Below are 72,089 nucleotides of genomic sequence, written 5' to 3'. Positions count from 1 at the left end.
TTTACCAAAAAATATATTAGTATAATATATTTCAGATATAATTTTTTTTAAATAGATTCTTATTAATTTCCATATTTATTACAAACTATTATCAAAAAAATTGTTAAGACTAAGGCCTTGAGGCCTCTCTTAATAATCCATATATACTATATGTGAATATTGGTGAGGCTTGAACCCTTGATCTATAAACAAGTTATCCTTGAGATACATTATTTTCACTTAACTTTTCAATTATTCACTTCTTATCTTTAAATTTTTATATCTTATTCATAGTAATTTGGATTTATATTTTTCTTATATCATTAAAAAGGTAATAAAATTATCTATGTAAAAAAATATTTTTAATGTTTATTTTATTTTAGATTACGTAAAAAACTTAGTAAATAAATTATAGACTATTCTTATTGTATGCAATTATTTGATTGCAATTATTTCACTTATTTTATATATATATATATATATATATATTTTTTTTTTTTATTGCATCTTCCACTTTATACCACCAATTACATACAACTATTAATTGAGGCCATCTTATAATTTGGATTGAGGGAGAAATTTACTTTCACAGTTTTTGCTAATATTATCTTATAGTATATAGTCTCAATTCTATGTGTTTGTATTAAAGTGTGTCACTTCTTTATGTATGTATGTATATTAATCTATGTTTGTGCTTTATATATCTATATATAAATGTATGTGTATGTCTATATATATATATATATATATATAGATATATATGTTACTATATATATATAATATCTAATCATTGCTTCTCTTCTCTTTTTATAATTTTTTAATATTAGATTATGTCACTGACATCTCTTTTCCTTGCACAATGCACAAACATCTCAATTTTTGGATCTTTAGTCAATGTAATCCACAATTTTTAAAAGTATACAAAAATAATAGTTTTGTTACATCAATTATTTATTTTTGTCTTTTTGCTTCAATACAAAAGATAGTGATTTGGTTTTGTGAAGTAATAAAAGTTCTATTTCATAGCTTATGATAAAAATATAGTAAAATTGACTAATAATATTATTTTTAATAATTAAGACAACAATGCAGTAAGAAGCTTCTTAAGTACAAAGCTTTAAAAAATGAAAGATATGTTTTAGTTATATTTGATGTTATTGTTTAAAAAAAGTTAAGACTAGCCAAAAAATAAAGCTGGTGATATAGATTAATAACTTATTTGTGGTTATCAATCATTGGTTGGCTTTTCTTATTCTAGTTATGTTTTAGAATATGACAAATTCATCAATTGAATATATCCTAAATTGACTACATTGTGGAAAATTAAAGGTTTAATTTTTCAAAATATTTTTTTAAACATAATAAAGAAATTAAATATTCTTTTAATAGATTAATTAATAATATAATTAGATATACATATAACATCCGTCTACAAGGATAAGAGAATATTTGAACCAAACAAGGTCTCATAGGTAGCTTCAATTTTTTTTTTTTTTTTAATATAACTTTTCTATTTTGATGAAAAGATATAATTATAATAAATTGAATTCTAATCCATTTAGTAATACAATGTAAAAGAAAATCAAAAGATATATATTCTTTGTCACAATTTAAAAAATGGTAAGAAACAAAAATATTGACCAAACTTGCAAGATATTGATCAAAGTTGGAAGAGAGGTATTCTCTTCTTTGATCAAAGGGAAGGGTGTCTAACTTATGCCAAGTTTGAATTTTAGCCTAAATATGAAAAAAATTGAACATGATAAAGCGTTCACTTTTTCTTTAAAGAAGGAAAAGAATAATATATATTGGCAAAAATTATCTATTTAGATGATAAAATATTCAAATTTATAGATGATAAAATATTCTTCGATTAGGATCAAAATGAACAAATTCAAGTTCATGAGAGGTGCAGAAGGAGACTACTTTTGAAAACTTGGTTGTACTATATTTTCTATAAAGATAGATAGAGCAAGTTTACTATAGAACATGCTCCATGGAAAGGCCAATAACTAAAAAGGCCAATAACTTTTTCAAGTTGGATGAGATGTTGAAGACGGTTGGAACTTATGTGGTATTAAAAATCAAAATTAGTACACTTTGGCACTATATTCACTTGCATTAATAAAGAATATATGTGATTTAAGTAATATGTGAGTTAGATGATAAGTAATTTAATATATTTGATAGTTGTATATGGATAAAAAATTACTTATTGGATAAAATTCTAACATAAAAGATGGACAATAGCACCTCTTGCTAAGACCTAATCATAAGTAGATGAATGTTGAATGAGTAATATCAATACCTCTTCTTAAACTTGGTCTAGAGTGAATACATATATGGTGTGTATCCAACCATCAAGTAATCATTCTACTTCTCATTCTTGTTTGTTCTTTTAGCCACTTGAGTACTCAAGTCATTATTTGTCCTAGTAATTAGTATAGAAAGTTGTTGTGCAGATACAGATTTGGTGGTTAAGGTTCTTTCTTCTTTATTGGATTTGGTGATGATAAGCTAGTTACTCCTTCTCCGTTCTTTGGTTTTGGTGATGATGATTTTTTATGTTCATATTGTTGTTGTATCAAAAAAAATACTAAGTTTGTTTTATTTTTTCTATAGATCTATTTGAGTTAGATTTGTGAGATATGTGGATTTCTTTCTTAGTATTTTTGTTAGAAGTAATTATGATATTGCATATCATTCATGGAATATTGGTAGTAGTAGATTGTCTGAAAAGAAAAGTTAAATAGTGAATCAAACTGATGGTGGTAAATAATATAATGAGAGGCAGCTCTAAAATTTATTATTTATGCTTATGCTAGATTGCCACATCTTGCATTTATGCATGTGCTTCTTCGAGATGGAAAAAAATGTGAAGAAAATTTCAAAAGAGGTTCTACAATAAAATTGTTAGATTTTTGGTCTTAATAGTTTAGCATGAAGGTGGTTTAATAAAGAAGGTCCAACAACAAAGGTCCAAAAAATGGATAAGGATTATATCCTTTTTTTTGAAAATGATGTCCAAAAAAATAACCTCTAAAATTTTGATTATAACTTTGTCTTCTTGCTACAATATCACATGAAATTTCTTTTGCATATAATACTTCATTCTTATTATCTCTGCTTTTCTCAAGATGAAAATAATTTTTTTCTTGTAAAAATAATCCTCTTAATTTAAGAAAGGTATGTAATGTAAGTTTGTCTTTCTGAATCAACTTGAAAGTTGAGCAACTCTTTGATAGATTATTTAATATTAGAGCAATAATGTCTTTATTACAAAGAGTGATTCCTATTTTATCTAATTGGTTAAACAATTAATTAATTTCTTACAAATATTTATCCAAATCCTTCATTTTTTATAAGAAAATTTCATATAATTTTTTTCTTAAGGTAAACTCTCTATTTGCATTTTGTATATCATATAATGTTTGTAGTCTCTTTTAAATAGTTTGTGATTCTAGTATATCAATAATATGAGGAATGATAGACTCTTGTATTGTAGAGGTGATAGTATGGCATATTCTAATACAATCTTGTATAGTAATAACTATCATACTTATATTGATCTGATCTTTATTTGTTATAGTAGAGTGTGTAGGTATATCTGTGATATTTGAAGTTGTTACAGACTCTTCAGAATTATCAATAAATAATAGAATTGTCTCTATCAACTTCTACAAGTTTTTTTGTATTAAAGTCATTTAAACTTTGAAGCTCCATAGCATGTAATTAGAAGCTCCTTCTAACTTCATAGAATCTATCATATCTTTTACTAGTAGATTCATATTTCTACATTCCAAATAAAAAAGAATAAATAATAAAGAAGAAAGAACAATCTTTCTTTTCTCTCCTTGAATGACTTTGCTTATTCAAATTGCAAAAGAAGAAATCTACAATATTCTCTCAATATCCTATGTTACTTATTGGATGAAATTCTAATAGCAAGGATGGACAACAATGCCATTTGTTAAGACCTCATCCTTAATAGATGAATGTTGGATGAATAGTGCCAACATATTGCTTAAGTGGCACTGCCATAATTGAGCTTGGATTAACATCTCAAGATTAGCTTGCACAAGATATATTGTCCCGAAAGTAGAAAAGGTATTGGATACCAAAAGTTTTCATTTTTTCATCCAATATGAAATTTCATCTTCAAATAATTTTTCATCTATAAATGATATTTCACTCACCTACCAAATTCATCCAAATCTAAAAATCACAATCTAACAACTAGTCCAAGATGGCTCAAGAATTTAGATCTGAATTCTACCCCAAACATGATGCAATATTTAAATGCACTACTAAGTCCACCTGCTGGATGCTTTGCTAAGCTCTAATGGAGAGATCTGAGCACTAAGTACTGCTAATGGGAATATTGATGCAATCTATGGTCATATCAATGCGTTGCAAGAAAAGATTAAGAACTAAAATTTGTAACCACAGATCCGCGGCAACAGGACGAGCACATTGTAGAAGCACCTGCTTACAAAATAATGAGCCACTCAAATTTTGACAATCTACATCATCTCGCTTGCACCTCAACTGAGCTCATAAACAATTGCAACTTGGTGAAAGCCGTTGATTGAGTGGCTTTGTAAAGTCGAATCAAAGGCCTTCAAGAGCTCCGGCTCAAGAGGCACAAGAGAATCAAAAGGGAGTCTGTCCACTCTCCAATGGCCGACAGTGGCGTAGTGACAATAATAGAGCACCTCCGCAACACAACCTCGACAACAAGCACTGTATAAAAATCAAACCAGGGAATTACCAAAGAAAAAAAAAAATCAAAGTTTGCACATTGTCGCTTGGCTCGACTAGAAGCACAAATGGAAACTCCAGAAAATCGCTTCCACACCACCAGCCGTGAACACATGGCGACGTAAATTCTAGCCACGGCCTTTGCAGTTGCAATTTGACAAAGAAAGGTTGACTGAGATTTAGAACACCATTTGAGCTAATCTCTAATTCAATACAAAGATCCAAATTTCTTGCTCACAGCAGCTGGTCATGTCAATCTAAGCCAATCGCTCAACACTACACCACAATACTCGTGAGACCGCAACTCTAAACAATCCAGTGATGGAGAAGCCTTCCGTTTACATGTGATCTACACCACAATACTCGTCAGACCGCAACTCTGGATAATCCAGTGTTGGAAAAGCCTTCCGTTTACACGTGATCTTCATTCTCAAGCTGCTGGAAAATGTAATTATCAAATGCAGGATTTGGCAGTAAATACGCGAATTCCAGGCTCAAGTGGTGGTAAAGCACCCATCCTAACGCATAGAAAGAGAGCCTTTGGTGTGAGTCATCAAATTGACTCACTGCTAGTTTTAGAACAAAAACTGCACTTATAATGCCAAAATCACAAGTATTAGGCAACGATTCGTTTAAGAAGTCTAGATAAAGAAAAAATGTTAGTGGTAAAAATAAATGCAATTCAATGAAGGAATTCCATGATAAAATCTCAACTTCAAAAGGCATCCTTATAACAACTTTGGCATCCATATGGAATATTCAAGAACTCGGAGTGGATTCTAGAAGTGTGGGCCAAATATTGGAGAATAGGCTTTGTTATTAAGACAGTCATTGTCGACAAGGATCCCCGGCTTAACGTGTTTTTTTTTTGTTTTTTTTCCTCTTCACTTTGGTCTGTAGAGCTCCGTATTATGTGGTTCTACGGCTGAATCTATATGTTGCTTTGGGTGTGTGTTCACTCCTGCATTGGAAGAATTCTTTGTTGCTCTTCTCTTGTTGTGTTTGAGCACGTTGCAAAGAATTGTGGTGGCTCTTCTGCTGTGGTGGTCGACTACGTACTGCATTGCAATTGTCCAGGCGTAGAGCTGCTTGGAACAAAATGCGGTGCGCTTTGGTTGGTTTCAATCCTGTGTTTTGCAGCGTTGATTGCTCTTGATGGTTGAAGTGAAGCAGTGAGTAGATTGGCAGTTCTTGAGTCAGAGGTATTGTAGTGTTGGTCCCGTGTGTGTTCGTGCTCGGATCTCTAGTCTTTTTTTCATCCTCGGTGGGCTGTTTCATGGATGAGCGCTGTGGAGCTGTGTTAGTTGCTGGAATTGGCGACGATTGTGTCCTTCTGTGCGCGGTTGCTTGGTGCCGACAAGGTGGCCGACTGAATCTAAGTTTCTTTCTTCTTCTGTATTCTAGCTTTGATGACAAGCAAGCGGTGTGGCTAGGTCTCGTTCGGCTACCATTTGTTGCTATTACAACGAGCGATCTAGTGGGCAGAGAGAGGTCCATTACTCGGCTGATTTTGACCAAAGTAGAATTTGAGTGGATCAAGGAGTGCGAAGAAGAATTATTTACGGATGAACTGTTATTTGCGGATGAAATTTCATTCTTAGATGATTTTTTAATGGATAAAACATGTTAAAATAAGAAATGATAAAATAAATAATATAAAATAATCATTTATGCATAAATCTTTTATATGACTTGATTACACAAGTACAATTTATAGTGATGGTTTTTATTGATTAAGGAAATAATTTAGAGAAGTTAGAAAGTGATCTAATCAAGTTTTAATCAATTAATAAAATCATTTAGATAATTTAATTGTGGTGAACTATAATAACTTCTAATTAGTGGAGGTTTATTTTAGCTTATAGTTGTGCCTCGCTTAATGTAGTTCTCCATTAATCAAAGCAGAAGAAATATTTTCTTCCTTTATTTCTCTATTCTAATGCCAATTCTAACATTGCTAGTGTATATCAAGCAAAGCCTTATTTGAGGCCTGATGATGAATAACCTAGATTAAGCAAAGGCATTTATTATCAATATATTTTTCAATGAAATATTTGTAAGATGCATCTTACTTCAAAATAAAGACAATGAAAGAAGTCACTCAATATACTACTCTAATCAAACACTCAATTTTTAAAGGTAGATTACACTAAGCCGAAGAAGTTCATGGTGGCCTTCTTGTTTGTATATACAAAGTACAAGCAATACCTATCATTGAGAAAGCATCTCATCAAGATGCAATACTCTCGAAAAGATCTCAAGTAATCTATGACCCGAACTTATCCTTCAAAAAGAATGGCCACCTTGCAATACTTCAATCTAATAATTAAAGATATGAAAAGCCAACAAGCATTGCAATTGAAGGTTCTCTTAGAATTAAATAGGCCACCAAACACCAATGAAGGAATATTCTTAGATAAATTTGAGTACAACTTCATTGGTAAAACTTCATTGAGCAAAGAAGTCAAGCAAAATTTTAGTAAAATCATTTGCTACCTAAAGAATTTGAAATTTCTAGAAGGCTCTATAAGCAAGGTATAAAGAGAGATCGAGAGGCAAGGCATCTCTTTTATTTTGATCAATGAAGAGCTATATCAAGCAAGGTGCAACTATGAGCTAATATAAACCTCCATTAATTGGAAGTTATTGTAATTCACCAAAATTAAATTATCTATATGATTTTATTTATTAGTTAAATCTTAAGTTCATCTTTTGTTGTTTTCCATCTATTTTTTATTAAATATTTTGTTACAAGTTTACTAACTAATAAAATCTAATAAAGCTTTATATCTTCTATGTACAAAAGATCATCATTCTTGTATTTAGTAACATGACTTTGTACCATTGGTGTAGCAATTATCTTTAAATCTTTCTTTTCAAATTCCTCTAACTTTCAACAAATTTACTTAATTTGACTCAAAATAATAGTATCATTTTTTATATTTTGCAAAAAATCAATGCAAAGCAAATAACTAGGTTTACCAAGGACTTTCATCTTATAACACTCTTGCAATTTATTCTTGCATTTTATAAGAATATCAAAGTTCTTGCTACTAATAAGTACATCATTGATATAGATAATTAGTGCAAGAATTAATTCCTCAATATATAAACAAAGATCTAATTTTGAGTGCTTCTAATCAAATATAATAGATAGACATATTTACTATGATATTTATCTATATGATTAAATAGAAGTAGATAAAAATAGATTTATTTTATACTATTTTTTAGAAAAGCTTCTTAAAAGCTTTATAAATGCTTTTTTTATTTTACTTGTATTTGTAGTTGATTGATAGAATAGAAACTTGGTCAATAAGTTAACCACATGTTGATAGCTTATGAATCAAGCTATCTATGTAATACATACATAGAAAATTTGTCTTACAAGTTAAGATACGTATCTTGCAAAGTCAATACATTTTAAAGATCCTAAAGGATATTGTCACATAGCTCCTAGTTAAGAGTATATATAGAGGCAAGAATGAAGCCTTCCTTACTCTTATCAATGCCTTTTTAGTTTTCTTGTCTTTGGCAATAGCTATTCTAGTTCAATACTATACCATCTTTGAGTGAATTTTTAGTTCTTTTGAATGACTTAAGAGTGTATTAAAGATTTCTTTCTTTGAGCTTTGTGTCTTTAGCAATTTGAAAAGAGTGCTAACTTTTTATTCTTATCTTGTTTTAGAAGTGAGTGGATTATTCCACTTCTATTGTTGTATTTTGAAGGTTGCAGATTATCTACCTTTAAACAAACTATTTATTTTTTTAACGTCAATTTTTTTTTTCTTAAAGAGAGTGGATTATCTCTCTTCATATAAATTTTTATTTAATATTAGAAGTTATAAACTATCCTCTTCTAATTTGAATTTTAGATTTGTTAAGTTATTTAAATAGAAGAAAAAATCATGGATGCAATACTTTGTAGAAGTAAGAATAGATTTGCAACTATTATAAATCTTTACAAACTAGTCAATACTCTAGAAGTGAAAATTTCACATATCACTAGTACCAACTAGGGAAACACTAATCCTACGTCAATAGAAGAAGTTCAAAACTTATAATAAGAAGTTGTGCAATTAAAAGAAGCAAGTAAATCAACCTCACAACCAAATCTATGAAGTTTTGCTTTTATAAGTATGATAAAAATACAAATTAGTATGCCAAATAATTTTGAAGGAACAAGTTCAAAATTTTGAAGATTTTTACAATAAGCCAAGCTTTATTTAAGATTACATCCTTTCTAATATTTTAAAGGACTTACTCAAGTTGGGTTCATAAAAACACTTCTATTTAGAAGTATTGTCTCTTGGTTTATACTTTTAATGAAAAAAGATTTGTGATTCTTTTATGATTTGAATTCATTCTTAAAAAAGTTTAGGACTACATTTAGAGAAAGTGATCAAGAAAGAGTAGAAAAAACCAAGCTCTTATTTTTATAGGAAAGATTACAATCAACCGTCATATATACTGCTGAATTCCAAAACCTTGCTTGTAATATGAACTAGAATGATAAAGCTCTTATCAATCAATTTTGATATGGGTTGAAGAATAACATCAAAGATTTGTTATTGACAATGTCAAAGGTAGAATCTTTAGAATAATTTATTATTCAAGCCATTGCATACAATAATTGATTATTTAAAAGGCATCAAGAACAAAGATTTGACTGGAGATGAACAAGTCAAGTCATGATGGTAGTTCTTAAGTTTTTAGAAACTTATTTATTAAGGCAATAATCAATACAAATTAATACAATATATTTTAAATTCTTCATAGAGTAGAAAAATATTTGACATTGTCAAGAGAATTTGTACTTATATTATAGAGAAGCTATATACACTATTGAATATTATCCAAAGAAGCAATGCAATTACAAAATGAGGAGCACAATTGTAAAGAAGATAATGTGTCAAAAAAAATTTTCTCCAGCTATAATAAAGATCTTATTCTTTCCTGAGATCCATCACCTTGTTTTATAATAGATATGTATTTAGGACCTAAAGATCACAAAGTCTTTGTATTATTAGGTTCAAGAACCTTGACCTTCTTTATAAACAAAGATTTTGTCAAAAAACTAGAAATATATTTAGTCAAGAAAACTAAATCTATTTATATAGAAGCCATAGATGGTTATTCATTGTCTTTTAGAGTGGTTATTCATGAGACTATTCTTTTAGATATAGCAATTAAAGTTCATGATAGTATAGTAATATTTAATGTGACAAGATCTCCTTCTAATCCAATTATTTTAGGATTATTATCATTTGAAAAATATAACTCTTAGATAGATTGGATTTCTCATAATCTTAATTTTTCTTATAATTTAATTCAAAATTTTCATAGTGAAGTAGAAATAATTAAGCCTAGTACATCCAATCTCTTACTGGTATGTATAAGAGCTTTCATGCATGCAACAAAAGAAGGGCCATCTTTTGTTATATATGCCACATCTATTTTTGATGTTTAAAAAATATCAAATAGTATTCTTGGCCAATATCAAGATTTCTAAGACATTTTTGAAAAGAAAAATAAAGATATTCATCTAAAGCATCAACCTTATGATTGTATAATTGATCTACAAGAAAGAATCTAACTACCATTTGGATCGATCTATAGCATATTACAAAATGAATTGATTGCTCTAAATGAATATATTAATAAGAACTTGGCTAAAAACTTCATATGCCACTTAAAATCTCCAATAAAAGCTCTTATCTAATTTGTGAAGTAAAAAGATGAATTTCTATGGATGTATATAGACTATCAAAGATTTAACAAGATCACAATAAAAAATAGGTATCTCCTACTATTCATTTTAGGACTTCTTGACCAACTCAATCAAACAAAGATCTATACAGAAATAGATCTATAAGAAGAATACATCCATTCCAAAAAAACCATGGTATTTTGTTTCTATTAGGGTCCATATACAAGACAAAGATTCAAGACCAAGAAATGGAGTTAGCTTGACATTAGAATAATAATTGGATACAAGGCAAGAAGGTCCTAGCTAGACGATAAGAAGTGAGTTGTTGAGACTGAGGATCCCCTTAGCCTCGACTCCTATATATATTAGATCCTAGGAAGCTTCTTGAGAAGTTTTTATGAGGCTTTGAAACAAAGCAAGCCTAAGATCCTTCTTTGGCAACTTCCTAAATCATCTAAATGCTTCTAAGATCTCCTATGATCTTCTAGAACTTTCTTAGGATATACTGGAACTTTTTAGAATCTTCTTAAAACCTATTAGAATCTTTTGGAACCTTCCAAGATCTACAAGAACCTTCTTAAAACCTTCTAAAATCTCCTAGAACCTTCTCGAACTATCTTCAAGTGTATGTCCATGATAGTTTCTATGAATTTTATCATGGATCTTCCAATCTCAAGTTCATATGATTATAAATTTGTGATAGTAGTTTATTTTACTAAGATGGTACATTTTATATCATATACAAAATTTATCATAGGTAAAGAAATGACTAAGTTTTTTTTTGACAATATCTATCGCTATCATAGATTATCCAAGGATATTATATCAAGTAAGAAGATTTAATTTATATCAAGATTTTGGAGAATCCTTTCCAAGATATTAAAAGTGGATATAAAGATCTCTTTGGCTTTTCATCGTTAAACTAATGGGCAAATAAAATGGATGAATCAAGTTTTAGAGCAATATTTAAGGTATACCATTAATTATCATTAAGATGATTAGACAACTTTTTTTCCATTAGCAAAGTTTACATACAATAAATTGATACATTCTTCTAATTGAAAAATATCTTTCTTTGCCAATTATAGTTATCATCCATCATTTGATATTTTTGACTTTTCAAAAGTTGATAATCTTGTGACAAAAGATTTAGTAAATTATTTGTCAAAACTACATGCAACAATAAAGGCATAATTAAAAGAAGCTCAAGAACAATAAAAGATCAATGCAAATGCCTATTGCAAGAAACAACTATAATTCAATGTGGATGAATTATGGCTACTTCATTGCAATATCAAGACTACTTGTCTTTATGATAAATTGGACTATCATAGGCTTAGACCTTTTTCTATTAGTGAATAAGTCAATTGTGTTGCTTATCGATAATATCTATTAGATTCTATGAAAATCTATCCTATATTCTATGTATCTCTTCTTGAGTCATATAAGACAATGAATTTCTTGGAAAAAAGACAAATATCACCTCCTCCTACAAAAGTGAGTAATAATCAAGAATTTGAGGTAGAAGAAATCTTAGATTCAAGGCAACACCAAAATAGGTTAGAATATCTTATTCATTGGCATGATATGATATTAGTAAATGTACATGGGAGCCAAAAAAAATCTTGCAAATACAACAAAGAAGGTTGAGATTTTTCATTGACAACATCTATCAAAACTAAGATGAAGAATAGTTATTTAAGAAACAAGATCTATGAAAGATAGCATTCTACCTTCTATTCTTGTTTGATACTTTTGTGCATTTGTAATGTTAAAGAGATAGAAAATTAAGAACCATTAGATTTAATTTAAGAACTATTACTTGCTGACTTATCGAACAAAACATTGTAATTGTCACAACTCTTAAGATGACGTAATCGAGATGAAGATCCTCAAGAATGACACATCTTTCTTCAAATAGATGGCAAGATATAACTTATTTGATATCATGACCTTGAAAGAAACTTCTGATGTTTGGTAATTTTATTAGAAGTTAGAATGACACTTCATATGCCATGAAAAGGATTTCATTTAGCTAAGGTTGAGAGTTGCAAAATAATGAATCAAAGATTTATTCAAAGAGAGCAAGAGCATAGTCAGTGATGCGTTGAGAGAATTCTCCCACCTCTACAATGCCAACTTCATATTGCCATCAAAGTTGCAATGGCCCTTGGTCTCAACAATTCTTAACTTTTTTATTATTTCCATCATTGCTATAAAATCCTTAGCATCATTAATCCATATTCGTGCAGTCCAGTAAGTGCAGATCAGGTGTTGTACCCTTTGAGGGTGGTTATTGGGTCGTTGAAGCAATCAAGTCCCAACTTGACTTGTAGCCTTTGTTTTGTTCTCTTTTTACAACCTTTGTGGTTGATTCTCTTTGTCGTCATTTTGGCTATAGACACTGATCTGGTCGTTCTACTGTTGTTTGTGTTCCCCCTCAATGAACATGATCATATTCCTCCCTCATTGTCGTCTCTTATTATTTCTCTATTGTTGATCAGTCTATGTGATTGCTTGTGTGTTTTTATGGTTGCCTTGCTGACTCCCATTTTGCAGTAGCTTGATTCTCCATTCCTTGTCATGTTAATCATTGTTACAGAAAGCTTTCTCATGCTTCCATTGTTCCTTTTTTTTATTTTATTTTATGTTTTTTTCCCCTCTTCTCCTCCAGCAAGCTAGGAGATTTTTCGAGGTTGTCTAGGTTCTGTTTTATTCTTCCATCTTGTTGCCACGGTCGCCTTGTGTTGCTAGTGTGGTTTGACAAAAGGTGCAGTTGTGTTCTTAGATGTGGTGCTAGTCGTCTACCGCATTGGTTCTATTTTGCCGAAGTTGGTGCTTTACAACATGGATTCTCCCCACAATAAAGCTGTCATGTGATTCACACTTGACTCCAATTTTGTTCGACATCGATAACGTAAACTTGTGCTGTTCTTCTTGTGGCTCTCTCGAGAAGCTGGAGCGACTCTTTGTGGAACCTAGACGCTCTTCCATCGCCGAATTTCCTATGCTGGAGAGAGTACTTGCTGAGTACTTCCAACATGCTCAAAAAGTGTCGAATTCATCTAGGTATTGCTGCTGATTTCATTGGAAGGTACACTGAAGTGGTGGGCGTGGAATTGTCTACTATGGGCTTGTGGGTGGATGAAGTTAGGTTGAATTTGGATAAAATTTTAGTATGGATGAATTCTCATACGTGAATGAAATGAAAACTCATTTATAGATGAAAATTCATTTGCGGATGAAAATTCCTACTTAGATGAATTTTGAGTGTTGGATGAAAATTAATTAAAAATTAAATATAATTCTTCAAGGCCCTGAGAGTTTGTGACTTAGGTTATGTTGTCTGTAGGGTGTATGGATGTTCTTGTGTTTAATAAGTTTAATTGGAGGAGCTAAGAGAGAGATAAATCAAGGCTTAAACAATAGATTCAATTGATAAAATACATAAAGAATTTAGGTGTTGTGAATTAGAATTAACTACCACTACTGGGGTTTATTTTAGATAACAGCATGTGAAGCAATCCCGATAATGGGAGTGAGGTTTGCAATGGGCAGTGAATTCAGCCGCTGCTTGAGCTCCACCTCTGCAGCTTCGCCAAACAACTAGGAAGAAATTGACACTATCAATCCTTCCTTGCAAAGACTGGAACTCTTCACACACTACACAATGCAAGCAGAGAACAATGAGATCTATACAAGCGCTAACTACTTAATCGGCACCACAGCACTGCAAAAACCTTCGAACACGGCCAAGCACTACCGCACTAGAGTAAATGGAAAATTGTAACCGGTAGTTGACAATCAACGCTGCACCACTAGTGCCGCTTACGCCGCCTAATTTTGAAAAAGTTATTGACGAGGAGCCAACAAAAAGAGAATCGTTCGTCATTAGCCATAACTACTAGGAAAAATGATGAGCTTCAGTGCAATAACAAAGATGATTTAGACCACTACCAAACCACAATGGGATATAACAACAAGATCACAATGACGGCTCAACAAGAACTAGTTGCTTCCAACCGCTGTGACAACGCTGCACTGCACAACACTAAAATGTGTCATTGACTATCGCAACTAAAAACAGAGACAAGAAAACCAACAGAGAGCCGCATTCCTTGCCGCACTGATGCAACCTCCACAATACCCACAGAACCTCACACATAGAACATGAACAGCCACTCCAACTCAAGGAAAAATGCAGTCGACTCCAACAACTTACCACTGCTACTCCGCAGAGAAGAAAAAAAACCAATCAGTGAAGAATAAGCAGGTTCCCAATTTTTGGAGCTCCCTGATCCAAAAATGTAAAATAGAAAAGAAAAAGCAAGGCCAAGCCCAGCTAGACTCCACACGGCAGCCTCTTCCACAAAATCCGAGTTTGAAGATGAGGACGAGAAGCAGAAAAAGATGATCTATAATAGGCAAGACCCTAGAAGCTTGTTTCTTTTTCTTCAATTTCTTCAATAACATTAATAATTACTCTAGAAATTTACACCATAGGTTTGGGACAAGATCCACTTTCCTCCATTATCTATAGTATCTATTTATTTAGGATTTTCTATCTCCAATGCATCTAATAATTCTATTTTTGATATTCTAAGTGCAAGTTTTTTGTTTAAAATTAACAATGAGTTATTTTGATGATTGATACATAGCAATCGTTTAGAACAACTTAGAAAGAAAAAAAAACTAGAATATATTTTTTTAGATTCCTAATCTAATGAGAGAATTATTCATGTGATATTACAATTTCATGTATTACTACTTGTAGTTTGTATATGCTTAGGTAGTTAGGAGAAAATAGAAGTATTTGTCTTATGCTTTAAGAAACAAGATCAAAATTTACCTATAGAAATAACATAAAGAAAAATTAAAGATTTTAAATCTATCATGTAAAATACTATAAAATGAATCAAATGACAAATAAATAAGTAAATAATAAACTAAAAGCTAAAAGATAGTATGACTTAGAATTATCTTCAACAAAACAAGGTGTTAGTATCAAGTTGTTTAAGACCTACATATCTATGGATTTTTAGAGTTGATCTTTTCTTTCGCTAATACTAACTCATTGGAATAGCTTATCTTCAAATCAAATTCAAATCCATATTGAAACCTTCAATTAACAACCTCTTGACGTGACCAACTCTTTTAAACTCTTTAGATGTTTAACTATAATATATACTCTCAAAACCTAATTATTTAAATTTTATTTATTTATTTATGTAAATACTCTAAAAATATAAGAATCTATTTGAAATAAATTTCTTCTTTCACATGTGATTTTTATTATTATAATTGAATATAATATAAAATATATTCTATAGAGAAGGAAGTTTGTACACATCATAACTCCTTGAGAGAATATGACTATTTTGTAATTGATTTAGTTTATACATAACAATCATATATAATATTTTATATCTATTCTAACACATTTGTTTAATTGTTATGCATAGATGGTCATGGTTTTCTTCAAAAAATTCCAAGTAATACAAAATATTAGATAATTCTTAGACTAAATACTGCCTTTGTAAAAAGATCAATCCACATTGTCGCAATGTAGTATATCAAGTAGAAGAACTTGATAAAGACAAATAAATAAGTGAGGCTTTTTTCAAAGAAATATGACAAAATAAAAATAAAAAAATATGTATATTAAAAATAAATTAGAATGGCTATTGCCAAAAGATAAGAAAATTTAAGACCCTTAAAATTAGACTAGAAGCAAGAAAGAACTTGATAAGAGTAAAGAAGGCTTTATTCTTACCTCTATATATACTATATATCTAAAAGCTACATAGTGACATTCTATAAGACCTCCAATATGTGTTCAATTTGTAGGACACATGTCTTAACTTGCGAAACAAGTTTTCTACATGTGTACCATATTATTAGCTTATATCATAAGCTATCAATACATACAACATGTGGCTAACTTGTTGGTAAGTTTTTAATCTATCAATCATCTAAAGACATGTATAAAGGTGAAATTGCATCTACAAAGCTTATAGAAAGCTTTTCTAAAAGGTATTATAAAATTAATTTATATTTACCTATTTTTAGCTATTCATATTACCTAAGTAACTATTAGAATAAATATGAATGTTAGCAATATATTTCTTTCTTTTAGAAACATGTTCCATAAGGAGAAATAATCACATATTGATAAAATTCAAGATACAACAAATTATATTTGCGACATACTTTGATTCTTATTTCTTTTGAAGGTAGTTGATAGGTCTTTTTAGCCATCAATAAGAAATTATTTAATTTCCATAATTCCATATATATATATATATATATATATATATATATATTATATTTTTTTATTTTGGTATAAGATAAGATTGTCTAAAAAGAACATCTGATAAACCTTGTTGTTTGTCTAGCCGATTAGTGATCTTGAATTCAAATCTAAATAAAGACTTTAACAAGCTTGGCAACAATTCATAACATGTACTAACAAAAAATATTCAAGATTCTTGTGATTCATATATATAGCAACTAGCCTAAAAGCATCTTTTAGATAATAGCACTATTTTTGAAACAAAGCCACAATTATAAGAAGTTCTTTGTCATAGATTTCATAGTTATTCTTGATTACTAAAAATTTTCTTAAATGAAAGGCTATTGGATGAAATTTTTTATCTATTTTTATTTGTGATAATAAAATACCTAAAAAAATATCCAATGTATTTGTTTCTACAAAGAATGGCTTAGAGAAGTTGACACAATTTAAGATTAGTACAAAAATAAAAGTTGTTTATAAAGCTCCAAATGTTGCTTCTACTTCTTGATTCAATTAAATTTTGTCTTTATAAATCAAATATGTAAGTGGAGTTATAACTTGAAAAAATTTCTTCATGAAGTTTCAACAATAATTAAAAAATTTTAAAAAATATTGAATATCTTCTTTTTTTTTGAAATCTTTTAATCTAAGATGATTCGAACATTCTTAGGATCCATCATAAATCCATCATTTGAAATGATATATCTTAAGAAGTTGACTTGAATAGTGTGATATATACTTTTCTAACTTGGCATAGAATCTTGCATTTCTTAATTTTTATGATATACAACAAACATGAAGTTCATATTCTTCTATGTTTTTAAAATAGATTAGATATAATTTATATAATTGACAACAAAATTGTCCAAGAATTCTTGAAAGATATCATATGATGTTGAAAAGTTACTAGTGTATTTTTAAGTTCAAAAAGCATGACATTATATTCAAAATATCTATACCTAATTCAAAAAATAATCTTCTATTTATTTACTTCTATAATGTATACTTGATTGTTTATTCCTTATAGATCTATTTTTGTATAAATATTAGCTTAATTCAATTAATCAAAAAGTCTAGATATCAAAGGTATATGTATTTATTCTTCATATATATCTTTTTATATCCTTAATAATTGACATACACTTACAATGATCCATCTTTTTTCTTTACAAATAAGATTGGAGCTCTTATTAGAGATTTGAAATGGTGTACAAAATTCTTAGTCAAATTTTCTTCAATGTATTCTTTAAGTTTAGCTAACTCATTTTGTGATACATTATAGATTGATCCAAATAGCAGTTGGATTCCTTCTTGAAGATCAAGACCACAAAAAATCTAATCTATTTGATGATTATACTTTTTTAACCATGGTAAATCTAAAATAATTAAATTAAAGGAAGATCTAATGATATTAAATATTATAAAGCTACTATGACCATTAATTGCTATTTCTATAAGAAAGATTTTATGAATAACATCTCCAAAAGACAATGGAGGATCATTTATGACCTCTATATGAATAGATTTAGTTTTTTTAATTAAAAGTATGATATATCTTTTAACAAATTTTCTATCTAAGAAACAAGCTAAGACTCTTGAATCTAACAAAGCAAAGGCTTTATAATGTTTAGGTCTTAAATTAACATATATTATTAAATAAATAAATAAATAATAGATAAAAGAATAGGACCTCTATTAGGTGTTGCACAAAATTTAAGCCACATGGTCCTTATTATATCTAAACTAATCCAAAAACCAAAAACTAGTTTTAAAAATGATAATTTATAAATAAAGACATAATTTTTAAATCTTATTAAATTACATATATATATATATATATATATATATATATATAGCACATTATAGGAATAAAATTTCAAATACAATGACTATTAAAAAATCCTTGGTAATTCCTTTAAAGGCTTTAAATCTCCACTAGCTCAAATTTATTGTGGTTTTTCTTATTGTATATTTTTATTGAATTTATATTTTACATATATACAAATTATTACATTAAATTATCTATATATATATATATATATATATATATGAAAAATAATTTTAAAAAAATATTTGGATCTAAGAACCTTTGGATGAAATTATATATATATTTATATATATATATATGAATTGATATATAATTTTATATAGTTTCAAATTATTTTTGAAGGATTTCTAAGTCTCATCTGAAATTATATCTAGATGAAATAAAATGGAAAGAATAAAAAATCTATTATTAGTTTTTTATGATAAAAATTTAATAATATGTATTTAAAAAATATTTTATAAATTAATATATACTAAACTTGGATTATGAAGAAAATAAAACTAATATTGAAAGTAAAAAATATGATAGGATTTCTATTTATTATAATTAAGTAATTTATTTTAATATCTAATGTATAGAAATTATGTAAAGATTACAATTAAAAAATATCATGATACAAAATAAGAATAAGAAATAATATCAATCTTATGATGAATAAGTATAAAAAAAGTTGAAGATTTAAAGAACTATAAAACAACTTATACTTCAACATAATTATAAAAACAAATCATGTCTTTTAATATTTTGTTACAATATTAAAAATTTTCAAAAATATGATTTTTATTTTTAGTAAATTAATTTAAATTATGTTATTTTGTAAAGTAATTATAAGAATGTTACATATTTAATATTATGTAATGGCCTTTTTTGTATTTTAACAAACTACAGTTCAACATGAATACGTTTTAATTAGAGAGTTAATTCTCTTTATTTCATTTTTTATGAAAATATCTGAAATGGCTCTAATGTGAAATTGTATCAGAATTTATAACAGCTTTAAAAAAGATCAAGACCCCATTGATAACCTTGTAATAAATAGCAAAGACTTGTATTAGTTTTTTTAATAACACTTTTTAATAGTTTTACTAATTTTAAAAAAATAAATAAATAAAAATTTGATTTAAAATAACTTAAATTTTTTTAGAATCATTATTCTATCAAAAAATCTTTTTATTCTGATTTAAATAAGCTACTAAATAATAATAATAATAAAAATTAAAATTTACATATTATTTTATGATTCTTTACTAATATTAGTAATAAGTGATATTTAATTGAACCAAACTTATCCTAGTAATGTTTTTAAACCTAATTTTTTATGCAAAAAATATAAATTATATGAAATCTTGTCTATAAAATTTTATGATATTAATTATATAAATTTTAAAATTTTATATTCTTTATTAAATAGAATGAGGCAAATATAAAATCTAAGAATTATGTAAAACTACAATTATAATTAGTTTAAAGATATGGTTTTGATTTAATCTCCATTATAATTTCAATTTACATCCCTAACATAACATAGAGATGGATCTTAGATTCTAATACAAATCTTAAATTCTAAAATGTTGGGTCCTAAATTTTAATTCTATTAAAAAATATTAAATTTTTATTTAAACATTGAATTCTAAATTAAATTCTAATTCTGATTTTAGTCTAAATTAGAATCTTTAATCTTAAAGCAAATTTTAAGTCTTTACTTCAAAGGTTTCAAAAATAGTTGTAATTAAAACTTTAATCTTTTACCAAAAACTCTTTTTTTTATTTTTTAAAATTATATCAAACTACATTATTTGTGAATTGAAAAGAAATAATAATAAACAAAAAACCAAAAAAAAAAAAACAAAAAAAACTTTATTATGTCCTCTGATAGAATTCTAAATATTATATAATAAAGATCAACTTAATTTTCCAATCTTAAAATAAATACTTAGTTACGAAACATTGATAAAAAAAAATAAGATATACAAAATTTAGTCCAACAACCTCAAAATGAGATTAATTATGATTTAATCCAAAATTCAATGGTCCCAAAATATAAAACAACAATAAGAACATGGTAGAGATTAGAGATATTCTACCATTGTAATAAGAAAAAAAATGGTAGAGATCCAAATTAGATAGTGCTTATTATGATTCCATGCTACATAAAAGTTGCACAAAACTTACTTACATTGCATGTTTTGTTAGCATATATAAAGAGAATTTTTTAATGTACATCCCAAATTGATATTGTTACATTGCAATTAACCTCTTTATAGACAATTAGCCAATTATATGTCTATTTTTTTTGAGCATTTTTTTCTTGCTTTGCCTGAAAAAGAGATTAGTGGTTGGAAAAGAGAGAGTGAATGTTTTATTATATATATATATATATATATATATATATACATATTTCTAAAAAAATATTTAATTTATTTATTATATTTATTAATTTATTTATTATATTTATTAATTTATTTATTATATTTATTATTCGATTATTCAAAATAATTTATCATTATTATTATATAAATTATTCTATTTTTGGATCAATATTGGGATTAAATATTAAACTACCAAATATGCCTTGAGCATAGAAATACATTTTTTAGTCAACTTAAGTTGTATAGAGATTAAATATGATATAATGAAATCAATATAAAATGTAGCAATAATAATTTTTTCTTTACATATAAATATTTTTTCATAAGCTTTGTATTTCAAAATTCTAATAATTTTTGCTTATAGATATATATATATATATATATATATACATATATACATACATACATATACACACCACATATCAATTATTGCAAGCTTTGCATAATTGCCACCAACAAATTCTTTCTTAAAAAAAGAAAAAAAGAAAAAAAGAAACTGAAAGTAGAATTCTACAATATGTGCATCATTTCCAATTTTTTTCTACTTTTGTCTAAGATGTACATCATGTTTCAAAGTAGAAACATGGATTTTGTAGATTTTTTGTTACTTTCTTATCACGTTGGTCTTTGTGTCTTTTTTGATTGGACAATTTTTATTTTGGATGAAGTCTAGTAGTTCCATGATGTATGTATGTTTGTATATATGTATATAAGTGTGTAAGTGTATAAGATACTTTGTGAAGAAGTGATATCAAACTCCTCCTCCTCCTCCTCTTCCTCCTTCTCCTCTTTAGTTGGATACTTACATCCATCTATATATTCATATAGCAATAGATGCACCATTACTCCCATCCTACTCTACCATGAGCATTACTAATCTCCAAACAAAAAAAATTAGTTATCAAATAAGTTTTGAAAAACTTCAAAAACTATTTATTAATGGCCTTCCGCTTTATTATAAAAGAATGTTGTACTATCTTGACCACCTTCATTCTTAATAGAATTTGATGGATCAATTAAAGTAAACAAAATAATTTGTGGCTCTCTAAATTATTAGCCATTTATGTATGAGTTTTCTAATAAAGTAAATTTTTCTATTAGAACTAATTTTTTACTCTATTCCAATACTTATATTTGAAAATCAACACAATTTATTCTAGCAAGAGAATGGTGTGGGATTAAGAACTATTGCTTAGTTTTTATAAACAATTTTTGGTCCTTTTGTCATGCTCAAAAAAGGCTTGTTCAATGTTTGCATTTTTCTATGGGTGGCACCATCGATAACTATTTTTTTTTAGTTTTTTAATTTTTTAATTTTTTTTAATTGGTGTTGTTTTTATCGCTCTTGTTGTTGTGTCAAGGTATCATCAACATGGATTCTTTAGTGGTAAAGATGATACAATTGATTGTTTGATGAACGGGCTTTTGGCTACTATACAAACTCTAGTTCTATCCTTGAAATCCATTCTTAAGTCCCCATTTGCAAAAACAACTAATCTTGTATCTTATTTTACATTATCATAGTTTATCTTGTGCTATTTCATTCTATTTTTACAAACACCTAACACTTGAGCCAACTTGAGCCAACACATCAAATGTGTAAGTTGGTCAATTCTAGACCAATTGCCATTTCTTTCCATAAAATAATTGACATTCTTTCTATGTTATAGATTTTCATGAACAAAACACTAACCAAGTTTTCTTTCCAATTGGAAAAAAAAATGTGAAGACAATGAAGATATGGAAGGATAAAGCAATGACCAAAAGATGGTGTCAAACAAAAGGAAAAACAAAAGACCTAGTTGTTGTTTCTACTCTGAATACTCCGAGACAAGGCAAAAACAAAAACAAAAAAAAATAAAAATAAAAAATCCCAGATTCTGTATTGCGTCAAAGCCACGGATCCATCAATGAATTGTCCAGAACAAGAGAGAAGATGTTGTCGATGTTATTCAGTTTCTAGAAAAAATTGATGATCCCCACGCGATGCTTTGTGTTTTTATGGTGTCAGATCTCAAAGCTCTCTATCTATCTAAGCAGTTTCCTTAGTAGTAGCAAGTTGCGGCGGGTTCCATGTTGGATCCTGTCATACAAAACCGATGCTGCTGAATCTCATGCCATTTCATGAGCTATATACCATGTTAAAAATTATTGCTCACTTAGATAAAGCTTCAGTTTGAAACTAACACCATCATATTAGAAAGAAATTAGAAACATTGGCTTTATGTTAACATTTTCTTATTAAAATAATTGAGTGTGATACAAAGTATATTTTATATCTATGTTATAGATTTTCATGAACAAAACACTATGGCTTTGTGAGAAGGTCGGGGCGCATCATGGTAGTGGAGCAGTATTGGAAACAGAGCTTGTTGAGTGCAGATAACTATTGAATGACGTAAGACCGCATGGCGATGTGCTTCGTTCTGTTGTAAAACTTGGTAATGTCGACAAGACCAGATTGATTGTTGCATAGCATTGTCAACGGATCAGTGAAATCTTGGTGTAGATCAGGGAGTAAATACCGAATCCACACCACCTTGGAGGCAGCGGTGGCCATGTGCTCCGCCCCTGTGCTAGACAATTTGGTAGTTTTTTGGCGCAAAGAACCCCGGCTAATGGCTCCATGAGGCTGAAGAAAGCAGTAGCCCAAGAAAGTTTATGCATGGCAACTACTTGTAACATTTTGTGACTATTCCAACACATCACCAACAAAGACAACAACAACTATATCAACATTTTATCACACAAATTGTGCAAAGTCAAGAAAAGTGGTCTCCGAAACTTCCATGGTGAGCAGCAGTCAGACCCAGTCGCCACTGGGTCTGGTCTTCTCCTTGCCTTGCTTGTTTATTTATTTGTGTGGGACTCGGGGTTGAATCAGCTCAGCAGAACACAATTCGATTCACTGGGTGTGTGAGTCTCGACCCTTGCTCGCCACGCGCCATGGCTCTCGTTTTCTTGAGCTCTTCGCAGATGCGATGTTTGCTTCTCATCGTGGCATCGCTTTGCGTTGTCTCCGCTGTTAGAGGTGAGTCTCGGCTGACAGAGCCCTCGTGGGACTGGATCGAAGTTAAAAGTGAATTTCCCACTCTCTACATATCTGGGTTCTGTGGTAGTGGAGGATGTCGAGCGAGAACTGGATAATTGACACTTGTGTACTGATGCACTACAGATATCATTATTTGTGCAAAAGTTAGCGGATTAATGTTCATAGGGTTCATTCCTGTCCGCATTTAATCATCGTCCATGGCTGAATTGATTGTCCACTCAGGTGATGGAGGAACCGAAGCAGGAGCAATATTGCGGGGATCTCCGTCCAGAAAACTCCTCCAAACAGTAACAGGTGAGTGTTGTACCCTTCAATCGAGTGACCGCCGTAAGCAAAAAGAAAAGTAAATGAGGGGGCTCATGAGAAACTTCAATTGTGCAGTTTGCCCCATCGACTTCTCCGCGCAGGATTACAGCGCCGTGACTACGGTCTGCGAATCCACCCGTCCCAACCTGACGCGATGCTGCGACGCATTCACAACTTACGCGTGCGCATACGCGGAGTATATCAATAACCCAACAACAAACTGTTGGAGGAATCTGATCACGTACCTCACTCTGGCTGGAAACTATCCCGAGCAGTTGTTCCAGAGTTGCATGAAAACGAATCTTTGCATCGCCCCCAGCCCAGTGCCGATGCCAGCGCATCTCGTCGGCCCAGGTGGTGATCCATGAGCACCATCAGAAACGACAGCAAAAATAAATGTAATCCATGGGCGATGGAGGCTACGGGATTAATCTGAGTGCATCAAGTCGAGCGGCATCGACTTGATGTTACAACATGTGAGAAGGCCGTTGTGTTTGGGATTTCGTTTTCTTCATGGTTTGCAGATCACGGTTGCAATGTGGTTGTCGGAAACAAATCCAATCACATGAACCTGATGCGGAGTGTGCAGTTTCGCTCTCTGTAATAAACAACGATCATTGGTTATGCAAATAAGGTGCATTAGAATTGGATTTCCCTCATTCTTTTTCTGTAGGACTGGAATCATAAAACCTTCGAAATGGTGCTGTTTCAATTTGGTTTTGTATGCATCGTTGCAACAAGTTGTGTGTGGCTGTTAGTGGATGCTCTGGATTTTGAACTTTTGAAAGCCATTATTATTTATTTATTTGTCAGAGGTGGATGATGGATTTTAAGGTCAAGCATGAATTTCTATAAATATATATATATATATATATACACACACATAAATGCTGAAGTTGCAAGAGGTTTATGGTTGTGCCATTTTCCATCATAATGAACTGGAATTTTATAGATGGGATTTGGGTTATTATTTATTTGGTGAAACTGATTACTATCCTCTAGTTAATTTTGGTCATTGAAATCTGAACATATTTTATTCCTTGTTTGTTTGTACAAAGAATGTTCCATTTGCTTGAAACAGTAATCAAAAAAGAAAATCGTAATGGGTTTTTCTATGCAGTATTCTTGAAGTATGTTATTTACATTTTTGAATTGAAGCATATGTTCAAATTTTATTTCATTAAGAGTGAAATAATATTAAATAAGAAATGAATATATTTTTACTGAAATATAATGTTTGATTTGAATATATAATATTTCAAGAGGCTATGGTTTTTTATATTTTATTTATTAATTTATTTATGTATTTATATTTTGGTTGGGATCAATATCTTACAAATAAGTGGTGCATTTAAACTCATATGCAAATGAAACAAGCTCAAGTTCCTTGGTGAAGTCACCATTGTTGATCCATACCTATCCAATACAATTGTTGGCAACATCAATTCCACAAATCATGATACAAATGCTTCAAATCACTAAAAATAATGAGAGATATTATATACATATAAAAAATAAAATCAATAATCATGGATAAATTATTATTAGAAAGTTCTATACTATATTATTTAAATGTTCAATCAAAGTTGTGCAAGATAGAAGCTCTACTGTTCACCAACCATTAGGATCAATAACTGCATAAATGTTGGTGTTTGTGTTTGGTGAAGTAGTTGGACTTGAAATAGTTCGGGCAACGTTAATGCCTTCACAAGCCTCACAGGTTTATTATGCATCCTTTGTCCCTATGGCTAGCAATGATGCAATTTAACTATAAAAAAATGAACATAAAAAGATGGTTTAGTTTTTTATATATATTCAAAAAATTAAATAAATAAATAAAAATATCATTGATAAACATTCTTTGTACAAACAATTCAAAATTCCTTGTTTGTTTGTACAAAAAATTACTCATGCAAAGTATGGCATGGGAATGTTTACAATATTTCAATGTATATATATATATATATATATATATATAAGCACACATATTAATAATCATGCCATAAGAAAGGTGAAACTCTAAAGGTTGGAAATATTTTTAAAATATAATTTTAAAATTAATAAATTAAATTAGATGAAATAAATAAATTACAGAATTCAAAACAAAAATTTGAATATGCATTTTTGGATTTTTATTGCAAAGTAATACTTTTTCTTGACAAATAATTATCGATAAAATTTTAAAAGAAATAAATGATAATTCAATATATATATATATATATATATATATATATCATGTAATAATAATGTAATGGTCTAAAAATTAAAAATAATCCATTTTCTTTAACCATTTTTTTATTTTTACAAAATTTATTTTAATATTTTTTTTAAATATTTACAAAAAAAATATCATTAATCTTTTTTTAATACAATAATTATAACATTAATCATACACATTTCATAATTTTTACATAACTCAGTGTTACAAATTTAAATAATATAGAAGTATAAAACGATAATAAATAGATGAATAAGAAACATTGCCAAATTCTTAAATAGAATTCCAAATACAATTCAACAAAGATCAATTCAACTTTCTGACCTTGCAATAAAGACCTAGTTGCTGAACATTGATAAAGAATAAGATATACTAATTTTAGTCTAACAAACTCAAAATGAAATTAATCATGATTAGATCCAAAATCCAATAGGCCGAAAACAACAAAACGTAAACAAAAACATGGTAGAGATAAGGAATGCTCTACCACTATGGTAAGGAAAAATTGGTAGAGATCCAAACTAAGTAGTTCTTATTATGCTTTCATGCCACATTAAAGCCCCACAAAACTTATTTACATATCATATTCTATTAGCATATATATAGATGATCATCAACAGTACATCCTTAATTGATATTGCTTCATCCCAAGTATCATCTTTACAGATAATGAGTCATGGATATGCCTCTTTTTATGAGCATTGTTTCTTTTCTTTGCTTTAAGAAAGTGTGGTGTTTCAGAAAAAGAAAGAGATAATGAATATTTTATAAAAGAAAATAGAACTTGAATATATATATATATATATATATATATATATGCTTTAATATTTTTTAATTCAATTTTTTATGTTTTATTATTTGACTGCAAAAAAAAAAAAAAAAAAAAAAAAAAAAAAACTCATCATTTAATTTATTCTATTTTTTGGTCAATATTAGGGTTCAATATTGCATTGCCTAATGCATCCTTAGTATAGAAATGCACTTTTTAGTCGATTTAAGTCATGTTGAAATCATGTGAGGTGTAATAATATCAATAGATAATGTATCATTATATGTATATGTATACGTACACCACATATTGTTCATTGCAAGCTTGCATAATTCCCACCAACAAATTCATTTTTGAAGAAGGAAGGAAGAAAACGCTTACAGTAGAATGCTACAACATGGGAGTTGTTTCGTACTTTGTTATGCTTTCTACCAAAGATGCATATCACATTTCAAAGTCAAAACATGAATTTTGTGCATTTGTTTGTGCATTTCCATAGTAGTAGATGGAGCTTTACTCCCACCTCACCCTACCATGTGCATTGTGGGTCTCCAAACAACCAAAGTTGTTAACATATAAGTTTTACAACACATTTGCAAACTCTTCGTCAATGGCTTCTTGTTTTGTTATAAAAGAGTGCCGCACTCTCTTGACCACCTTCATGCTTGATAGAACCTGATGGATCCATTGAAGTAGGCAAAATAATCTATAGCTCCATGAATTATTACCCACTCTTGTGTGAGCTTCCCAACTGAGTGAGCTTTTGATCAGAACCAGTTCCCCTACTCTAACTCAACACTTGTGTGTAAGGACCAACACAATTTATTCTAACAGGAGAATGGTGTGGAGCTGAGAACTATGGCATATCTTAGACAAAGAGTTATTGGCCCTTTTGATATGCCCAAAAAAGACTTGATCACTGTCTGCATTATAAAAGAATAATAATTGGTATTTTTTTAAATCAAAATTTTGCTTTAAAGATTTATGATGATTTTAAGTAGAAGAAAAAAAAAATTAAGTAAAGACTTTGTTGAAATTTTTACAGAGCATTTTATTAACACACAAAAAAATAAATAGATAAATAAAATAAAATCCATCACCATAATTATTTGTATGAAATTTTGAAGAAATAGAGCCAGATTTGGCTTTTAGAGAAGCAATCTCTTTATATCTGTAAGCCAATAGAATAACTATGTTCATAGGAAATTGGATTAAATTTCAATTATCAATTAATTATCACAACAAGAAAGCACCATGTTTTTCTTAATCATACCAAGTACATCCATACCAATTAATCCAATCACAAAAATTGTGTTGCTTCAATGAGTTCTTGAGTTTTTTTAGTATTATTCAGGAATCAAAATAGGTGATTGCTAAGTCAAATAACAGAAGAATAGTTAAACTGATAAAAAATAAAAAATAAAATAAAAAAGAAATGTACAAAGTTAAAATTTTGTGTAGCATATTAATCAGAACACACATCATAGGTGAAGAGGAGGAGGAGCTCTATCAAGAGGGGATTCAAAAGAATTGTGGAATTCGGTGCAAAGAGAGACTTGAGATTCTAAGATCAAATTTTATTCAATGAGATTTTGAAAAGAACAAAAAACAATGAGTATTTCTTTATGACTTATGTGGATTAAAAAAAAAAAAAACAAAACTATTTCATCTATTTTAATACATTATTTTTTAAATCTTATTTTCAAAAATATTTCCAACCTTTGAAAAAATCATGCCACCTTATAATTCCAAATCATCATTACCTTTGGCAAAATGTAATATTTTTAGTGAAAAATTTAATTAAAATTGTATGTATATATATATATATATATACACACACACACACACATATGCATATTCTAATAAAATGCAACAATTATACAATGATAATTTAGGATTTCACTTCCTTTTTTGGTACTATATCCATTTTTTTAATGCAAACATGTAACAAGTGCAACTATAGATTGATTCTTTAAACATTATATATTTTCTTATTTATTTTTACTTTTTAAAAGAATAAAAGGAAAATTAGGATGCATTTTTTAAAAGTTGAAGATATTAGTAAAACATAACATATTAATAAAATGAACATAAATCTTAAAATCTAAAGTATCTATTAAGATTCAATTTTATTTTATTTTAATTCAATACTACTATGTAAGTAAATATAATTATAGAACTAAATCAATTTTTCAACATACAAATAAAATTATAAGATTTTTTTTATATTCTTTAGAAAACTATTTGATGGTTTACAAAAATGATTATTAAAAAATAAAAAAATAAAAAAATATATAATTAAACAAAGGATTGGCTTTTAAATATCTTAGAAGATAATAATAAATAGTGGTTTTAATTTTTTCACTTCTATACACCATCATTTAGATCTAATTCAATTTTAGGATGGTATAGTTGGTACAAAAAGTCACTATTAATCTAATCGACTGAAGAAAAATAGCTTGTATCTTTATGTGAAAGAGATATATGGTCCAATTAGCAATAAATAAATAAATAAATAACAGTGAGGCTATTCCTACCATTTACATTCTACTACTTAAAAAATCTTGGAATTACAATGCACAACCTTTAAATTCTTCTCCAAATGTATAGAATATCTTTGTATAATAAATATCAGAATAATAATACCATTATGAGTAATCAACATATATTTTTATATATATTGGCAAGATATATTGGCAATTTTTTTAAAATTCTTGAATAAAATTAAATTGCAAAAATAAGCATAAACCACTAAGAAACTAAATGAAAATAATAATGATATTTTCGTAATTATTAAATAAAATTATTGAAGGAATCAAGTGTTGACACAAATTTTGATTTTAACTTCAATGAGTGTAGTTTTAGATATTTCATATTGATCTACTTTCAACACATAACTATTATCAATAAAATATTGCTTTAAAATTTAAAACATTTACAAATCAAACGACTCACTTGGTAAACTTGTGAAAAAATACACAATAATTACATTCATCCAAAAAAAAAAATGTAGCCTTTCAATGTTGGAAAGAAATAGTCAAATTGTTTTTCTAAAAAAAGAGTAGATTAATAATATTCACTTATTTTTTTCAATATTAAAATTAAATTTTGTACGAATAACTGAATAAAATAATAATTAGAAAATACAAACATCTCACAAAAAATAATAATCATGAATCAAAATCTTAAAAATCTGATAAGAACGCATGAAACAAAAAATCCAAGAATTTGTTCTGCATCGATGGTTGATTTACTTCAAGATATCTCATTGGTGCAAAACTTTGAAGATTTAAACAGACATAATCAGAACTAAGTATATAGAAATAACTAACCACAATTCCATGTGTTATACATATTAAAAAGAAATTCAAAAAAAATATTAAAATGGCATCAGTGATTTTGTTCAACCCAAGGGTGTTATAACAACAACAACAACAACAACAATAATAATAATAATAATAATAATGTATAACATTCAAACAGATTAAAATATTTTTTATTAATGTTTTAAACAAAATATGAGGTGGCTTGTTTGATTAGAGAAGTAACAGCTAAACAGACTCATTCATCAAAATTGAAGGGGTGCATTTCAATAGTAAGAAACACAAAAATATAAATAAATACAAAAACTGTGATGACAGGAAGAGAATATAATTTAGTTTATAAAACAAAACGAAACAACAACCACATCCTCAACAATCTCTGGAAGTGTGCATGATACAGTTACAAGGTGTAAGCCAATGACATTAAACTGATTGTGAAATATTTGCAAATAGTGCCAACTTTGTTTCAGAAATACACATTATACATTGAATTCATTATTATTTTACTAAAAAAATTATACTAAATCTAAAATCGTCCAATTACTACTAATATATATATATATATATATATACACACACACACACTTGTGGAAAGATAATGAAAATATTGACCATGTAACTCTTTTGTTGAAGAAATTTTTACATCCATATGAATGGGTAGATCAAATAAGAAATAAATGGGTTGTTCTTTTAACTAAATAAAAAAAATAAAAAATAAAAAATATGAATTTAATACATTGATTTTCTATTCAACTTACAAAAGTTGAAATTTGTCAATAAAGAAACATTCACATCATACAATGTTATTCGATATGACAAGCTTGCATTTAAAAAGTATTATAAAAGACTATAATAACTTAATTTGTAAGCCACATTTTTTTCCAATGATCAACAAAAATTTACAATATCAATGAAACATTGGTAAGAAAATAAAATATAATTTTAAAATACAAAAAGAGGTTATTTTTTATTACAAATAAACACTTGTTGTCTTCAATTCCTTGAACTAAAGTTGTACTTGCAACTAGTTTGGGCTTCCATGTTCTTTCATTTGGCTCACTCTATCGACATTTTTTTTTTTTTTTTTTTTTTCTTTTTACATGCTTGTGTACACACTTACTTACCCACTACTTAGAAAAATAAAGAAATAGGTTTTAAGTTCTCCAAATCTTCCTTCAATACAAATCAAATTGGAATGACAAAACTCATTTGACATGTCCCTTCTTCAAATATGGATCATGTTCAACTAGGCTCTAAGAGAAAGAACCACTTCATCCACCACTTCACAAGAATCAAGCTTCTAAGCAATGCCGTAATGAAGGTCATTAAACACCTGGGTTTAGTTTTTTTTTGTGTAGGTCCCAAAACACACAACAATTAGAAATCTAAAACAAAAATGAAAATGTTGGATCAAGTTATACAATTTCTCAGATAGAATGTTAAACAACCTACCTATGAAGAATGTATTTCATGATGTGCTGCTGCACAGGGTTTGAAAAGCCATGTAGTTCAGAATGAACAAACAAACAAAGGAAGGAACTAAGGAAGGAAGGAAAGGAACCATGTGGCCAAAGTGTAAGGGCACCATGTGAAAACAATCCATGCCAGTACTTTTTTCTTTGGCTCAATGCCAATTCAATGCCCTTCTTCATTTTTGAGAGTATTAAATGTAGCTGGTGCTCTCCATAATATTTATTGTAGATTACAGTAAATACCATAACTAAAGTATTTGGAATATAGTGGAGAAGAATTATTTATCCTCTTCCCTTTCTCCTCTTATATAGGAGACACAACCAAATCAATAGATTTTTATGTCTGAAGCTCTCTCTCCTTAAAAACCTCCTTGTGTATATTACTTACTACTATTATTGTGTCTTTTGTAAACATTCTCAACACGTTATCAACACAACTCTCTTCTACACACTATCACAATTTTTTTTACTCTAATCTTAACTCTTCAAACCTATTGCTACTCTTCTTCATTGTAAACCTAAAAATATATATATATATATATATATATATATATTTTCTATTCCTCCTCCTATTCATTAAAAATCACTTCTTTTCCTTTGTCATCATCTTGTACCTGCATTACAACATCAATATTTAGAAATGGAAGATCTTGTAGAACTTTGGAAGAATCTTAAATCCAATTTTGATCATCAAAACACCATTTTCCTTCCACGCACATGTCATAATTGGACACATTTATGTGTCTTGGATTTTCAAATTTAAATACTTTTAATAGTGAAATATATAGTATTATCTCATAATTATGATTATCTAGACAAAGTATCTCTAAAGAAGAAATGATTGAAAAAACTCTCTCTACATTTCCTCCTGTATCTGCTGTGCTTGTACAACAATATAAGAACATAAAATTTCAGAGTCATTTTGATCTCATGTCCTATCTACTTCTTGTGGAGAAGCAAAATGAGCTACTTTTGCACAATGCAAAAGTTCGTCCTATTAAAAATATAGTTCGAGAATCTCATGCACTTAATATTTCAAAGTCTAAAAATAAATTATATAAACATGAGAAATGTGCTCATAAGTATCGAGGTAGTCATAATCATGACCATTTTTATCCATGTGGAAAGAATAAACGTTCTACTATTAATTATAGTAGAAAAAAAAAATCAGAGATGCGTTCGTACCATAAGTGTAGAATGATTGGACATTTAGCACATGTGTGCCGTATTTCAGAATATTTTATTAAAATGTTCCAAGAAAATAAGAAACTATAAGTTGAGGCTTATGAAGTTCATACTATAGATGCATCAATGGATTTAATTAGTGTTGATGACTTAGAGGCTTATATGAATGACAAAACCTCTAATGATGAATCAAATAATACACTCATTGATTCTACAACAACACATACTATCTTGCAAGATAGAAAATTTTTTATTAAAAAATCTTTAACTTGGCAAACTAAAAATATGATGACTATGGATGGAGCAAATGCGTTTTGTTTCTAAGAGAGCACAACAATGATAAAATTACTTGCGGGTTCCATCATAAAATGTAAACATGGAATATTTATACCCTTAGCACCTCGGAGTCTAATCAGCTACTAAGATGTGCATATCAATGGTTATCACCTCTCAACTGCCATTTTAAATGGAAAAGAGGTTTTGATTCTTGCAAAGAACCATAAAGTTGTTGAAAAAGCTTTTGCTATAGAAAATGGTTTATATTGAATTGTGATTCAGCCTCTCATTATATTTAATTTTACATCATTTATCACAGAGAGTCATGTTTCTCTTTGACATGGACGATTAGGACATCTAGAATCTACATTATTTAGAAATATCATTCCATATATAACTAGACACAATTTAAAGCTCCCAGATGTAGACTCTATGGAATTATGTCGTGCATGCATATAAGGTAAGATGATTATTCGGCCTTCAATTTGGAAACTTCCATAAGAATTACCATTAATGCTTAAAAGATTGTATGGTGATATTTGTAGTCCTATTAATCCAATATCAAGACTATTTTGTTATTTTTTGGTCTTTCTTCATGCATCATGTAAACAATCACATGTTTCATTATTATCAATTCAAAACATGGTGATTGCCAATCTTATATCTATACTTATTTGTTTTCGGGCATATTTTCCTAATTATCCTATAAAAACATTGCATATGGATAATGCAAAAGAATTTGCATCAAAGTCTTTTGAAGACTATTGTACTGCAATAGGAATTGAATTGACATATTGTGTTCTATATGAACATGTTCAAAATAGACTTGTAGTGTCATTTACAAAGCATATAAAATTCATTACCTGGCCACTCTTTCTTCACACAAATTTACTTGCATCTATGTGGGGTCATGCAATTTTACATGCTATAGTATTAATACGCCTCTGCCTTTCTTCTCTTGAAATTATTTCACCACATGAGCTAATATTAGATCATATTCTAAATATATCTTACTTACGAATATTTGGTTGTCGTGCTTGGATTCCAATACTAGAACCTCAACGGCATACCATTCAAGCTCATCGACAAGAAGGCATACATGTTGGTTTTGATTCATCAAATATTATTAATATTGTTGTTCCATCAATTGGCACACTATTACATGCACGTTTGCAAAATTACTGTTTTGAAGGAAATGTATTCCCATCTCTTCAAGGAGGAGTATCCAATCAACTAAGAAATAAAGTACTTGTATTTGAAGCACCAAAAATATTTACAATGAATTCCAATCTTAGGATATCTTTGGTAAAAACTGAAGTTGTTAAGATTTTGCATCTAAAACGGATCGCAGATGAAACACATGATGGCTTTAATGATGCACCTAGAATTACAAGAGTTCCTATTAATGAGGCTCAGAATGCACGTGCTCAGATTGCAGTGCCATTGACTACAATACCTCAAGTTATAAGAACAACAACAACAACTAAAAGAACTCGTGGACCAGATAAGCAACCACATAAGAAGAAAGCTATAATATTGATTAATCTTGGTATTATTTTTCAAGAAATTCCTACTCATCCTGTGAGACTACCAATTCATGATGATATATCCATGCATAATGTACCTTCAATTTCATGTGAAAAACAATCTTAGAATTGGAAGGAATAAGAATAAATTGAATGAAGAATTATCTATTCTGTATTATGCTACAGATGGTATTTGGGACAGACCATCTATTATAGTAGATGAATCATTTGCATGTATGATTATAGAAGCCCTTTCTTGCGAGGAAGATGATCTTGAACTTCAAACCATCAAAGAGGCAATGCGTCGCTCTGATTGGACAAAATAAAAAACTGCTATTGATGAGGAGTATACTTCTTTGCCTTAAGATGAAAGTCTTTGGTCCAATTCTAGACACTTTATATCTCGCCCTGTGGGATATAAGATGGTATTAATATGCAAGCGAGATGCTGAAGATCAAATAATCCACTATAAAGCTCATCTTATTGCTCAAGGATTTACTCAACCATTTGGCATTGATTATGAATCCACATATTCTCCAATCATGGATTCAATTACATTTTGATATATTATTGGAAAGACAATTCATACCACCGTTGAGATGCATCTGATGGATGTAGTAATTGCATATCTATATGGTTCTCTTGATGCAAATATTTATATGAAAGTTCTACCTGGCTTAGAAAGAGGAATTCCAAATGGACCTACTCTAGGACAATATTGTGGTATTAAATTATGTAAGGCCTTGTATGGTTTAAAACAATCCGGACGTATGTAATATCAATGTCTTCGAGATTATTTAATTACAAATAAGTTTGTAAGTGATCCATTAACTCCTTGTTTGTTTATCAAACGAGATAAAATTAATTCTGTGATTATTGCTGTATATATTGATGATCTTAACCTAGTAGGCACTACATCTGCATGTGTTACAGCTACTAACCTACTTATATGTAAATTTGAGATGAAAATACTCAGAAAAAAAACTTTCTGCATTGGTCTTTAGATTATGCATCTAATAAATGGTAGTATTTTTCTCTACCAACTAATGTATATTAGACAAATCTAGCAAAGATTTAATATGATTGATGCTTATCCATTGTCCAACTATCTTGTATGAAGATAATAGTGCTTGTATTGCATAGATACAAGTTGGTTTCATTAAAGGCAACAAGACAAAATATATTGATCCAAAATATTTTAGTTGTACCCATGACTTGATTATTGATCAAGCACTTATAATTAAGAAAATTGAATGTGCAAATAACCTTGCTGATCTCTTCACCAAAGCTCTACCATTGTGCAACCATCGTCGACTTACTTATGGCATTGGTATGTAGCAACTTGCTTTTCTTGAATAAGAAAATTAATGAGCTCTTTAAAAATTAAAGAAAATGATGTTGTATTCTTTTTCCTTCATCTATGGTTTTGTCCTTAAATACGATAAGGTTTTCCTAGATAAGGTTTTAATGAGGCAACAATTGTTGATCTTACAAATTTTATATTATGTAAATATTATGATGAGCAAAGAAGAGTGTTGAGAGTATTAAATGTAGTTGGCACTTTCCATAATATTTATTGTAGACTATAGTAAATACCATAGCTACAATATTTGGAATGTAGTGGAGAAGAACTGTTTATCCTCTCCCCTTCTCCTCTTGTATACGAGACACAACCAAATCAATAGATTTTTATGTGTGAAACTCTTTCTCTTTAGAAACCCTCTTGTGTGTATTACTTATGATTACTCTTGTGTGTGTATTAGTTACTACTACGCTTGTGTCTTTCTAAACATTCTCAACACCCATCAAGCTAAAGCACTGTCAGCAATACATCCATCCCCACATCCAGAAGGCAAATTCAACCCCTGGTGCCAGCTAAGCGCATTGCCAACTAAGCTTCATCCATCAACTAACTACGTCCATACATCAATGCACGCATTCATCTATTCACGTCGCGGCGGCGTTGTCGCGACTGCCGCGACGAGGCAGTAGCGAGGAGGGAGGCCAGTGGCGAAACCACGCGGATGAACGCGCCGAACCACACTCGCTACCCCGAAATGGTTGGTGGTACTCATTTGAGCACAACATGTTTCTGGAGCAAGAGGCGGCGCGATTGCAGGAGCGCAGGTGTCGTTTGGGGAGAGGGGGGGAGAAAGGAAATAGCTGGTGCTGGAGCTGGACTCTCCTGAGCAGTGAATCTTTGGTGTTATTGTTGTAGTGTGGACTGCATCGTGTGAGAGCTGGGATTTCTGCTCGGGGAGTCTGCGGCGACAGCAGCTGAAGGTTGTGTGAGAAGCTACCCTTCGTGTTTGAGTGTTGCGAGTTGCAGCTGTGATCAATATGGATGCCGCAAAGCTGAGATGCGCGCATCTCGGGCTCCTCGCTGTCGTCGCATTCCTCTGCGTCGCCTCCGTCGCTGGTGAGCAGGGAGTAGTGGGGTTTTTGGGTTAGTGTTCATGCTATCTTTTTTTCTTTTACTTTTTCTTTTTCTGTGTGGGATGCAAGTCAGGTTTTCAGGTCGTAACGTGGTCTACATTGGATTAGAGACGCGCGTGGTCACGGCCCACTTAATGATTGTAATGCATGTTTTAGGGGAGGGGCATCGCTGCATTTCGCAGCAGCTATTTGCTTTTGAACCACCCCGTACGATGGAATCTGTGCTTAGAGTGCAATGTCTTAGCAATGTGAGAAATGTCTGGTTACTGGCATTCCCTGCGGCCCACTTTCTATTCGAAGTGGACCTCCTTTCCATTGGTAGTGTTAAGCTTGCGCTTGAACTCAAACAGCTTAAAGGATGCGGATTGCCTGGGGGTTGAGAAATTGCGGAGAAATGCTGAATGTCGGTTGGCTATTACTTCGACTTGTCCTACGGATACTGGTTGCGAAGTTCATTTCCGCTGGGAATACTGATCGGGCTATTCTGTCGCGCAGGCAGTGGAGAATCTGAAGCCGGAGCGATCTTCCTACCAGGGATTCCAAGCAGACATCTCCTTCAGACATTGCAACGTGAGCTTTTAGTCCCTTGTTTGTGTGGGTTTTGTAAGGGATGAAGGTTTAGAGTTTCGATACGGTGTTCGTATATTCCTTCGCTCTTTTCATTACTGTGTTGATTGTTGATGTGCACTGTAGAACACAGAAGAGATGCGGCTTAATATTCCATATAAACCGTGTCTTCTCTGCAATGGTAATTTGCAGCATTGGAGAACAGTTCGTGAAAACCTGTGTCTCAGAGATGTCATAAATGGATGCAGTGTAGATTTGAAAGCCAATTATATGGCCCACGGGGCTATTTCAACACCGTATCATATATTGGACTGGTTTGTCCTCGAGGGCTAGGCGCATTTTAGGTGCTTGTCGCAGTGTTACCACGTCAATGAGCACAAGAAGTGTACTGAGCGTATAGAGAGCTGCATCAACAGAGTAGAGATCGCCCTTTTGGCATTTGTTGCAATGTCTGTGAGTACTTGATTTGGCTCAGCATTCTAAGTGATCAATCTACACGTCTGTTGCAGTGGTTCTGATACATGTGAGTTTGATTGTGCAGCATGCCCCGTCGACTTTGCAAACCAGAATTATAGTATAGTGACCAGTGTGTGCAACGCCACCGCTCCCGACATGCCTAAATGCTGCAGTTCTTTCACTGAATTTGCGTGCCAGTTTGCATCCTACATCAACGACGAATCTACGAACTGTGCAACGGCAATGTTCAGTTACCTTAACATTGCAGGGAACTACCAGGCGCAGTTGTTTCAGGGGTGCCGAGGCGATGCACAAGGTCTACCTTGTCCACTAGTGCCCGAGCCATCCCCCAACCCATCCAACCCAAACAGCGCTACCATGCATGGGCCCCACGGACTTTCCTTCGTTGTGATGTTCTTAGCACTCATTGCACTCTTCTGGTAACCTCAATCTGTATTTTGGTCGATTTAACAGTTCGAATTAGTATTTGAATCATTTCTTGTCTGGTAGCTATACAGATATAGAATTTGTAGAACCCGATTCTATCTTGGTACAGCTGATTTCCTGGATCACCGTTAACTTGAAAAGTAGTGACCCCACTTGGCTCCAGGAATTGTAGAGTAGATACATGTGTTAATCCTCCTTCAGGAATTCCTGGTTTGACCTTCAATCTTGGCCCTTGATTGTAACGAGTCCACGAGGCTTAACCAAAACCAGATCAATAAACCGAGTGTTCTGTGGTCTGTGTTTCATCAACACATATTACAACCGAAGAACTGTTACTTTCCTTGAAGTATGTGTGGCATTTTTGTATGATATTATACATGGGATTGTTAGATTGTGCCGACTCGCTCAAATGTCCAAACAGAACGGCATGAGTTGAGGAAATGCTTTGCGTAGGAAAGTGCGCGCTTTTCATTAATTCAAGTGACCCAGAAATCTCCAGGTATGTTCTCTGATTTTAAGTATATTCAAGTTGCTTGAAGCAAGCTAGGAATAGTGAAGAAGCATCTGCATGTTTCAAATTAAGGTTGGGGAAATAACCTCAAATCATCAAGGCAGCCCGCTGTGTCACTGAGCTTTGTTAAATCTGTACTCTATTGTGTCAAGGTAAAGCATTGTATTCATGTACATGGAACGAAGTGCTTGTGTTTGGGCTGCTAAACACTAGAAAAGGGGAGGTTGATTGGGCTTCACTTGAAGAACACAAAGAGATGTGCAGCATTCTAAATGTTTTCTATAAAATAAAAAAATAACAGATAATCGTCATTTGTCTTTGAATGGGCTCATGTATGTGAGTCTCTTGTCAAGTATGACTTCAATGTACTATTTTAGAATATATTGTATTTAGAGCTACTCATTTTTATTTTTTTATAATATTTTTATATTTTTTCTGTCAACCTATTAGCTACAGATTATTTCTGGCTACATGCATGTACCTGACAAGTAAATATCTAACAAAGCAACGTCTTCTGTCTCATTCTTTTGTTTGCTTTTGAGTTGTGTACTATGTTCATTTAACAAGAGGAGGAATATTGTTTCATTTATGCAGTTTTTAATTGATGTTTGGCGCTTTTGTTACATATTACTATTTTGTTTTCTCTTTTTCCATACGTACATGATTTTTATTTATTTTTAATTATAAATTTAAACCGACACATGTATATTTTCTAACAAATAATAGAGTTCTTCTACATCGGCATCCAACATTTATGTGAAAATTTCCCAATTAATCATGATTGTATTTGAAGTATGCAATGCAATATGCTAAGAAATATTGCACTTAGGCTTCAAAAGAAATTACAAATATCCTGGTTTAAAATATTTCAATTAAAAATAGTAATCGAAACCAAAATAAAATAAAAATACAAGTTAAATATCTAATTCTAAAAAGTATTGAACTTGTCTTTTTTACAATAAAGATAGTGTTATATTTTTAAAAAACTTCAATTCAATAGTATATTTATAGCATAATGACTATTCATTTGTTCTGATTTTCTGCAAACACGATTTAAATTTATTTTACTGTCATCTGTTATTATAGAAAATTAAATTTCTGTACTCCTAAAAAGTTCCAATATTTTTCTATTATTTGGAAACTTATACAAGCATTTAAAAGTTTATTTTTTAAGAGGTTTGATTCACACAATTATAGATATATATATATATCAAGTCTTTTCAAGAAAACTTTTATAAAACATAATTCATTATAATTTATATTATACAGCACCAAAAGTTTAGCAATTAACTTTTTTTTCCCCTAATAGTACAAACAAGAAAAACAAGGAAAATCTTGATTTTTATCAACTGTTTTTTTAAAGTAATATTTTCCTTGTAACTCGATTTTTTTAGTTTTTTAATGTAGTTCATTTATTAAGCTCTATTTCTTGTAATATGATTATGCTTAAATAACTTTTAGTTGTTTATTAAAATATTTATGATTCTTTAGTACCCTAAATCATCTCATGTTGTAAATATCTGAATATAGTTTAAAGTTAATTTACTATCATAAATTAATTTTAAACTATATAACAAGTAAAATTATAAAATCTTATTTTTATACTTAATACTATCAAAAAGTTTGGTATACATTCATAAGTTTGTAAATACAATTATAAAGTTCTTCTTTGATTAAGAACATTTAAAGTTAGGTATTTTTCTAGTTGTGTTGAGGGATCCATGTCCCTTAAGTAGTCACAAGGTAAACATAATTACTACAAAACAACAATACTAATGAACAATGTTATGTTTGACTTAATGATAAAAACACTTTCTTAATTGTTGTCTTGCATGTGTTTGATTTGATTCACTTCTATATTGTGCAATATTTAGCTTACTATCATATATTGGAATATTAGTGTAGCAACTCTCTATTTCATGTTTTATTGATGGATATAGAAAAGACCAACACAAACACTTCTCTCTTAAGGATAAGACAAGAATAATCAAGTTTGTTGAAGGCCATGAGATTTATGTTGACATTGCTTTATACTTTCAAATCTTACACTTGGTTGTTTCTTTATTATAAAAATTTCAAGTAAGATCTTCCAAAAGCTAGAGAATACAATTATAATAATAACTACTAAAAGCAATAAGGCTACACATTTTCTTTTCTTCAAAGAAATGTTGCACACTTGACATGTTCAAATCAAAATTAAATGTATCTACTTTGAACATTATTAACAATATCCTTAAAGCAAAAGCAAAAATTAAAAAAATGAATGAGTTTTAGTTCAATATAGCAATATAATAATATTTGAGATGAAAAAAAAATCTAGCTAATTTTAAGGCATTAAATAGATGGTTGCAAAAGTATTTGGACAAGACATGAATATACAATAAGCACCATCAGAATGAACATAGCTCTTCAAATTTGCTTTTAACTGTAAGAATAACAACTCATAATCTAGTCTTGTTTCAAACAAATAACAAAATTATTCATAATCCAATCATCTTCGTTGTTGTCTACATTCTTATTCTTTTTTTTTTTTTACACTACATAATTAAAAGAATATAAATGTATTATATCACAACTACAATTACAAGATCTACAACAAGGTTGATGAAGTTACTAGCAATTCAATGTATTCAAATGTGGCCCATATGTTCTTAAGCCACTTAAGTTGTTTCTATCAAGTTGGCCATTATAAATATACACATTGAGCACTAAGGGCTCTAATTATATAAATGAAAATATTTAGATTGCATAATAATATGTGCATTTTCATTTCAAACTTGCATCTTTGTATGCATTGTTCTTATATGTTTTTTCAACCTTATATTTGTATCTCTCTCAGATTACTGATATGCAATTATGCCAAGATATATTACACCATAATAAAATGTAAATATATCAAGATGATGATATGTATATAATTGAAGTAAGAAAACAAAAATTTATTTTGAATTTATTTTCAATAATTTAAGGATTTCACTAATTTTAAGTTTGATTTTTATTTTTTGGAATTGCAAGCAAAATTTTATTTTTTAGATTTTTTAGATTTTTTAATTATTATGTATATTTAAACTGTTTTAAAAAAAATCCTATCAATATAAAATTGTATAGATAGAACAAAGCTTTATTTTAATTAAATTTTAAAGTTTTTGTATTATAAAGTTTTGAAAAGGTTTTTTTCTTCATCTTAAAGATCATTTATATATTTTAATACACAACTTGGTAATATGTTTTATAAGCTTAAATTTTTTTTTTCAATCACTCTATATTTTAAATTCTTTTGAAGTTTAGAATTTCATTCTTTTCAAATAAAAAACTAAAAGCATTGATAAATATATTTTTGAAATTAAAATAATTATTCTTAATTATAAAAATAAATAAATAAGAAAATAATCTAGACATTATAAATAGTGCTTAAAATCAATATTATTCATGATTTTATTCAAGGACCTTGATAAGGTTATCACTCTCCTCATGAAATTCACAATAATCATGAATATCAAAAAAAAAAAAAAAAAAAAAAAAAAAAAAACTTGATAATTTTTATAAACAAAAGTATAGTACAAAATATTGCTAATATCTTTTATTTGTAAAATGATCTTTTATTTGTACAAATAAAAGATCATTGTACAAATAATTCAATGATCAGTCGCCACTGATCATTGAATTAATAAGATCTATACAAATAGGTCTCCAAGATGCTCAATCTTTCTTGAAGTGCTACAATGTGATGTGAGGAAATTGTACTAGTTGCAAAATACAATTGTGTGCAATAATTCTATATGTCCCTTGACAAAGTTAGTGTAGTTGATTGTCTTCACAATGGTACCTTCATGCAGCTAAAGAGAGGCGAGAGAAGAGTTGAACAAGATGATTTACACCATCTATAATATAGCATACTAGAGTTATGGGAGGATTGCAAAGGCTTTGGAGGTAGAAAAGTCAAGCATTCAAGAAGTGGTGAAGAGAAGGGATTCATGGAAGAGTCATGTTTAGGATGTTCTTTGCAAAGGTCGTGTACAAAAAATTATAAGACTTGTGAAAAGGAAAATAGAAGAGGTAATAGGTGAGAATCTTACATTATCTTTGCAAAAGGTTACAAGAGAAGCAAATATTGGCCTCTCTTTTTCAAGCATTCGCAAGATTGTTTCTACTAGTAGCTTCAACTTAAAAGTACAATGGCTAAAACTCTACTTGAGGTGAAGATAAAAAGAAAAACATAGAAAATTTGTTCATAGAAATCATAGATAGAGTTTGGAGCAATGGACTAGGATTTGTTTCATTGACCAGACTATTATAGTCTATAATCTTTGTCTTGCATAAAAAAGGGTCGATATAAGTCAAGGTGAAGAACTACATGAAAAGAATTTGAGACCGAGTTTCAAGTCAAGGAAGATAAATGTTGGAATAATTGCATGCATTGCAAAAAGAGGCAATTCTAAGGTAGCATTAGTGAGGAGGACAAAGAGAGAGTGTGTTACTCACTATAGACTTGACCTCAATGTTGTGCAATTTGCTGAAGAATTATACAAACCTTATCAAACCTTATATGATTCCTTTCATTTGTACTCTAAGTGATGAGCCAAGTCACACTTATCTAGCTGCATATGGAGCAAGATGGCACCAAGAGCCTGAGAATACAAGAATCTAGAGAAAATGTGGATGTGCACAACTACCTTCATGACCCAATTTTCTAGACCTCAATCTAATTGAGAATTGTTGGATAATTCTCAAATGACACCTTAGAAAGCAATTCTCAAAGAGAAAGAAAAGACTTCATGATGCCTAACAATTATTTGAAGCAACACAAGAAGAATAGAACCTCATTGATTAAGGCACCATAAATAAATGGATAGATGAAATGCCCTAAAGTTTGCAAGCAATTCTTAATGCAAATAGAGGTCACTCTCAATGGTAGCAATGTTTAAATTAAGGCACCATAAATAAATGGATAGATGAAATGCCCAGAAGATTGCAAGCAATTCTTAATGCAAATAGAGGTCATACTCAATGGCGGCAATGTTTAAATGGTATTCTTGTGGGCTTGTAAATTTTGTGAATACATGAGCTCATGTGTGATTGTGAGCCTCACCAAAACAAACTTGTTTTTTCATTGGCAAGGGTACAAAGACTTACTGCACACAACTGTACTTATCACAACAAAAGTACAAGAACATATAGAACCATACAATATTCACATCAAGAAACTTTTACAATCACATCTAGACATGAGTTCAGTGCCCATGCTGTAGACATGATGCTGTTGTTTGAAATACCCTACTGGATGAGCAGTGATACGTTGAAAGATGTGATGAAGTCCAATATGCCAGCGTCCAGTTATTTCACCCAAATATAATGGAATAACGTAATGGACTAATCTATGTGCATAGTTCTTGTGCTGGTGTAGTCGTTTCCACTGGCTGATCACACACTGAGCAAGATTCTGTAGCAGTTGCAATTCAAAAGAGAATGAGATTTTACACATTCAAGTCGCTTCGATAAACCAGGTTTGAGACGTTCAAACTCTGCTGTGAGTTCTGCTTCAAGACGGTAATTCTAGACGCTTCTTTCACCAAGAGCTTCGTCAGTGCGCATAAGTCAGCATTACAACTCAACATGCCTTAATATTCGCCAGGCTGTCCTGCATTTGACTAGATAAATCATGAATTGGTCGCAAGAGAAAAGGTTTCGTCAGACGTGACATGCAGACGAGAGAGCTTCTTCACCCAGTCTTACTACCAGAACCTTGCTTCTCCTCAATTTTCATCCCTAGATGAGCAGGACTACCTGAATCATCAATCTGCTCCAACTTGGTCTTTAATTCAACCATGGCATTTGATTTCGATGCAGACAAATTCTTGTGTTTCGCATGAGGTTTTTCACCGGAAGGAGGTCGATGCCGGGGCGGCATTGCAACACTTCCCTTCATTCGCTTACGAGGTTCTGTGTTTAATTGTTTTCCATCATACGAAGACCTTTTGGTAGACACACCTGCTCCCGATGCATCTGCTCGGCCTTTGGGGCTTGTGAAAGAGAACTGGGTAATCTGTGCACCATGTTCAGGATGCTCATCCAAATACCTGAAATACTCTTAGGACAGCACTGATATCAGCAGCTTTCACGTAAAAAAGACAAAAATTTCGTTCATGATTTCCACCACTTATTACAATCCCAAAAAAAAAGAGTGAAAATAATGGGGCAAGGCAAACATTGAATACAAGGCCACAAAGGAAACTAGATAGCACGAATATCAAACAAATTCATCTAAGATACAAACTCTTACTTCTGAACTTGAGGCAAGGAGCGTAGGGTCTTCCCACATGGTGTTGAGTAGTACCTAAGAAAAAGGTCAAAAATTGAAAAACGTTAGCAGACAATCAAAAGAACCGCCATCGGTGAACATAAAAACGAGACTCGTAAATACTGCTACTACTCTGACCTAGTACTTCTTTGCGAACTTTGAACATGACGCACACCAAAAATAATCAAGGCATTGGAATTCACAACAATCTCCAAATTGTTACAATATCGAGCAAAATATTCGCACAACAAAATGATCCCTACGCAATCACATCCCATTAGTCTAGTAAATTGCACAAGGAAGACAGCACGAGGACTGCAATTTTGAGGGTTAGAACTCACACATCAGCAAACTTCTTAGCGTTCTCGGCTCGAAGGACAACTCTTCTGGAAAAACCTTCCGGAGGACGAGGTATGTCATGTTTATCAATTGCCCACAATACGGTTGGTTCATCGTTATCAATATCTGCAGGATCATCGCAATTACTATTCTCGCGCCATTCCTGGGCTTGGACGCATATAAATGGCTGCTCCAAAATATGCTCCCTTAAAGCCTCATACTTTTCCTTCGTTGGTATAATCCTCCACTTGAAGCAGGCGTTGCATTGAATTGCATATATCTCCACTGCTGATGAAGCCCATCTGCCAAAGCAAGGTAAATAGCCACCAGACTGAAGCGTAAAGCCCATCGAACTATTTGGACCCTCCCCAACAGAAATTACAAGCTACACCTATTATCCTAACCAATAAATTACTTCTATTGTCTTTGTTTCTAAGGGATCTCTAATTCGTTAGAATCTGAGCTTATATAAATCTGCCAACACTGTCGCAACATCTTCCAATTAGTTAGATTGACAACTGAGAGATACCGCATAGACATACGACCCTTCGCAGAGAACTTGAGGTTAAGTATACAGTAACTGTACACTTAACTTGAGGTTAAGTGTATGCTAGATGTAGACCAAGTAAATCCGTTCATGGCAAAATTGTACCTAGGAGCATCTTGCCCAGTCTCAAGAGCTTCATCCTTCGCTGAGTGATCTTGGCTTACTCCCCCATCCACCTTGTCTCTGCTTAAACCGGAGGGAGAGCCTTTCTCTTGACACAATAATTTATTAGACTCCCTCCCTGCCTCCGAAGGGTCTTGAGCAGTACCTCTTTCTTTCAACTCATTATCCAACATCGCTCCTTTAGATAGGGCCTCAAGTAATGTCCTTTCCAAATATATCCTAGGTTGTTGTATCCTTCACGTCTCCATTAATTTGGGATTCAATGACGACCTTTGGAAGCGCAGGTGCCTTCATCTGAAACTTTCTCCTGTTCTAAGCTGGGCATCTTGAAGTTATTTCAGTCCGCTAAAATTTGATCTGGTAAGCAAGGAATACACCTCATTCAGCAGAGTTGAAAAAGATACTAGTTGTAGTAAGACGATTGTAATCAATCACAACCACATGCAATATCGCCACTATAATAACTCCGAATTTGAACCCATTCCCACACACACAGCTGCAACCTAAAAGCAACCAGCAAGCTAGATAAATAAATAATTGCAACCTACAATAAGGAGGACACCGTAAATGTGAAAAAGCCTCGAGAGGCAATTCTAAGCATTCCAAGGGAATTGAGAACGCAACGCCACCAGCACTAACAGGCTCAATGATCAGTTGTCCCCTGTTGCGTTGTCCATGCTAGCATTGCAATTCAAACCTTCACAACCACTGCACATAAATTCTTCACTACTGAAACATAAACCAACCGCAAGCATCAATTGCAAAAATCGGACAGGCAGAGAGGTCTGGACACAGTGTGTACAACACCGAAAGCATTGTACTTCTCAAACCAACACAAATGAAGCTAAATGCACAAAGTGCAAGTATTTGAGGCTGAAAAGGCACTAGTGGACGAAAAATCCACAAACACGGTTACAGATACACATTGAAAAAGAAAGGAGCCGCTCACCCTCGTATAGTACTCTGGCGATCGGGATGCATAGGCACCGAAGGCAACGCGGCCACGCCGTTTCTCACAATGTCAGCAGATCTTCACACCACACTAGTCTGAGAAACCCCACCGGAAACTCGCCTCGCGAAGCCGGGAGAATGACCTAAACACAACTCCCGACGCCAACAGCAGAAGCTACTGCCAATTCCATCAGACAACATTAAGCTAAGGACCTCGGAAAGGAAGTCAGAACGGCGAGTGAGAGGAATTCGAAGCTATGGCGAGAGTTGCAGAGGAGCTGGTGCGAGGATTGACGCCATGAGGAGGCCAAGCAAGTGTGGAAGCCATGGCAGGGCTACAGCTTGAGACCAATTCGTGGACAATGCAATGTTCTGACGTGGAATCGTCCTGCGAGTAGAGTGAACGATGACGACGGAGCAGAAAATGGAAAGCTTGAATTTGTGCCTAGTCTAATCCGGTTCCCGGGTATCAATCCGGGTATCAATACACCACACTCTCAACTCTTGGACGACAACCTGCAGCTCTTGGACGAAAACTGCCTCTCGTCAACGTCTTTGATGGCTTGTTGATGAGCGACACGATCGAGTGGGATTTCGTGACGAAATCCTACATGTATGTTTGGAAGTGGTGGTTTCTTTATTCGTTCATATTTTAGTAGTACCTTTAAAAAAAATCAAAAATCAAAAATCAAAAGCAAATTTTTATGATATCAACAGCTTTGTCTTTATATGATAATCGTATTGGTGAATTCATTACTATTTTCATTACTATGTGTTCAAAACCTTCAAATGCATACATATAATAAATTTTCAATCTACAATATGAAAATTCAAATTTTTATTTCTCATAATGAAAGATGTACGTGTGAACTAGTATCAAGAACAAGAACTCGATAAAAAGCAATTCAGACAAGTGAGCCTTCACTCAAAGAAAGGTAACAAAATATAAATAAACAAGTATGTATATTGAAAGAGAAACTCGAATGGCTATTGCCAAAGACTAGAAAACATGAAAACTCTTGAAATTAGACTGGAAGCAAGAAAGGAGTTAACAAGAGTGAAGAAGGCTTCACTCTTGTCTCTATATATACTATCTAACTAGAGGCTATGTGGCGATGTTTTATAAGATCTTCAATATGTGATGACTTTGTAGGACACATGCCTTGACTTATAAGGCAAGTTTTTCTACGTGTGGGCCAAATAGTTAGCTTGGTCTTCAAGCTAACAACATGTGTGGCACATGGCCAACTTATTGACCACATTTCTAATCCAAAAAGTCAATTAAAGACACCTATGAAGTCAAAGCAGCGTCTATAAAGCTTCTAGGAAGCTTCCATATCAAATACTATAGAATTAACTTATTTTTATCTACTTTTACTTACTTCTACCTATTTGTATATGTAATTACTAGCTTACATGAGTATGTCCGTGACATTACCTCCCCTTTTAGAGACGAGTTCTATGAGAAGTGATCATCATATATTGAAAAAATCTATGATGTGGCGAATTATATTCGCCACATATTCTGATCTTTGTTCTCTTCGAAGATGATTGATAAGGCCTCTCAACCATCGGTAGTCTCTCATACCAAGGCGGGAAGACCACCCAGTTATTTGATCATTGTTGAGGCCTTCATAACTTCCTTCAAATAGAACATTTGGAACACCATCAAGACTTGTTCCTACCTCTAGTAAAATCACCAAACATTGACAGTCCCTTCCCAAGTCGTGATACCAAACGCATTCTATCTCACCATTTATTCGAGGAAAAATATGTTGTTCTTGAAGATCTTCATCTCGATTGCGTCGTCTTGAAGGTTGTGATAATTGTAATATCTCGTCCAACAGGTAAGCAAATGAAGGCTCTTAAGTCGAATCTGCTAGTTGTTGGTTCTCCATCTTCTGAGCAGCACAACAACAAAGAAGCTACAAACAAGGATTGAAAGTAGAATGTTATCTTACCTAGATCTTGTTTCTTTTTTAAAGAAGGTTTTCATCTTGATTTTGATGGATGTCGTCGATGAAAAGCCTCCACCGCCTTTGCTGCATTTGCAAGATTCTTTATTGGCTCCCATGTGCATTTACTAATATCATATCCGAGCCAATGGACAAGATATTCCAATTTATTTTGGCCTCACCTTAAATCTAAGACTTCTTCTACTTCAAACTCTTTATTATTGTCCACTTCTATAGGAGGAGGTGAAGCTTGTCATCTTCTTGGTATGTCCATTGTCTTATATGGTTCAAGAAGAGACACATGGAATACTGAATGGATTTTCATTGAATCCAGTAGATGTAAACGATATGCAACTGGATTGATTTGTACAGAAATAGAAAATGGTCCAAGCCTTTGATAGTCCAACTTGACACAAGGACGAGTGGTTTTAATATTGCGACGAAGTAGCCATACCTTATCACTTAAGAGAAATGGTGGTTGTTCCTTTCGATAGACATCCCAATTGACCTTTTGTTGTTCTTAAGCTTCTTTTAACTATGCCTTCTTTGTTGAATGTAGCTCTGACAAATGAATTGCCAAATCTTTTGCAGTGGAATTATCAACTTTTGAAAAGTCAAAAGTATCAAGTCATGGATGATAACCATAATTAGCAAAGAAAGGTGTTTGTTTTGTAGAAGAATGTATTGTATTATTGTAAGCAAACTCTGCCAATAGCAAAAGAATTGTCCAATCATCTTATTGGTAGTTAATGGTACATCTTAAATATTACTCCAAATCTTGACTAACACGCTTTGTTTGTCTATCAATTTGAGGATAGAATACCAAAGATGGTTTTATATCCACTTTTAGAATCTTGAAAAGAGTTCGCCAAAATCTTGATACAAATTGAGTTCCTCTATCTCATATAATATCCTTGGGTAATCCATAATAGCAATAGATATTGTCAAGAAAGAGCTTAGCTGTTTCTTCACCTGTGATAGATTTTGTACATGGTACAAAATGTGCCATCTTGGTAAAACGATCTACTATCATGAATATAGAATCATAAGAACCTAAGATTGAAAGATCCGTGATGAAGTCCACAGAAACAGAAGATCAAGGTTGTTCTTGAAAAGGTAATTGCTGAAGAAGTCCAAAAGGTCAATGATGAGGAGTTCTTGATGATGAGCAAACATCACATGATTATACAAAATCTTTGACTGCATTCCACATTTGAGGCCACCAAAAATCCCTAGATATCAGCTCCAAAGTCTTATTGAATCCAAAATGTCCTGCTGTTGGGAAGTCGTGATGAGCCTAAAGAATATGTAAACGTGCTTCTCCTTTTGGAATATAAAGGCGTCCTTCGAAATAGAGTAGGTTGTTTTTGAACTCGAATTTAGAGGAATCATGAGATTTAAAAGAATTATTCTTGATATCATGAAGAAGAGGGTCTGAAGACATACTTAACTGGACTTGCTTAAGAAAAGTTAAATCAACAATCAATGTTGGTTTTATTGCTCGAACATGAAATTATTCCCGCTTCAAGAGAACCATTCTCTCTTATTCAAAAGCTACATCTCCTTCTTTTGGTGCAAGATAAGAATGTCTAGACAAGGCATCGAACAAACCTTGTTGTTTTCTTGGTCGATAAGTGATGATGAACTCGAATCTTGATAAAGACATGCTCAGACGAGCTTGACAACGATATAAAATACTCCAGGTGCTTGTGATCCGTATAAACGGTGATTGGACTAGAAGCGCCTTCTAGATAATGACATTATTCTTGAAATGAATCTACAATTGAAAGAAGTTCTTTGTCATGGATCTCACAATTGATTTCTGCTATTGAGAATTTTCTTGAAGGAAAGGCTACTGAATGAAGTTTGTCATGTGTTCCCATTTGTGATAAAATCGCATCCAAAGCAAAGTTTGATGGATCTATATCCATGAAGAACGCTTTGAAAAAATCAACACGATATAAGATTGGTGCAGAAACAAAGGCTGTCTTCAAAGATTCAAAAGTAAATTTCACTACTTGATTCCATTCGAATTTGTCTTTAAAAGTCAAACATAGAAGTGGAGCTGCAACTTGAAAAAAGTCTTTGATGAAGATCCAATAGTATTTCGCAAATCTCAAAAAGTATTAGACATCTCTTATCATTTTTGGGATCTTCTTATCTGTAATAGTTTGAACTTTCTTAGGATCCATCATAAATCCATCATTTGAAATGATGTAACCTAAGAAATCGACTTGAATAGTGTGGAATATATACTTTTTTATCTTGGCATAGAGTCCTGCATCTCTTAATTTTTGTAAGACATGACGAACATAAAGTTCATGTTCTTTGGGATTCTTAGAATAGATCAAGATGTCGTCTATATAACAAACCACAAAATTGTCCAAAAACTCTCAAAAAATATCATTCATTAGATGTTGAAAAGACGTTGGTGCATTTGTAAGTCCAAAAAGCATCATGTTGTATTCAAAATGTCCATACCTAGTTTGAAACGCAGACTTCCATTCATCTCTTTCTTAGATGCATACTAGATTATATGCTCTCCGGAGATCTATTTTTGTATAGATCTTAGCTTGATTCAACTGATCAAGAAGTCCAAATATTAAAGGTAGTAGATACCTATTCTTGATGGTAATCTTGTTGAGTCCTCGATAATAAATACACATCTACAATGATCCATCTTTTTTCTTCATAAATAGAATTGGAGCTCTTACTGGAGATTTAGAATGGCGTATGAAATTCTTCGCTAGATTTTCTTCAATATACTCCTTGAGTTCACTCAACTCATTTTGTGATAAATTGTAGATTGGTCCAAATGGCGGTTGTGCTCCTTCTTGAAGATCAATTGAGCAATCATAAAGACAATGTTCCAGGAGTGTATCCACATTTTTCTTTTCAAATACATCTTAAAATTCTTGATATTGGCTTGGAATGCCACATGAAGTCTTTGCACCGTAAAAAATAAGTGTGGCATAAATAATATATGGTGATTCTTTCATAGCAGCATGGAAGAAAGCTTTTGCACCTATAAACACAGGTTTAATTGACCTGGACTAGGTGTCATGGACATACTCATGTAAGCTAGTAATTACATATACAAATAGGTAGAAGTAAGTAAAAATAGGTAAAAATAAGTTAATTCTATAGTATTTAATATGGAAGCTTCCTAAAAGCTTCATAGATGCTGTTTTGACTTTATAGGTATCTTTAATTGACTTTTTGGATTAGAAACGTGGTCAACAAGTTGGCCATGTGCCACACATGTTGTTAGCTTGAAGATCAAGTTAACTATGTGGCCCACACGTAGAAAATCTTGCCTTGTAAGTCAAGGCATGTGTCCTACAAAGTCAATACATATTAGAGATCTTATAGAACGTTGCCACATAGCCCCTAGTTAGATAGTATATATAGAGACAAGAGTGAAGTCTTTTTAACTCAAATCAACTCCTTTCTTGCTTCTAATCTAGTTTCAAGGATGTCTAATTTTTTTGACTTTTGGCAATAGCCATTCGAGTTTCTCTTTCAATATACATACTTATTTATTTACATTTTGTTACCTTTCTTTAAGTGAAGGCTCACTTGTCTGGATTGTTTTTTCATCGAGTTCTTGTTCTTGACAAATTGACAAGAATACACCTACAATATCAGAGCTTTGTCTAATCTTGATTAAGAATAGATTACCCTTTTTTTTATAAGATATAAGCGTATTTGAAGTAGCCGTGTCGTATTACATGCTTACCTGCTCGAGAACGCACCGGGCGTCTTGCTATAGAAGGTAGTATGGAGATTCGCTAATATTCAAGCAGTCTATCGGTTTTTGACTATTGGAATATAAACAATTACAAGAATATATCGTAAATCTATACGGATGTCTTTCGACTGCTCGCCGAAATCCTTTTTGTCCCAGCCGATAAGTCTCTAGATGTTATAGAGAACCCCGAACAACCCAATCTACTAATCTCCGATATTGCTTTATACTCACGACCTTGTATCTACTTACTATCTTATTAGATTAACCCAAAAAATTTCATTCACTCTGCAAACTCAATCCTATAGACACCTTTTTAATTCTTCAACCACAGACGTAACTTTGAATTTACAAAACAGTCAAGAGTATTCACACCCACTTCAATAAAACCCCGATTCACCAATACAACACTGACTTCAACAACGAATGCCTCAGTCTTCCCAAAACCCTATGAAGAAAAAAAAACCCCAATTCTCTGTCTTTTTTTCCTGAAGCATGAAGCTACCTCTCCGACCCTTGAAACCCTTGATTCTCCCCCTCCTCATTTCTTAACCTCCTCCCCTTTAACCCTAATTCTCCCCTCTTATAAACCCTAGCCTCTGAATTTCTTCAATCTTCTGTCTTGGATCCGGAATTGGCTCCCAACGTCAGAGCTTTCTCCTCTATTTTTTGCCTTTAAAAGGTTCTTTTTTTGGAAACAACGTTCCCTTAAACGGCACAGAGAACAGGACAGCTTGAAACGGAATCGAAATCCCCATAATCAGCACCACATTGAGTCGCCCGACCAAATCAGGTCTTATATTGGCTAAGAGGTCCGTACTAAGACCTGGATGTTCCCATAATTGGATCAAATTGGTCCTTTGCGTTAGGCTCGCTCAGTCATCGATTTAGTCCTTTTGATATGTTGACTCCCACTATTGGACTCGAACGGAGCATTTCGTTACTGGTAAGTATGCCCTGACCAAATATGACGGGGTCTCTGAACTGGCCCCTGAATATTCGCACTGGAGTTGGTCGTTGCTCTCAATATTCGAGGTAACTGAACATTAATAAAAGTCCCTTTTCTTTATATTTTCACGGTATACTCGTATTACAACAAGACATCCACCCCCTCTGAATCTGTGCATCCTTCGGTATGCACCAATTTATCTAATTGCTATTTGATTTATAATATATTCTCTACGTCATTGTCCAGTTCGTCTTCGTCACCTTCATTATCCAAATCACTTTCATCTTCTTGCTGCGAAATCTCAATACCTTTATTAAGGTCTTCCATATTCATCTCCACGTTGTCGTATTACGTGCTTTCTTGCTCAAGAACGCGTCGGGCGTCTGGCTGTAGAAGGTAGTATGGAGATTCGCCAATAATCAAGCAGTCTATCAATTTTTGACTATTGGAATATAAACGACTGCAAGAATACACCGTAAATCTATACATATGCCCTTCGACTGCTTGTCGAAGTCCTTTTTGCCCCAGCCGGTAGGTCTCTAGACGTTACAGAGAACCCCGAACAACCCAATCTCCTAATCTCTGATACCGCTTTGTACTTACGATCTTGTATCCACTGACTGTCTTGTTAGATTAATCCAATAAATTTCATTCACTCCGCATACTCAATCCTATAGATACCCTTTCAATTCTTCAATCACAGACGTAACTCGATTTCATAAAACAGTCAAGAATAATCAAACCCACTTCATTAAAAAAAAATCCCGAATCACCATTACAACACTGACTTCAACAATAATTGCCTCAGTCTTCCCAAAACCCTATGAAGAAAAAAAAATCCAATTCTCTGTCTTCTTTCCCCTACCCGAAGAATGAAGCTCCTCTACCCAATCTTCAAAAAAAAACCTCTAATGAAACCGAACTAGTAACCTTGATAAAAAGCTTGAAGCTAGCTCTCCGATCCAAACAAATCCCCGATCTGAAGAAAAAAAACCCCTCCAAAAACTTATTCTCCCCCTAATCTTATCCTCTGAATTTCTTCAATCTTTCGTCTTGGATCCGGAATTGGCTCCCACCGTCGGAGCTTAGATCCGAAATTGGCTCCCGCCGTTAGAGCTTTCTCCTCCGTTTTTACCTATAAGAGATCCATTTACCGAAAACAACGTTCCCTGAAACAGCACAGAGAATAGGACAGCCTGAAACAGAATCAAAACCCCGTACTCGGGTCTACATTGAGTCGCCCGACCAATTCAGGTCTCATATAGAGTAAGATGCCCATAGTAACCTGGATATTTCCATAATTGGATCAAATTGGTCCTTTGCGTCAGACTAGTAAAGAGGCCCGTAGTAAGACCTAGATTTTTCCGTAATTAGACTGCATTGGATTGCCCGACCAATGCAGGTCTCATATTGGTTAAGTGACCCGGATTGGATTCTTGAAATTAGATCCAATTGGCTCTTCGAACCAACTCACCCGTCGTGTGAATTGGTCTTTTCTCTTCGTGATGACTTCCGTTATTGGAATCGAACGGAGCATTTCAGTATGCCCCGGCTGACTGTAACGGGGTGACTGAACCTGGCCACTCAGTATTTGCACTGGAGTTGTCCGTTGCTCTCAATATTCGAGGTAACTGAACATTAATAAAAGTCCCTTTTCTTTATATTTTCACGGTATACTCGTATTACAACAAGACATCCACCCCCTCTGAACCTGTGCATCCTCCGGTATGCACCAATTTACCCGATTGCTGTTTGACTCAGAATATATCCTCTACGTCTTTGTCATGTTTGTCTTCGTCACCTTCATTATCCAAATCACTTTCATCTTCTTGCTGCTGAATCTCTATACCTTCATTAAGGTCTTCCATATTCATCTCCGCGTGTCTTCGTTTAAATATTTTTACTCGCTTCCTTGCAATTGGTATTTTCAATTTTGTACCATCTAACTCCCGTAACAAGTAAGTCGCATTATCATGAACAGTTATTACCACATATGGTCCAAACCAACGTTTTGAAAATTTCCACAAAGTACTATGTTGATTATCCAGACTATTGTCATAAACAAGTACCCAATCACCTTCCTTGATTGCTTTTGGTCTCAATCGATGTTGCTTATCGAATCGCGCCTTGTTTTGTAACCTTGCTCTTTTTAACCTTCCCAATGCTATCTGGACATCTTCCGTTCTTTGCTCCAATTGTCGAATCCTAATAGCCAGAAGTTCTTCTCTTGTCAATCCATCTTCCCATGGTAGCATACTCCAAGTAAGTACCTTTTCTTCAATCGGCATAATTAGTTCTTGACCTGTCATAAGTTCTACTGGCATATATCCTGTCACCGAACTATGTGTTGTTCGATTAGTCCATAATGCAAATGACAAAAGCCGTGGCCACTCTTTAACTTTCCCATTACAAGCTTTAACTAATGCTTTCACAATCGGTGGGTGACCGCGTTCGCTTTTTGCATTCCCTTCCGGATTATAAGCAGTAGTCAGTGATAGTTTAACTCCACATCTTTCAAAGAACTTATGAGCTTCTTGTGCATTTAATTCTCCACGATCTGCAGTGATTTTTCCTACGCATCCGTAGCGGCAAATGACATCTTCAAGCAAAAACCTACAAATTCCCTCTTTAGATTTTGTCCTCAATGCTCTTCCTTCTACTTGATTTGATAAATCTTCACGAGCTAAAACCAAATATCTCATCTGCCATAACCCAATCGACATAATAACCAAATCAACAACCCATTTAAAATGAATAGCCAGAGGATACGTAGGATGAAGATCATCTCGATGTTGGATATTAGAATACGATTGACAGATTTCACATGACTCTACAAATGAAAGCACATCTCGATACATATTTTTCCACCAATATCGTTCCTTGAGTTTAGCAAAGGTAGCGCAGATTCCTCTATGCCCTGCCCATAAACTATCATGAAACTCTTTCAATAATTTTAGTTTTTCTTCTTTTTTGTCTATCACTCGTCGTGGCATCCCAATTCCTTTCTTCGATCTCTTTGATAAGAATCCATCTCGAAGTAAAAATTCATATGCTTTTTTTCTTATTTGTTTGAATTTTTCTGTAGACCAATTCCCCTGCTTAGTCAAGGTATTCAAGTAATGACCAATATCCAATAATTCTCCTTCATAAGATTCTTCAAGAAATAGCTTGTCTTCTCTGTTGAGATTTGATATTGAATAGAATTTCAATCCAACGTCATCAATGTCTTCAACCATTTTGTCCTCCCTCTCGTATCTTGCTCAAGATAGCATGTCTACTACTAAATTATCCTTCCAAGTAACATGCTTAAATTCCGAATTTAGTGACATAATAAAAGCAATCCATTTCAACATTGCAATATCTGGCGTTGAACAGTTAGTAATCATTCCAAGGAATGGCAAGCAATCTGTTTCAATTACTACTACTGCCCCAATCAAATAGTCCTTTTTAGCTTTCATAACCGAAACGACTCCCCAAAGTTCTCTTTTGACTTGTGAATATGCACGCTGACGAATACTTAAAACTTTAGCCCCAAATCAAACTGCAAATCTATTCCCATTTGAATCATCTAGATCCATAGCCCATCCAATGGCAATTGGACTAGCGTCCACAGTAAGAATCACTAGTCTATTGCACTTATAATCAACATTCTTCAATATTGGAGGTGACATCAATAATTTCTTCAATCTTTGCATTGCCTGAATATGCCTTTCTTTTCATTTAAATCGGTAGCCTTTGAGTAACAATTCATATAATGGATCCGCTATGTGAGCATAATGAAGGATCCAGATTCGATAAAATACACATGCACCTAAAAACCTACAAACCTCTGTTAAAGAATCACAATCCTCTTTCATCCTTCTAATTGCATCAACTTTAGTCGAATCTAGTTTTCTTCCGTAAGATCCACATAAATGTCCAACAATCACAACCTCTTGTACTCCAAATATGGACTTCATACCCGATAATGTAAGATGAACTTCTCCAACCCGAGTTAAAATCTTTTCACAATCTTGTATATGATCAACAACCTATTTGCGACACCCCCTCTTATCTAAAGTTTCATCCTTGTTTCCTTCTCTGCACCCTTTTATAGGAACATCATCCAGAAAAGGCATAGTCTTTTCCGAAATAAAATCTCTCAATACCTTATTCATCCCATTCATCATATGCACAATTGAGTTGGTCGCGCCTTGAGGAAGAGTGCACATTCTAACCAATCCAAGTGGTGTCCTCATTGTTGTCATATCTCTACTTCCTTCGCCAAGTTGAAATTGATCATAACCTGAATACAAGTCACCCATTGAATAGATCGTCCTTCCAACAAACGCCTCAGCAAATTCATCCACAATAGGCCCAATTCCTGCATTCCTGATAGTTACTGCATTCACCGGTTGCATATCTTGAATAAACCGTAGTGACCCATTCTTCTTAGGTACCGTAAACCATCGACTAGAATACGGCACAAATGAGGGTTCCAATATTTTCATCTTTATCTTTTCTTTGAATAGTTCAACCAATTTAGGTAAATGTGCCCTGGGTACTAGAATCGGTCTTAGATTCCAAGGTACATGTAGTACAATGAAGATAACCATAGGTGTTACAATATTTGGATCCACACACCCAATTTCATGAGATTCGAAAGCAAACGATCTACCTTGTTTAGCCAACATCTTTTTGAAGCAAGTAATTTCTTCCGGTAATAAAGAACCATCAGAACCAATCTTCAATTCTTCAAAAGTCTCTTTAGTAAACTGATGTCCAATACTCATTGGATCTCTTAAACTTGCTTCTTTTGATGCTTCTCCCATTTGTTCTTTAGAATCTTCTGGTAATGGTCCAGCAACAGGCTTTACCTTCTTATCTGTCATTTTATATCTCGTCTCTACATTGACTTCTGGTGCTTGAAAAGATTCAAGTATGGTATAAACCTCTCTTGAATGAATCTCAACAATCTTATCATTATCCCCTAACCCAATAGATGTAATCAATTCCAATGAATCTTCCAGTCCATTTTCTTCATAAACACCTAAAATCCTCTCATCATCTTGCAATGTACCTAACTTACATAATTCTCCTTCAATATTATATAATCTTTTTCTTTCTTTTCTTTTAAAATCATCAATTTTCTTATACATAATATTTCCATTCTCCAAAATATCAATAAAACTCGCATCAAAGATATCTTCATCTCGTGAGAGTACCTCCTCTTTTGTACCTCGATAATCTCGCTTTACAGTGGTACCTCCCCAAAATCCTTAAATCCTTCAACAAGCTTTGGCAATGGTTTCTCCCTCAACCTATCTCGATTCCGTTCATGGTTAGGAGGTACTGTTAAAAATTGTATAGCTTTCCTTCCATCTTCGCTACATATCCTTGCATAAATAAAACCATCGTCAAGTACTTCTGTTTCCATCCATGTTGCCGTATTATAAGATTGTCCTAAAATCAACGGATAAGATGTCGTACCTTAAACAAAGAAATGTTGCTCCATCGCAACATCCTCAATCCGAATTTTGACATCTGGACAAGCTCCATATAATTTGCCTCGTGTGTTATTAGCTGCTCGTATTGCCCATCCATGTTCCATATCAATTGGTCATTTTTGCTTCTTATAAAGATCTTTAGACATGAGATTTATTTCAGAACCATGGTCGACTAAAGCAACAATTTGTTCTTCTATATCTCCTACTTTCACCAATACCTCAGTAGTTGCCCTTGCCCAATGCTTTCGAGTATAATGGCTCAAAGTTTCCATTTCCTTGTCACTAGAATCTTCGAAACGTACTCGTTGATTATACCCATTCTTTTCATTTGTTGGTTGCTTGTAACCAATATCAATCTCTTCTTCATCTCTATATATTCTTGCATCAATAGCATGACTCATTCCAGTTTCGCCCATTAATTGCCTCTTTTGCTTAATGCTGTCAATGATAATATCATGAAACTCCTTCTTTGCAATTCTCAAGACTTCTTTCAATGTGAATTCCACCTTAGCGTTTAATATACGTTCTTCCAACACCCCTTTCAAATTTGTTGCCGCTTCGATGTCAGAAAGTAGCTCATATGCAATTGATTTGCCCTTATCTTTTGTCTCCTTTGTTTTCTCTCCCAATGATGCTGAGGTATCCTTTACAGGCAATTCTTGTGAAGCTGCCTCTCGAGCCTTGTCTCCTCGAGTTTGCTTCTTAGAAGAATTTCCTTCTTTCGTATCATCAAAATTTCCTAGTCTTTTTTCTTCCATCAAAGCTTCATGTTGGCTCTTAGCAATATATGCATGAACTGAAAGAGACTCAACAGGATTTTTCAATCTGTTGCACCTCGTATTGTAGCTGCAATCCTCAATAACGCTTCTCGAGGTAATTTCCCTTCTTGCATTGTAGAAATGGCAAAAGCCCAAAAATCACTAGTTTTCGTACTTCCACCAAGGTCTTCATCTACTCTAACACCATTACTTGCACTTTCTCGTGCTGTTGTTTCATAGTCTTTTAGGTAATCTTGAACCAATGCTCTCATTCCTCCCTTGCCAAAATTGGTTTGAAGAAGATCCTCTCTATCTTTTAATGCTATCTTCCCATCTTTCCAGCAAATAATTCCTTGCCGTATCATATTATTAAATTCATTGCAATCTTTCCTAGTATGTGAAGCGTCATCACACCAAATGCATCTTTGTACATATCCTCGTTTTGAAACATTCTTCAAATTATTTGTAGAAGTATTCTTTTCAAGTCTTGCCAATTTGATTTGAAGATCTCGCATTCTTCATATAATTTCTTCCATCCCCATATCTGCTTTCTTTGATAAGGATGTCGAAGGTTGAACTATAGGCATTGTTGGTGGTGTTGTATGTACTGGAGCTTTGGGTGCTTGTACTGTTTTCGGAATATTACTCCTATCCTTCTTCCTTTATCTTTTTGCAAGCAACCCCATCCCAACTTCAACATTCTTCCACTTTGTTGTCAATCCTTCATCTTCTTCTTTGACTTCAAGAAGGAGTTTTAATTTTCCTTGCAATTCTCCATCAGCGGCTTGAAGAAATAGATCAACTTTGTTCGGCTCCAATGTCAATTTTTCTACCTTTCATAATTGAGAGTACTGCCTCTCAAATTTGCTTAGTAGCTCTTTTGCTTGCAAATTCTTATTAGGCCGTTCAATCCATTCCAGAAACAACTTCTTAGTAATGCGATCAACATCTTCCAAGAAATATTCGTCTTTCAATGCATGTGAAAAAATCTTCCATGAATTCCCATAACGATCCATAATCAATGTAATATGGTCTCTTATCTCCGGTATCATGGCAAGTCCAAATAGTGCAACCATTTTCTTCTCAGAAACCCGATTTAATTCCATTGCCTAAACATAACATCTTAAATAGCTTGAAATATTCCTTCCATCAAATTGATGAATTTTATTGACCACTGCTTATAATGCTTTGGTTGCCAAAGCTTCCTTTCGATCATTGCTTTGCAGTTGCTGCATTGACAATGAGAAGGCTTGAAACATACTAGCAATAGACGGATCCATGTGCATAGCTTGTCCTTTAGAAGAATCCTCACCAGAAACTCCTCCCAAAAATCCTTCAAAATTTTTATTTTTGTTTTCCATAAAATAAAGATAAAATCAACCGAAATCCAATACCTTCTACCTCAAGCATTCACGTCGGGTTCACCATTTTTGTTGTATTACGTGCTTTCCTACTCGAGAACATGCCTAGCGTCTGGATGTAGAATGTAGTTTGGAGATTCGCCAATAGTCAAGCAGTCTATCAGTTTTTGACTGTTGAAATATAAACGACTGCAAGAATACATCGTAAATCTATACGGATGCCCTTTGACTGCTTGTCGAAGTCCTTTTTGCCCCAGCCGGTAGGTCTCTAGACGTTACAGAGAACCCCGAACAACCCAATCTGCTAATCTCTGATACCGCTTTGTACTTACGATCTTGTATCCACTGACTGTTTTGTTAGATTAATCCAATAAATTTCATTCACTTCGCATACTCAATCCTATAGACACCCTTTTAATTCTTCAATCACAGACGTAACTTGATTTCATAAAACAATCAAGAGTAATCAAACCCACTTCATTAAAAAATCCCGAATCACCATTACAACACTGACTTCAGCAAGGATTGCCTCAGTCTTTCCAAAACTCTATGAAGAAGAAAAACCCAATTCTCCGTCTTTTTTTCCCCGACCCAGAGCATGAAGCTCCTCTCCAATTCCCTTGATCTTCAAAAACCTCTAATGAAACCGAATTAGTAACCTTGAAAAGAACTTGGAGCTAGCTCCTCGATCCAAAAAAAAATCCCCCCAAAAACTTATTCTCCCCCTAACCTTATCCTCTAAATTTCTTCAATCTTTCGTCTTGGATCCGGAATTGGCTCCTGCCGTCAAAGCTTAGATCTGAAATTGGCTCTCGCCATCAAAGCTTTCTCCTCCATTTTTACCTTTAAGAGATCCATTTATCGAAAACAACGTTCTCTGAAACGGCACATAGAATAGGACAGCCTGAAACATAATCGAAACCCCGTACTCGGGTCTACATTGAGTCGTCCGACCAATTCAGGTCTCATATTGGGTAAGATGCCCGTAGTAACCTGGATGTTTGCGTAATTGGGTCAAATTGGTCCTCGTGTCAGATTGGCTAAGAAGCCCGTATTAAGACCTGGATTTTCCCGTAATTAGACTGCATTGGGTTGCGCGACCAATTCAGGTCTCATATTGGGTAAGATGCCCGTAGTAAGATCCGGATTTTTTCGTAATTAGACTGCATTGGGTTGCCCGACCAATTCAGGTCTCATATTGGGTAAGATGCCCGTAGTAACCTGGATTGGATTCTTGAAATTGGATCCAATTGGCTCTTCGAACCAGCTCACCCGTCGTGTGAATTGGTCCTTTCTCTTCGTGTTGACTCCCGTTATTGGAATCGAACGGAGCATTTCAGTATGCCCCGGCTGACTGTAATGGGGTGACTGAACCTGGCCACTCAGTATTTGCACTGAAGTTGGTCGTTGCTCCCAATATTCGAGGTAAATGAACATTAATAAAAGTCCCCTTTCTTTATATTTTCACGGTATACTCGTGTTATAACACGACAACGTAGCCCCTAGTTAGATAATATATATAGAGATAAGAGTGAAGCCTTCTTCACTCTTGTCAATTCCTTTCTTGCTTCTAGTCTAGTTTCAAGGGTCTCTAGTTTTCTTGTCTTTTGGCAATAGCCATTCTAGTTTCTCTTTCAATATACATACTTATTTATTTATATTTTGTTACCTTTCTTTGAGTGAAGGCTCACTTATTTGGATTGTTTTTTCATCAAGTTCTTGTCCTTGACACTAGGGGTACTAAGTTACATCTTTGTGCTACAAAATGTACCATATTTTTCTTGTTGTAGAATACTTTGGACAGGTAAAATATTATATATCATTTTTAAAGACAATCAGTGGCTACAAATCTAAAAGACCATCATATAATAACGATGATAATAATAATAATAATAATAATAATAATAATTTGATAACCACAATAACATTTGATGTATGTAAAAAATAAAAACAGATCCTATTGTCCTTCAGTAGACTTTTATGAAAACTAACTACTTCAAATAAATTATATTATTTTAATGAGCTAAATTTATTTTACTGTGTATTCAAATTTAATCATTTACATGTGTACATTGTCGTGTTGTAACACAACTATATGGTGAAAATATAAATGAAAAAGATATTATTAATATTTAGTCATCTTAGATGTTAGAAACAGTGGCCAATTTCAATGCAAATATTTAGGGTCAGTTAATTTCATCCCACCGGCGTCATCGAACTAAGTACCCTCCGTACCAACGGGACAACCAGGATTATTTTCCAACCTTACATGGAACAAGCCTCGTAGGTATATATCGATGGAGAAACTCAATATGCGTGATGGGGGTGCAAAAAGGCCACTTCGTCATTTCCGTTGCAAACAGGTTAATCATTATGCCAGTGAATGTTCCAATCCCAAAGCTATAGATGATTACATGTTAGTATGTAGGAATTGCAAGCAAACGAGGCATACTTAGTAGTAATATATTGCTCCGTCCAATTTCAATAAACGGGGTCAACAGATCCAAAGCTAAGGAAAAATTGAGGAGATAAATCAAAGTCCTAAAGATTCTCCGATAAATCGGGTGGAATGAATCCGAGCCATTCTTACCAAGAGTTGATAAAAGGAGAAAGAACCAATTCAATATTCGAGTGAATCTGATGTGAAGGGCCAATTTGACCCAATTATGGGGACATCCAATCTAGGTCCTAGTATGGGCCACTTACCTAGTATGAGACCTGACTTGATTGGGCAATCTAATGAAGTCCCGAATACGAAGGCTTCGGTTTCATTTCAAGATGTTTGGAGGGAAACGTCCTTTCCGTAGAAAGATCTTCTTAGAGACATGAATTTCGAGAAAGCACCGTCGACTGTTCCAATTCGGAATCCAAGGCGGAAGAAAATGGGACCACACGGAGTTAAAAGGGAGGAGAGGATAAAGAAAGGAGCATTCAGAGATCAGGATTTTGAGATTAGAGAGCTAGCTTCAAGCTCCTCCAAAAGGTGTAGAATTGGGTTTTCATAGGATTTGGGAGAACTTTTTGCAAACGTTGTTGAAAGTCAGTGTTTGTATTGGTGATTTGGGTTTTTTTTGTAATAAAGTGAAGGCTGATACTCTTGACTGTTTTGTGAAATTGGAGAAATTTCTATAGTTGAAATTTAGAAGTGTCTAAAGGGTTGAGTATGCCGAGTGCATGTAAAAGTTTATGTTAATTTGATAGAACAAATAGAGGATATTTGACCATTAGTGTAAAGAGATATCGAAAGTTAGCAGATTGAGGTTGTTTAGGGTTTCTGTAATATCTGGAGATCTACTGGCTCGAATAAGGTGACTTTTTGGCGTGGTAAGTCAAGGACTTCTAGGCGACAGTCAAGATACATCAATGTGGATTTACGACATTTTCTTGCAATCTGTAAATTAAATTGGATTGAAACTTCTTGAGCATTTAGAAGGCTTGCAAAGACACTAGTGGTAGAAGTTTACAACAATCGAACGTTCTAATTGAGAATTACAGCTTGCCGAAGCTCATTGTCTAGGATTAGGATTTTTAAAAATATAAAAATAAAAATAAATAAAATAAATAAATAAATAAATAAAATAAAATAAAATAAAACTAACAAATAACAAAAGGCTTTACGCTTATAATAGCTTGAAGTTATTTAAACATGTGTTTATAAGCACTTTGTATTGGGATTAAGCTTTTACATTGAAATCCGAAATAGTTTGTATCTAGATGGTTGAAACCCACTAGCCTACCTAGATACTTGCAAGACATCGTTTTATCTTCCACAGCTAGACGTCCGGTGCGTTCTCAAGCAAGATAGCACATAATATGACAATGTTTACAATAGTTTGTATTTTTTTGCAAAAAGATAAAAAGATATTCCAAGAGAAGTCTTGAAACATTCAAACTTAAATATTTAATTTTTATGGATAAATTATACAAACTTTCAGAATAAAATTGTAAAAAATTTATCACATGTGAAAACTTGTATATTAGGTCTTACCATTCGACAGTGAAATTGTGGAACAAATGCTCAATGAAACCATGGGTGCATTTTTGTTTTTCTAAAAAATCCTTTACATTCATGTTCAACACAGAAAATGATAAAATCCAGGATCCAATTATAAAATATCAAAAAAACACAATCATACATCATTTGAGGCATTTAAGCATTATATATATATATTTATTTATTTATTTATTTATTTATTTATATTTAAATATATAGATATATATAGATATTTGTATATTTGAATGTAAATAGAATCCTACAAAGTACACAGCAAACAGACTTCAAGCAAAAAAGGTCCGCACGGATTTCAGTGCAGTGCACACCAAACCCTAAACCCCTGAACCTCGAGCCGGTGGTCGCATTATGAACATGACTACGTAACCACGAATTCTACACTCCACACTCAAAAGTAACCGAGGATGAGAGCCGCCATGAAGCCTTCACCTTGTTTAAGTGCACTCTCTCTCTAGCCTTGGTCTCGCCATCGGCGTTAGGATGGTATGTCGGAGCGCGCTGGTGCTGTGGAAGAAGAAGAAGAAGGCAAAGCGAAGGTTGACACAGACTCAGAGTGAGTGTCAGGGCTTGACTTATCCACACACGCACACGCAGACTCACACTTTCAAATACAAAGCGGCGCCGGAGTGGAGTGTAAGTGGAGTGGAGGATCAGTGCCAGTGCCTGCACCTACGCCCAGCAGCAGAGCTTCGTGGTTGGGCAAGCAAACAAACAAGCGCCGAAGATGACGAAGGGAATCCATCCCTCATTCATTCATCAATTTTTTCATTTATTCATCCATGTATTCATTTTGACCCTCCCAGGCCTCGGCGTCCATTCCCTTCTTGTTCGTTTCCCGCCGGAATTACTCCCGCTATCCATTGCCCACGTGGATGCTATGTCACTCGTGGTCCTGAGCTGGTCTCCACGTCATCTGGATCGTTCACATCTGGAAGGAAGCATGTTGTTGTAATTTTTTTTTTTAAAAAAGGAGGGGGGGGGGGGGGCATTGGACAAGTAATTCTATTGAATTTTTTTCATAAAAAGTAACTTCGTTGAGAACTTTGGCTGTTCCAGAAGATGTTTGTAATTTTTTAGTGTGCGTGTTGTCCTTGTTCATGACTTTGGAGAGAGAAGTTTAGGGTTTGGAGAGTACGAAGCTTCTTTGTTACACTTTTCTATGGCAATTGTTGGCTTCTTCTTATTTTTGTTGAGATTAATTGTAATACAATCTTTTTTTATTGGTGGTTTACTTTCTAAAAATAAAGATGTATTCTTTTAACATAGGTTATTAAATATAGAAAAATGTTAAAATAGCCCACCTATTTACTAAATCAACCCACCCTATTGTAACCATCATTAAAAATAATGGATCATCTCTAGAAACTACCATTACAAATATGGCCATTATCTCCACCCACCTCATTCCCCTCCTCTTGTTCCAAACTCTCATCTAAATTCTCCTCCTCCTCCCTTGTTCTGCATGATAGGATGAGTTGATTTTGTAAATGGGTCGGTCATTTTAACATTTCCCTAGATATATATATATATATATATATATATATATATATCTTGATCTAGTTTTTAATTTTTTTAATTTTTTAAAAATAAATATCACATTGTATGTTTTTAATTATTTTCTTTTTTTACTTTATTGAATATAATTTTTTAAGCATAGAATATATAAGTATTTTTAATTATTCAAAAATAAATAAATTATCTTCATGAGTTATTATGATGAAATTTAAATCATCATGAGCACAAGATATGATTAAAGATCATTTTAAAACAATGTAAAAATCTTAAAGATGATCTTTGTTAAATTTAACTTTTCTTAATTTACATTAAGATGCAATAAATATATATATATATATATATATATATAAGAATAATTAACCACATTACCAAGATTAAAGTTAACTTGGTGTTGTACATGTATAAGCATATAGTTTGTTATCTTTTAGAGTGTATAAACATATTATATTGTATGATATTAAAAATGCTATGAATGCACAGCATTATTGTTCAATCAACAACTTGGTTCGAATTGCTCATTACTTAAAACCTAATTATAATTTATCATGTGCTTTTGGCATATTTAAGAAAATGTATGAGAATTAATATATATTTTATAATCTTAAAATTCTTCTTCTTTAATGCATATTCTAATATTTTCAATCTTCCATTTAACATCAATGAAGATCTGACATTTGGGAATCATTTTTTGATATATGCTTGCAATGGTAAACATAAAGAAAAAAAATACTCATTTCAAACTTAAAAATTAAGTAACTTTCATGTTTATTTTGCCACACTATTCAATAGAAACAAAAACTTGTTGTTACCATAAAAATAAAAATACCACATAATTTTCTTTTTTAAACCAATAATATTTAAAAAAAATCAAAAAAATAAGACAGTCACTTCTTTACAACAATATGATAAAGAATTTTAGTTTCAAGTAATATTATGCATAAAAAGCTTTAGAAAAATTAAAAATTTTACCTAATTCTATATTGTCACAACTCAATAAACTTTTGTTACCATAATGTAATTATAAAATGAAATAAAAATAGATAGCATATTTAACAACCAAAATTCTTAACATTAATATCTAGATAAAAAAATAAAATTTTAAAAATTCAAAAAAAAAAAAAATCATATAGCTTATACAAAATACAAACAGCAAAAAAGTTGTAGAAAAATCAATTATAATCATAATGTGATACAATTTTAGATTATATTATAAATTTTTATTTTACTATAACTTTTTAAGTTTTGTAACTTCAACTATTGTGTATTTGATACAATTATTTGTTGATTGTAAGCTTTCTGATCTATTCTAATACACTTTTTACAAGGTATTCAATTCAATTAGTTAATAAAAAATCAATTTGAATTCAATATTAACTAGAAAGACTTAAATTTAAATTTAACTCCAACTAGTAGATATTTTCACATACTTGCAGTTTACTAACTACAGTTTATATATATATATATATATATATATATATAATAACTTATTTATTTTTTTGTGTGAGGTGATTCGAAATAAATTTAATGGAATCTAAGTATCATGCAATAAATTGGTTTCTATCAATAAAATTATATTATTCAAAACAATTGCTTTACTTTACCATTTGTTGTACCAAATCCATTAAAACTCATTATATATAACATCAAAAGTGTTTTCTTTACAAAGAATTGATCAAATCCCGATTATACAACTTTTAACAAAAATTGGTAATTTTTTTGATAAATGTGGCATAGACTTTACAAACCATGCATTTAATTACATTACAAATCAAAAATTATAAAATGATTTATTGTTTGCTTCTTACAACTAATTATAATTTTAAAAGGTGAATTTTAACTATTATTTTTTATATTAATTTCTTTAAATAATAATAATTGTAAAAATCTATAAATAATTGGTATAAGTAAAAGAATTAAATATTTTAAAAGATTGAAAAAATTCTTATATGAATAGAGTTTTAATTTTTTATTATGAAAGATTATATATAACTTAATTTTTAAAAATCTACTACAAACTATATATTCTAAATTTGATTCTAAATAATGCTAAAAAAATATTATAAAAAATAAAAAATAAAAAATAAAAAATATTTTTTAAACTATTATCATGTGTATATTTTATAAATATAAAAATATAACCAAATTATATCAATTTATAAGAAGGAATTTGGTAAATGAAATTCAATTATGTTATTTAATGCATTTTAGATTAAAAGTATAAATATGGTTGAATTTCTCATAAATGATATTATTTTTAGAAAAAAACTATCAATTATCAGAGTATATTAGATGTAGAAGGGGGGCCTCTTCTAAATGATAATATATTATATATTAGAGAACGACCATTTGATAGTTGTGTTATATAGCAAACACCATAACAAAGACCTAATATCTACTTGCAAGTCCATTGTGCAACTGCAATTCATCTTAATTTACCTCCACAACAAGATTGTATTTGCCTTGCAATTGACAAAGCATAAAATATTAGCATGCAAAATATCAAGTGGTTTGGCAATTTCATGAAGTAGGAAAGAATCAAAATTTTCCAAAAGCGTGCAAAGTCTTCTTGCATGAGTCAAAGCAATCTTACACGTTGGATTGAAGCATAGTTTGGCTTGAAAAAGCAACCAACTTATGCACTATCAACACCCTTCTAAAAAAATAAAAATGAGTATAATAACCTAGATCCTTCTGGCCTCAATGCCAAGATATATTTTTTGGCCTTTATAGCTTTTGTTGATTTTAAGCCAAGGCATTTGAACATGTTTTTTGTAACAAAATTAATATTGTATGTAGCATACATGTACCACAAAGCATCTTAATTTAGATGATGGTTTGATACAATAGGATCCTTCAATATCAAGGACATCATGTAGCAATTATGATAAACTTGAATAAGAGAAAAATATACATATATATATATATATATATATATATATATATATATCCCAATAGATAGATACATAAGTTCAAAATTTGATACTACTTCAAATTATTCAAGTTGTATGGTAAGAGGAATTTTTTCAATATACTTGCAATTAAAGAAACCTTATTTTTTGTTTAAGAAAAAAATTCTTGGTACTCTCTTATAAAAAAAGAAATATAGATAAAACATAGATATTCTATCAAATGACCTTAGATGAGACAATTCTACAAGAAGAAATTAGAAGATTTAAGAAAGACAAAATCTAAATTACAATCATGTTATCATATTGTAACACGGCTATATGGTGAAAGTTGATAATATGGATCTTATTATAGAAGACCAAAGTTAAAAGATAAAGTGAAAAAACATGGATAAAAGATAGGAAGGTAGTAAAACTTTTAGTAGTAGTACTGCCTTTTTACAAAAGTGACTTCTATTTACTTTACAGTGCCATTAATAAGACAAAATAAGGTAGATTAGAAAAATAAATGATATAAGTATCTTTAGGAGGAAGTTAAAAGTAATATAGTAAAAATTACATAGAAAAATTAGATATTGATATCCAAAGAGGGCCGAATAGCAACCTAGGTCGAAAACAGACCCTGAGGCACAAAATCAAGCACCTACGGTAACTCAGGGGTTCTTTTGCAGATTAGACAATGGAATTTGATAGCAAACTAGATAGGGTTTCTATGAGCATTGGTTTTGGGCGATTTGGATTTATAATGAATTTTTAAGAGCTTTACAAATTCAAGTTTGTTTTCAGATGACTTGGGTTTTGTGAAATAAAATAGGGTTGACATTTCTAGTAATTTCAAGAGTTTTGTAATAGCTGTACAAGTGAAATTTTTTAGGTTAATGTTCATAGTTGTGCTTAATATATGTTGTGAATCTTAGCTTAATTTAATGGTTGAATTGAAGGTTATTGAGGTTTAAGTGGGTCAAGATCTCAGAAAGTAGAATTTTAGGTCCAATGAGGATTTTTAAGATTTCTTGCAATCTATTAGTTGGATTGGAGTGAAATTTGTGTGTGAGAATATTAGACTTGTTTTTCTATGTATACGAAAATTTTGAGATCAATCAAATGGTGAAAAGAAGAGATATTGGCTCTAAGAGATTGGTATTAAGGTCAAAGAAGGAGGCCGGCCAATATCCAAGTACGTTTTTTTGAGGCTATCGTCTATTTGGTAATTCCAATCATTTTCAATTTTTTTTTATTTTTTATCAACTTAATTTTTAAAAAGCATATAAATTTTGAGTTAAGATCAATGGTTAATTCATTAGTAATTGAGTTTTAAATCTGTTGTAGGAATTATTAGGATTTATTTCAAGTTTTAGGATTTGGTTTAGAATTTCGTTAGGATTTGATTTAGAGTTTAGGATTTGGTTAGGGTTTGATTTAAGGTTTAGAATTTGATTAAGGTTTGATTTAGGATTTGGTTAGGATTTAGTTTAGGGTTTAGGATTTTATTAGGATTTATTTAGGATTTAAGATTTAGTTAGTTTTTGGCCTAAAGTTTGAATGAAGTCTAATAGGATTTTAACTAGGATTAAATTAAGATTGAATTGAGATGTATTTGAGATATATTTGTGATTATTTTAATATTTCTTTAAGATTTCTTATTGTTTCTTTGT

At 32.1% G+C, this 72,089-nt stretch overlaps 3 protein-coding genes and 1 long non-coding RNA gene across 13 annotated transcripts; 2 read left to right on the top strand and 2 right to left on the bottom strand.

Moving 5' to 3' along the window:
- Window positions 1–23,788: 23,788 nt before the first annotated feature.
- LOC112281174 (GPI-anchored protein LLG1) lies at window positions 23,789–24,933 on the top strand. Its single transcript, XM_024517415.3, has 3 exons — window positions 23,789–23,973; window positions 24,217–24,288; window positions 24,376–24,933. The coding sequence occupies exons 1-3, from the start codon at window positions 23,889–23,891 to the stop codon at window positions 24,666–24,668; spliced, it is 450 nt and encodes a 149-aa protein (XP_024373183.1). The 5' UTR covers window positions 23,789–23,888; the 3' UTR covers window positions 24,669–24,933.
- A 373-nt stretch (window positions 24,934–25,306) lies between these two features.
- On the bottom strand, window positions 25,307–31,521 carry LOC149989347 (uncharacterized). Its single transcript, XR_016502481.1, has 3 exons — window positions 27,669–31,521; window positions 25,920–26,068; window positions 25,307–25,716 (listed from the first exon to the last, which is right to left on the bottom strand). It is a non-coding gene; the product is annotated as an uncharacterized LOC149989347 (long non-coding RNA).
- Window positions 31,522–37,106: 5,585 nt separating this feature from the next.
- On the top strand, window positions 37,107–39,321 carry LOC112280940 (GPI-anchored protein LLG2). 2 transcript variants are annotated; one of them, XM_024516905.3, is made up of 3 exons: window positions 37,107–37,488; window positions 38,001–38,075; window positions 38,614–39,321. In XM_024516905.3, exons 1-3 carry the CDS (start codon window positions 37,410–37,412, stop codon window positions 38,970–38,972), a joined length of 513 nt encoding a protein of 170 aa, XP_024372673.1. In that variant the 5' UTR covers window positions 37,107–37,409; the 3' UTR covers window positions 38,973–39,321. The 2 variants fall into 2 exon arrangements, with proteins under 2 accessions (XP_024372673.1, XP_024372672.1); XM_024516904.3 differs by having other exon boundaries at window positions 37,119–37,515.
- A 5,328-nt stretch (window positions 39,322–44,649) lies between these two features.
- On the bottom strand, window positions 44,650–48,121 carry LOC112281804 (putative methyl-CpG-binding domain protein 12). 9 transcript variants are annotated; one of them, XM_024518708.3, is made up of 6 exons: window positions 47,743–48,121; window positions 46,776–47,150; window positions 46,126–46,425; window positions 45,767–45,820; window positions 45,271–45,563; window positions 44,650–44,926 (listed from the first exon to the last, which is right to left on the bottom strand). In XM_024518708.3, the coding sequence occupies exons 2-6, from the start codon at window positions 46,964–46,966 to the stop codon at window positions 44,862–44,864; spliced, it is 903 nt and encodes a 300-aa protein (XP_024374476.1). In that variant the 5' UTR covers window positions 46,967–47,150; window positions 47,743–48,121; the 3' UTR covers window positions 44,650–44,861. The 9 variants fall into 9 exon arrangements, with proteins under 9 accessions (XP_024374476.1, XP_090105613.1, XP_090105614.1 ...); XM_090249487.1 differs by adding an exon at window positions 47,342–47,501 and having other exon boundaries at window positions 44,650–45,563; window positions 47,743–48,119; XM_090249488.1 differs by adding an exon at window positions 47,423–47,501 and having other exon boundaries at window positions 44,650–45,563; window positions 47,743–48,119.
- Between the last annotated feature and the right edge of the window lie 23,968 nt (window positions 48,122–72,089).

This window comes from Physcomitrium patens, chromosome 4, assembly GCF_059467195.1.
Source record: "Physcomitrium patens ecotype Gransden chromosome 4, ASM5946719v1, whole genome shotgun sequence".
Lineage (NCBI taxonomy): Eukaryota > Viridiplantae > Streptophyta > Bryopsida > Funariales > Funariaceae > Physcomitrium > Physcomitrium patens.
The sequence above is the reverse complement of the archived record's forward strand: the minus strand, read 5'-3'. Positions and strand labels throughout refer to the sequence as shown.

Bases quoted from the DNA above. Each gene is read 5' to 3' on its own strand.
- LOC112281804 (XM_024518708.3), bottom strand. From the start codon at position 46,966: ATGTTGGATAATGAGTTGAAAGAAAGAGGTACTGCTCAAGACCCTTCG. The intron at 46,426-46,775 runs GTACAATTTTGC...TTGCTTTGGCAG, and splicing joins ACTGGGCAAGATGCTCCTAG to ATGGGCTTCATCAGCAGTGG. The intron at 45,821-46,125 runs GTGAGTTCTAAC...CCTTTTTCTTAG, and splicing joins GCTAAGAAGTTTGCTGATGT to GTACTACTCAACACCATGTG.
- LOC112281174 (XM_024517415.3), top strand. From the start codon at position 23,889: ATGGCTCTCGTTTTCTTGAGCTCTTCGCAGATGCGATGTTTGCTTCTC. The intron at 23,974-24,216 runs GTGAGTCTCGGC...TTGTCCACTCAG, and splicing joins CGTTGTCTCCGCTGTTAGAG to GTGATGGAGGAACCGAAGCA. The intron at 24,289-24,375 runs GTGAGTGTTGTA...TCAATTGTGCAG, and splicing joins ACTCCTCCAAACAGTAACAG to TTTGCCCCATCGACTTCTCC.
- LOC112280940 (XM_024516904.3), top strand. From the start codon at position 37,410: ATGGATGCCGCAAAGCTGAGATGCGCGCATCTCGGGCTCCTCGCTGTC. The intron at 37,516-38,000 runs GTTAGTGTTCAT...TCTGTCGCGCAG, and splicing joins GGGAGTAGTGGGGTTTTTGG to GCAGTGGAGAATCTGAAGCC. The intron at 38,076-38,613 runs GTGAGCTTTTAG...TTGATTGTGCAG, and splicing joins TCTCCTTCAGACATTGCAAC to CATGCCCCGTCGACTTTGCA.